The following is a 72,089-nucleotide window of genomic DNA, read 5'->3' as shown; positions in this document are numbered from 1 at the left end:
ACTCCTCTACTCATTGCAGAATACCTTGTGCCACCAGACTCGAAATTCTAGACCTAGAAAACCTACAACTATGCCGCCTTCAGTCCGATCTAAGTATAGTACATAAAATCATACATTGCAATGTCCTACCTGTCAATGAATACTTCAGCTTTATCCATAACAACACAAGAGCAAACAATAGATACAAACTCAAGGTTAATCACACCAAACTTGATTGCAGGAAATACGATTTCAGCAACATAGTGGTCAATGTCTGGAATACTCTACCTGACTCTGTGGTTTCTTCCCCAAACCCCCAAAACTTTAACCTTAGACTGTCTACTATTGACCTCACCCCTTTCCTAAGAGGTCTGTAGGGAGCATGCATAATGCCTACCATCCCTGTCCTATTTATTTATTTATTTATTTATTTATTTATTTATTTATTTATTTATTTATTTATTTATTTATTTATTTATTTGATTTGCCAATTGTTTACAAGATAATAAGTATAAGTGTATACATAGTTGTGAATACATGAAATGGGTACATATAAGAAAAATAAAAGAATAAGAGAAACAATAGGACAGGGACGGTAGGCACGTTGGTGCGCTTTATGCACGCCCCTACAGACCTCTTAGGAAAGGGGTGAGGTCAATAGTAGACAGTCTAAGGTTAAAGTTTTTGGGGTTTGGGGAAGAGACTACAGAGTCGGGTAGAGTATTCCAGACATTGACCACTCTGTTGCTGAAGTCGTATTTCCTGCAATCAAGTTTGGTGCGGTTTACTTTGAGTTTGTATCTATTGTGTGCTCTTGTTTATTTATTTATTTATTTATTTATTTTATTTATTTGATTTGCCAATTGTTTACAAGATAATAAGTATAAATGTATACATAGTTGTGAATACATGAAATGGGTACATATAAGAAAAATAAAAGAATAAGAGAAACAATAGGACAGGGACGGTAGGCACGTTGGTGCGCTTTATGCACGCCCCTACAGGCCTCTTAGGAAAGGGGTGAGGTCAATAGTAGACAGTCTAAGGTTAAAGTTTTTTGGGTTTTTTGTGTTGTTATGGTTGAAGCTGAAGTATTCATTGACAGGTAGGACATTGCAATGTATGATTTTATATACCATGCTTAAGTCAGACCGAAGACGGCGTAATTCAAGGTTTTCTAGTTCTAGAATTTCAAGTCTGGTGGCATAAGGTATTCTACAACGAGTAGAAGAGTGGAGAACTCTTCTTGTGAAATATTTCTGGACTTTCTCAATTGTGCTAATATCAGATACGTAATGAGGGTTCCAGACTGATGAACTGTATTCGAGTATTGGTCTAGCAATGTTTTGTATGCTCTGGTTAGTAGTGTGATATTACCAGAGAAAAAGCTACGTGAGGATTAGGTTAACAACTCTTAATGCCTTTTGGCTATGTAGTTGCAGTGGGCTCTAGCACTTAGATCATTAGAGGTGAGTATTCCAAGGTCCTTTACAGAGCTTGGGTCATCAACAAGATCTTGACTGTTCAGCTTGTATTTTATTTTCTGATTTTTTTTGCCAATATGTAAGACAGAGCATTTATTTGTTGAGATTTGAAGTTGCCATTTGTTTGACCATTCAGATACATAGTCAAGATCTTTTGTAGGGTAGCAGTATTGTCTGTGGTATTGAACAGCTTTACATCATCAGCTTAAGAGAACGCAATTGCTCTTAATATGATCACAGAGGTCGTTTATGTAGAGTATGAAGAGAGTTGGTCCTAGAACACTGCCCTGGGGACACCACTATTGACAGGTACGGGATTTGATAGGACGCTCCCGATTTTGACCATTTGTTGTCTGTTTGCCAGGAATGCTTCTATCCAGTTATTCAGTTGTCCAGAGATACCATAGGATTTTATTTTTAGGAGTAGTTTGTCGTGTACCACTGAATCAAAGGCTTTACAGAAGTCTATGTAGATTGCGCCTATTGCTTTGCCCTGGTCGAGTTGTGTCATCCATATGTTTTTGCAGTGAAAGAGTTGCAGATTACAGGATAGTTTTTTTCTGAAACCAAATTGTTTATTGGAGAGTAGGTTGTTTGTCTCTAAGTGGAGGATGATGGATTGGTTAATAATTGATTCCATGACTTTACAGGTGACGCAGCATAAGGAGATTGGCCTGTAATTTTCAACTAGGCTTGGGTCTCCTTTTTGAAGATGGGGATGACTGTGGCTTGTGACCATAGGTTAGGCAAGGAGCTGGTCCTGAAAATTTTTTCAAAGATTATGCTTAGAGGTTTGGCTATGGCAGTGGATAGCTTTCTTAAGAAGTAGGCACATATTCCATCCGGTCCAATAGATAGAGATGGTTTTAGATTGCGTAGTGATTTTTCAACATTGTCTTCTGTGAAATCGATATGTATTAGATCATTGTTGTTATCTGTGGTACGGCTAGGAAATACTGGGCATGATCCATTGCTGTTTACAAATACTGAGCCAAGAATGTGTTAAAGATGTTGGCTTTAATGGTGTCGTCGTGCAGTCTTTACCATCAGGTCCTATCAAGGAGGGATGGACCTTGAGTCTTTTAGTTTGTTGTTTACAAAATTGTAAAAAGCATGGGTGGAATTGGTGCTTAGAAGGTTTTCCTCTTGTTTGATGTGATAATTGGTGCATTCGGTCTTTATCTGGTGGCATAAATTTTTGTATCGGTTTTTGAAATTGGCCACGTGACCAGATTTGTTTTTCCGCCAGAGAGATCTCTTTTGGATTGAAGTTTCCTTATTGATATGGGTAATCTGCTTTTTTGTTTTGTTTTGGGAGTTGTTGTTGGAACATATAGTTTGATGACTCTTTTGACTTCAAGTAAAAATATGTTGTAATGGTCTTCAACGGTATTGCATCCAGTGAATAGAGATTGCCAATCAAGGGATGAGAGATCGTTGTCTATAAGATCATAGTTGCCTTTTTTGAAGTTACAATAGGGGATTACATCATTGTGGTGATGAAGAAAGAAGAAAAGCTGTTTCTTTTATTTTTTTTATTTTTCTTATATGTATCCATGTATTCATAACTATGTTTTTACTTATACCTATTATCTTGTAAGCATTTGACAAAAATAAAGAAAGAAAGAAAGAAAGAAAGAAAGAAAGAAAGAAAGAAAGAAAGAAAGAAAGAAAGAAAGAAAGAAAGAAAGAAGGAAAGAAAGAAAGAAAGAAAGAAAGAAAGAAATAAATATAAAGGCAGAGAGACCTATGTATTAAATGAAACTATTTCTAGCCACCTTAAGACCTGGAGATAATTTAAAGTAAGAGTTGTCCTGATCCTCACATTTCTCTTCCACAAACACACTCCAGGCACACCAGCTTATAGTTCACTGCAGCTCCATGTAACCAAGGAAACTAAGCACCTTCATAAACCATGTGTGGATCTTAGAACTGTCCTAAAGGATTACATTTAAAACAGAAAGCTCCAGACCATGAAATATATCCTAAATCAGTTAAGCAACAAATAAATCAACAAGAAATACATCTTCTTAAGGAATTGAGCTGCCATCCTAGAACCAAGCAGCAATTTCAAAGCAAAGATGCTTGCTCCTTCCTCCCCTGTTCCGTCTGCTTTGGTTTAGTTGTAGTCATTATGTAATCTCAGCAATGATTTGTTTCTTCCTTTAAAAGGTTCATTAATAGGCAGTTTTCCTCCCTACTAATAACTGAAACCCATTCTAATTGATGACTCCAGCATCTTGAAGAGGCAGCTTAATGTACACTTACAGTGATATATCAGATAATGTCCTGGGATAATCACTGTTTTTAATCATTTTCCATCCACTATTTCAATTGTACAAGAAGCACACAATCAAATGCGTAAGCCTTGAAATCTTACCTAGAACAATGAATCAAAATCTCTTACGCTCAAAATATCTCTCATTCTAAATATTTTAAGATCATTCTAATGAGAACTCTTGTGGGTCTCGGAGGCATGAATTGTGATGGAATAATATGTGGCAAAGCTACTTTCATAACGCATGAACAATGTAACAATACAGCCATTTTTTCGACAGCAAATAACCTTGATCTAAGGTCAACAAAAATACATAGCCTTGACAATGAAATTGTAATGCCACATATTTTCTGAAGCCTAAACCTTTTAGCAGCCACTTCTGTTTTTGTAAGTGGTATGCAACAAGGCAATAAAGAGAAACAACGTCAGCTGTAGCTTTGTGCATTGTAGGCATTGCAAAAAATCAAAGACCTTCAAGAGAGGATTTTTGCTTTTGGAATCTACAAGAAGTGGTTGCAAAAAAAAATGACATCAGTATGTTGGAAAAGGAACAATGTGTGGAATTAATACAGATAATAAAAGAAGACAGCGTAAGAGTTTAGCAAATAAATATTGTTCAGTATTACCATCAGTTCCTATTATTTTTGCAAAATTACCAACATTCATTTTATTGTTGTTTTTTTTCCCTATTGATTCAACAAAGCCGATAGAGTCAAAAGTTGGTTCTTCTGGTATTTGCTTTCTGGAAAGTGCCAGAAATAGTTAGTTTCAGTCATTTTAAAAGTATTGCAACATATTTAGGCAGGCCAAAGTATTTGAGCAACACTACATGAACAGAGAGGTATGCCTTAACAACTGGCTAGTTAATAGCCCAATGTACTACATACAATTCACATTTCTCCAGTTGAGTCCACATTGTCAGCCACTATACCCTCTGTCTACTATTCAGATAGCAGCAGATGGCTCAAGGCAATTGCAGTTTTAATAACTGGAAGGCATCAGAGGCATCAAAAATGGTAGATAGATCTGAAAGCAGCTCAAAGAATTCCTGCTTGTTGTTTCAAGTGGGGTTTACAACCATTAAGTTGTCACAACTAATACACTGTATAAAACAAATGCTTTATTTAAATGAGATTACTTCCTATATTCAATTTCTGGCTGTGTTCATACATAGCATTAAACAAAATTGCAGCCGCTGTATTATGGTTTAGTGTATTGGATGATCCCAGCCACTGTGAATTGTAAACTGTTCTTTAGGGTTTTGCAATCCATGTGAATTATGGTATTTTTAAGGAAACCATTGCTTGATGTAATGAGTTACTCAGTCCGTATACTGTTAACTCAATGTCACTATTTTAACTCCCTATCTGCTACACTAACCTTAATTTCAAGGTTCCAAGTAATACATCCCATTCAATAAGAACTCCGAGGCAGGCAATTTCTTCAAAGAACATTTTATTGGGACATATCAAATTGGCACATTCTTGGTGTAAAACCGGTTCTCTAACTTCCCGCTGGTTTACACTCAGTTAAAAGTAAAACTTTGTCACTCCCGCCTCCACGAGTCACCAGTCACATGGTCCAATCAGCATGTAGCCCAGTTGCTAGGTTACCTCAGTCTCCACCTTTCAAACACCTGCACCAACGTCCTTGATTCCCACGGGAAAGAATTTTATTTTGGCTACAACACCCCAACTATCTCTACACTTCCCTCCCTGGCCTCTTTGCTCCAGGCTATGTCAGCCCTGAAGCAGTGAGAAGAGAAACTTCCCTAGAAAAAAGCTACAAAAGGAAAATGGCCACAGTTCAGCCAACGTCAGGGTTGAAACTTTTTTTCTAGTGATTTTATATGTGGGTAGATGGGCATATGTATGTGTGTGTGTTTTGCATCCCTCACACACACACACATACATTGATGGAACAAATAATTGAGAAGTTGTTTCTCCAGGTTACTCTCAAACTTAAAATTTTCAATTCCAGTGTTGCTTTTTTGCAGCTCCTTTTTCTACAAGAAATCATTTCATGGCTCCAGTATATGTATTTGCACAAAATATAAAGGTAAATCTTAAATTAGCAGTTGGAGAAAACATCCCTCACAAAAAAAAAAATCCTATGCTGATTTATCCAAGCATACACCCAGCTGTGCTCAATGGGGCCTATCGCACAGGATTACAACCTGCATGTGTTTTGTTGCCCAGACAAGAAATGTGCATGGAATGGAAACTATTGAAAATTGAGATGAACAATAATACCAATCAGACATCAGGGTTACAAGGCAAGTTGCTATTAAGGTCACTAGAGGCTCAGTAGATAATCTGCATTGAAGATAGAATCAGTCAAAAACAAGCTCACTATAACTCATCCCTAAAGCATTCTTATTGACCATATGTACAAGAAGTGGTTGATGAAGGGAATAGCTACTGCCATGTTAATTACTTGCATTTTATTTTCTTAATTGAGAAATCCAGTTTGATGTAGTGCAGGGGTGTCAAATTTGCATCGTCATATCATCGTCACATGACGTATCATGACTTTTTTCCCCTTTGCTAAACTGGGCATGGATGTGGCCAGCATGTGATGCATCTGGGCCACAGGCCACAAGTTTGACACCCCTGATGTAATGGTTAAGTCATCATGACAGAAATCAGGAGACTGTGTGGTTTAGTCTTATCTTACACTAGGCACAAAGGCAGCTAAGGAGACTTTGGACCAGTCACTATCCCTCAGTCTACTGATTGATATGAATATGATATTTATATTTGAATGTTTCTTTTACAAATATGTATTGTAAAAAGAATCACTTTCTCAGGCAACAAGCCTTCAGAGAGGTATCATTGTGGAGCTTGTATGTGATTGTGCAATATTATGCAACATTCTTCTGTCTTTCGCAGAATTAAAAGGGTAAGATGGGGTCTTTCTCATTCATGAATAGGAAAAAGCACCTTTCCATTGGTAAAAATGAAACAGGATGTTCAGTCAAAGTAATGATCTCTATGGCCAGGTTGAATAAATGCTGTACGAAGCCACTAATTACATTTTAAACACTTTGAATGTTTGACCAAATAAATCAAGAATGTATCTGAATTTTCAAAAAGCTGACACAGTATTGCATTAAGTACTGTTTGAAGAAATAAATCTCAAAATGTGATACACACTAGAGGTTTGGAAATGTATGATCTCATTAAAAAATTGCTGGTACTTGGAAAGATCTCTGGCCACCAATCACAGCTACAATGTGGCTTTAATTTATAATTTTTGTCCCCAAAGCTAAACCATTTAATATGATAATCAGCATCAATCAAGCAACTTTAGTTCTACATTTTGCAGTTGGAGCAGAAAATCTTTCTCTTGGAGACAAATTAAGCCACCCCAATGTGACATTTGAAAATAAATATTGTTCAACGAGCAGTCAGATCGATTCACTACAGAAATGCATTGGAAGCTAGAAAGAAGTGTATAATTACATTTTCAGACATGCACAAGAAAGACATGTATGCATGTTGGTGTAAAAAGACAGCTTCTCTTGCTGCTGAACAGCAACATGTATTTTTCTTTGTTTATTTACTTGTCACCTGAAAGATATTGTGCCCAAATACACTGTGTGACCTTCCATAAGTCACCATTAAGCTGACACAAGGTCCTATTATGCTTGGATAGAGACTCTGCCATTGGCTCAAAGTACAGCAGCCTGGTGCTCAATATTAGAGGAGTGGGGAACCTTATTAAATGTCATATAACATATTGTGGCAAACTTCTTATTGCCAAAACCAATTCTGTACATCAGACGGAGTAAGGTAATAAATATGTAATAATATCCAATTTTCTACTAATTTAGATGCTTCTTCTAAAATAAGGCAACTGCTAAGACGTAACTCCAGTGATTACACATAAATCAAGGTGCCCATTAATATTAGATAAATCCTCCTCCATAAGGTACTGTAAAGTGCAGTATTATATTATTGGTAAATCTGTGCTTTGTCAGGATAGTTTTGTAATCATTCTTCTTTATTCTGAAATTACTGGTAGCTTTGCTGATTGAAAGAAAGATTAGATCACTACTAGTAATCCAATTTTTTGTGCAAGGAAACTGAGACATACTTCATATCTTGCTGTGCAGCACATTGTACATATCTATAGAAGATAGCAACGTTATAAGGCATGCTTTTGATCTTAGAAAAAGGTATCAAGGTTTAATTTATGCTTTATCTGTTTTTTTGTTTTTGTTTTTTGTATTCTTGTTGTCTGACTGTAAAAGAATAGGGATTGATCTACAGGCAGAGAAATTGAGTATTTTGTTCTCAGAAAAGCTACAAGGGGCCACGTACTCAAGAAAAGGAAGTCCAACCATAACTTTACCTTCCCAAAGAAAAAAATCCATAATGGAGGCAGATGAGAGTAGATATATATCTTCCAAAAAGTATATGTGAGTTGTGATATTTTTCCATTTTTTTAACTTTCAAAAATAATATTTTCTACAACATTTCTTTGAAGAATAAAGATTTTTTCCCCAATGCCTTATGGCCACATGGGCAATTTTTGGAAAAAAAATATCTATAGCTCAGAGTTGAACTGTGGAGTTCTTGCTGCTTTATTAGCTCAGTATGCTTGCAGATGTTTCATTGCCCAATTAAATAATATCAATTAAAAACTTATAAGTTTTTCACAACAATGATGTTACCTGTTTGGGTAATGAAATGTCCACAAGCAAACAAGCAAGCTCAGAAAGCACCAAGAATTCTACAATTGCAGAACTTCAGGCTTTTTAAAAGTTAAATAAAAATGACAGGAACTCCCTGGGCACCTTGTACATTTAAAAATTCTGCCTCTGTCTAGGTCTGATCTGGATCTGGATCTGATCTAGTCTTTTTCCTACAGGTTATTATTTAACAGTTCATTAAGGAAGTTCATGAGACTGGGAAGCAGATTGTTAATCAGAGTAGACCTATTTTAATCCAAACATACAAATACATATCTGATAGAGCACCCCTTTATCATATATTAATCTTTTTGACTCATTTCCCCATGATGTCTATTGAGTCCTCAGGTCATTGGGGGAGGCATGTGATGCTGAAGGCCTCATGTAAAACTAGAAGTGTCTGGAGTACTGACTTGGGGAAGTAGGTGAAAGCAAAGAGAACAAGCAGAATATACATTATCTTAAGTCTATGTATGGATTTTTCTGTCCAGTCTCTGCAAGTCTCAGTTAAACTCGTCCTGATCAATCTCACCATGCTGCAGTCAACACATTCTTTCAACAACCCACTTCTTGCCAGGAATCTTCATTCAGAAGGCTTAACTCATGGTCCCAGAAATCAAACCCCTTGCACTGACAATATCTTTTGACAATATGATTTAGCCCTATGTATATAGTGGCATTTTTAAACTATTTAACTTACTATATGTTTTAGATAGGTTTTAGAGTAGGTTTTTAATTATTATTTTAATTTTTAAATACTCTGTAGTGATGCGCTGTTTGGGACACTGTGCTGGAGCAGCTTTCAAATTTCATTGTATTTGCAGAATACAATGACAATAAAGGTATTCTATTCTATTCTGTTCTATTCTATTCTATCTCAATAGCCAGGCACTATCTGCTGTAGTTGTCTTCTTTTTCTCTGTCCTCCTCAATGGATCAGAAGGATGGATAATGTCGTGTCCGTCGCAGGAAGGAAGCTCGGAGTCAGTGACTGGTTTCAGCTCTTTATTGTGCTCCGTGAACAGCTTAAGCTTGTAGGGAAAAACAGCGGCTTTTTATTCCCAAGCCGCGGCGGCCGCGGCCAATGGCACCGCTTCGAATCTCCCGCGATTAGTTTCCACCAATCGCGGGGGATTCGCAACGGGCCAATCAGTGTGGCTCGCTCGACCAATCCGGTTGCCGTGCGCTTTAGCCAATCGCAACGCGGCGCTTACGAGTATGTAAATGACTGTACAGAACACCCCTCCCCTCTTGGTTTGGCCCTACGTAACGTAGTCCTGTAGGTAGGCGGGCCCGTACTTGCCTACTGGACCTGCGCAGGTTAGTTGTTGTTTGGCTCCCGGCCGGTTCGGTCGGGTCCTCTGTTTCTCTTGGTCTCGTCGATGGAACCGCCTGGAAGGTGTCGCCAGGCCTCTTGTTGCAGCTCCCTCCCGGTCTACCCGGGTCGGTTGAGCTGCGACTCTCGCCGCTCCCGCCTGGTCTTTCTGGGCTGGTTGAGCTGGCCTGGCTGTTTCTTCCTGGTGAGGCTTTGAGCTGGCTGTTAACCGGTGAGTATTGCCAGTTATTTTCTATTATTTCTTGATTTTCTGTATATTCCCTCCCCTCTGGGTTTGCGTTAATGGGGTTGTCTGTGTTTGATTGCGTGTCGGTTGTGTTTCTTGTTCTTGATCTTAATTGATCGATGTGGCGTTTCCATGTCTGTCCGTCAGTTGTCTGCAGCCGGTACGAGTGGGGGCCTGTCAGTTGGGTTATGGTTGCCGGTACCCATAGTGGGTCTCCGGTAAGGTTTTTTGCGTAGACTGAGTCGCCTGGTGCAAAAACCCGGTGCTTGCTTGATGAGTCTGGGGGTCTTTCCGGGTTGTATGTGGGGTGTAGTCTGTCGAGTGGGGACCTTAGCTTTCTCCCCATTAGTAATTCTGCCGGGCTTTTGTTCGTCATTGTGTTTGGGGTTATATGTTGTATCAGAAGCATTTTATTTATCTTTTCTTGTATTTCCCCGTGTTCGATTTTTTGGATGGTTTTTTTTGTAAATTGAACCATCCGTTCTGCCCTGCCATTAGCCGCCGGATGTGCCGTCGCTGTCAGTGCGTGTCGTATGCCCCGTTCCGCTAGGAATTTTTCGAATTCTAGCTAGGTGAATTGGGGCCCGTTGTCTGACACGATGACATCTGGGAGGCCGTGGGTTGCGAAGAGCTTGCTGAGTACCTTGGTGACAGCTTCTGTTGTGATGGTTTTCATGTTGCTTACCTCCAGCCAATTGGAGTAAGCATCCACCGTGATGAGGAATGTGTTTCCCTTTGTGGGCCCGGCAAAGTCTATATGGACCCTGGACCATGGGCCTCTGGGGGTTTCCCATTCTAGGATTGGCGCGGCGGGAGGATTTGGTCTGGTTTCTTGGCAGCATGAGCACTTGGCCACCCAAGCCTCGATTTGCTTGTCCATGCCTGGCCACCAAGCGTAACTTCTGGCCAGGGCTTTTGTCCTCACAATGCCCGGGTGCCCTTCGTGTAGCAATTTTAATACTTTCCCTTGCAATTTTTCTGGTATGACCACCCTGTCCCCCCATAACAAACAACCTTTCTGTAATGACAGTTCTGTTTGCCGGTTCCGGAATGTCCTGAAAGATTCATCGTTGTCTTGTTCCGGCCACACTTTTTCTACCCAATGTAATACCCGCGCCAGACGTTTGTCTTTATTAGTCTCTCGGGCAATGTCTGACGCGGTTATGGGTAGGTCAGGTAATGTCTCTATGCTGAGGGTGGTCGTCGTGGGGGCTGGGTCGGCGTCTAGGTCGGGAGTGGCAAGCGGCTCAGCGCGTCTGCGTGGGTGATCGTCTTGCCGGGTCGGTGTGTGAGCCGGTAGTCGTAGGCGGCGAGGAACTCGGACCACCTTGTCATCCTGGGGGATAGGATGTTCGGGGTGGCCTTGTTCCCAGCCAGGATTCCCAGCAACGGCTTGTGGTCTGTGATAATGGTGAATCAGCGGCCGTAGAGGTACTCGTGGAACTTCTTTACTGCTGCAACGATAGCCAGGGCCTCTTTGTCCAGCTGGCTGTAGTTCCTTTCTGGTTTGCTGAGTGTTCTTGAAAAGAATGCGATGGGTGCTTCTTTTCCGTCCGGGAGTGTGTGGCTGAGGACGGCGCCGACGCCAAAGGGGGAGGCATCGCATGTGACGGAGAGGGGTAGAGTCTCATTGTATTGGATGAGGACGGCATCCGAGGTGAGCAGGTCCTTGGTTTTCCTGAATGCGGTGTCCTCATGTTTCCCCCAGGTCCATTTGGCCGTCTTGTCCAGAAGCCTATGCAACGGCTCTGCTGCGGTCGCCTTTTGGGGCAAGAACACATTGTAAAAATTGAGCAGTCCCAGAAATGCCTGCAGCTTTGTTTTGTTCTTGGGTGTGGGTGCTTCCTTGATGGCTTTGATTTTGTTTTCGGTTGGGTGGATGCCATGTCGGTCTAGGAGGTATCCTAGGAACTCGACCTGCTCTGTGCATAGCTGGCATTTCTCTCTCTTCACTTTCAGCCCGGCCCCTTTGAACTTTTCTAGTACCTCCCTTAGGCGACCCTCTAGTTCTTCCCGGTTGGTTGCCGACACTAGCACGTTGTCAAAATAAGGGACCACCCCTTTAATTCCTTGCAGCAGTCTCTCCATGAGGCTCTGGAAAATTCCCGGCGCCACGCTGACTCCAAACTGGAGTCGGTTACAACGAAACGCTCCCCGGTGGGTGACTATGGTTTGCGCTTCGGCGGTTTCTGCGTCGACTGGCAGTTGCTGGTAGGCTTGTGCCAGGTCGAGCCGCAAAGACCTTGCCCCCAGTGAGTGCAGTAAGTGTTGCACTACTGGGACGGGGTAGGCGCTTTGTTGTAGGGCGCAATTGAGGGTGGCCTTATAGTCCCCGCAGATTCTCACTGACCCATCTGGCTTAACTGGGGTGACTATTGGGGTCTCCCATCGGGCGTGGTCGATTGGTTGCAAGACCCCCTGTTTGACGAGCTTGTCAATCTGCTTGTCGATTTTTTGTCGGAGTGCAAAGGGTACCCGCCTTGGTTTTAGGCGTATGGGGGCGATGCTGGGGTCTAGACTGAAAGAGATAGGGGGCCCTCGGTACTTGCCTAGGGTGCCGTCGAACACTTCTTGGAAGTCCTTTGCCAGTTGCTGTTCCCAGTCGGCTTCCGCGATGTGGTTTATGCCCGTAACCTCGATGCTGAGTGGTGCGAACCATTGGAGCCCTAAGAGGCTGGGTCGGTTTCGGTCCACGATCATCAGGGGAAGCTTTGCAGTGCGGCCCTTGAAGGTTACTTCGAACTGTCCGGTCCCGATTACGGGGATGCGGTTCCCCTGGTAGTCCTTAATCACCAACTTCTGGTTCTCTAGCCCTCCTTTATGGATGGTTGGCACCAGCCGCTTGATTTCTTTCCAGGCGACCATGAAGAGGTAGGACCCGGAGTCCACCTCCATCCGGCATGGCTCGCCCTCGATGTCCACTTCTACATAGACTTTTCGGGCATCGGTGGTTTCGGCGTGACCGATTGTGACCGTCTGGTGGGTTTTCTTTCTCTGGCGGCCTTCCCCGTTTCGTCGCCCCCGGGCATCTCGGCTCCAGCGATTTTCGGCTTGGCGGTCTCTGGGTCTAGGGGGTGTGTTGTCTCGCCTCCGGTCGCTCTGGTCTCGTCGTCTGGGGCTATAGGTTCTCTTGAGTTGGCAGACTTGGGCGATGTGGCCCCTCTTGTTGCAATGCCGGCAGACCGCGTCGATGAAACGGCATTCTGATCGAGGGTGGCTGCCCCCGCACCCGGAGCACTGGGGCCCCGACTTACGACCTCGTTGATCTCATCGGTACCGTCCCGCCTGGAGCCGATGGACGTCCTCCTCCTCTTCCGTGGTGTCGGAGGCGGAGTCCAGGTCCCCGTGGTGGGTGGTGGTTTCTCGTCGGCTTGCCTCGGGGTTTTCGGTGCGGTCCCTGTTGTCTGCTTTCCGAAGCCGGGCTGCTGATTTCCGGGTTGCTTCGGCCGCGGTGGCTTCTGCAAGGGCATCGGCGAGGTCGATGTCGCCCTTTGCCATCAGTCAGCTCTTTAATGCCGGGTCCCTGAGGCCTAGGACCATGCGGTCTCGGAGGGCATCGTCCAAGTCTCGGAACTCATACATGCCCCCTAGGTCCCGCAGGTCAGCCATGAAATCGCTGACGCTCTCGTCCTGCCGCTGGTTCCGTCGGTAGAATTCGTCCCGCCGGATGAGGATGGGCACGGTGGGGATGTAGTGATTTCGGAGTAACGGCTCGAGATCGCCCCAGTCCATCACCTTCACGTCCGCGGGCTTTGTGAGGGCTTTGGCCATCTTGAACACTGCGGGCCCGCAGTGCATCAGGAAAACGGCTCTTTTCTTCTGCCCATTCGCATCCTTTAAGTTGCTACTCTCGAGGAACATTAGGAATCGGTCCGTGTACGATTCCCAATCCTCAGTAGCCGGATTGAATGGCACGGGCAGGGTGATGCTGGCCAACTAGTCGGTCTTTGCTTCCTCGGGACACGTGCTCGGTGGTTATTCTCTGAATCCCACCTTCGTCGCCAGTGTCATGTCCGTCGCAGGAAGGAAGCTCGGAGTCAGTGACTGGTTTCAGCTCTTTATTGTGCTCCGTGAACAGCTTAAGCTTGTAGGGAAAAACAGCGGCTTTTTATTCCCAAGCCGCGGCCGCGGCCAATGGCACCGCTTCGAATCTCCCGCGATTAGTTTCCACCAATCGCGGGGGATTCGCAACGGGCCAATCAGTGCGGCTCACTCGACCAATCCGGTTGCCGTGCACTTTAGCCAATCGCAACGCAGCGCTTACGAGTATGTAAATGACTGTACAGAACAGATAAGAACATCACTTGAGACACCTTCAGTTCCCTTCTTACATAATAGCCTAAGTACATAAATAAATAAATTGGTACCATTGCCCAAATTTATACTAAAATTGAAAATAAATTATTCCAAAGCAGATTTTTATAAACAAAGACAAGAAAATACACAGTCAGATATGTTGTCCCTAAGGAGGGCATCTCAAAAAGAACAGCTCAATGCCAAAATATTCCTGAAAATGAAATTAAGTTGAACTTCATCTATAATTCATAAATATATGCCATTCTGAGCTGTTTTCATTTGTCAATTTATTTTTTTCCTAATCCTAAACTTGCAGAGAAATAGAAAAACTTTTCAAGAAATCTCCTGCTGAATTTCAGGGGTAAATGAAAGTTGAAGTAAAACCTTCTGAGGAAAATTAGTGGCTTATGAGCTACCAGTGGCTCAATCTTAATGTATAACAGCAAAATAATAAGCACTCTAATGGCACTGTATGCACATAGTAATTGCATTTAAAATGTTTGTGTGCATTTAAAAATGCTACAATTTATATTATAAAAACAGTGTCTGGGTCTTTACTCTCAACATATATATTCCCCTCCCTTGTGAAATAGCTGGTGCTATATGGCAAAAGAATTGTTAGATGGAGGTAGTAACCTGTTGGATGCACATGTGTGGTGGCATCTGGGGCTGAGTTATAAGAGGGGGGAATAAAGAGAACCATCAGTCTTGAATCACTGCTATGCAGGAAGCAACCCAAGAGGGATCCTCCTTAATTTCTTCTCAGCATTTACCAAATAGTTATGCAGAGTATGTTTTAGTCCAGCAAGATTTTGTCTGAAGGTGAACATGCAATAAAAAAAACCCTACTTGGAATTTCTAAAACTGTTGTTCTTGATTTTCTATTCCAAACAACCTATCAGAAATTCCCTGGAAGTCCCTCCCATTGATTAATTAACAGAAGATTGCCTTGATGAGAGAAGAATATAGCTGAAATCCTCTCGTGTGCCTTTTCATTTCCCATATTAATAATGTAGTAGTTGATCCTGTTAGTTTTATTATAGGATAAGAAGGGGCTCCTGATCAAGACTGGAGTAGCCATGTAAGGGGTGAGAATGGGTAGGCCTTCCATATAAACTCAGAACCAATGCTGAAAATTAAACTTTGTTTTGATGCCAATGAATTTTTTTTTTTTTTTACTTTGGATAATTCCCTTGCAGATCTTGAACTGAATTGCTGGGTAGAAAACTTTAATTCTTTCCAGCATCCAACTACTTTTGTCACACCCTGAACGAGCCTCCAGTGGTCATTTCACAATTAGTAAAATTGTTGGACTCAGCTGCATCCTATGCTTGTAACATATAGTTGGCTTCTCAGATGGATATTTCTCTGGACATAAAATGAACTCTACTTTATTAGTACTAAAAAAGCATAACTTTCACTGGGAAATGCATATATTGAATAAGAAGTTTTTTTTCCTTGAAGCAATTAAATTGTTAATGAATATTGGTTGGCAAAATGAACAAACAATGAGCAATTTGAGGTAGTCTTTTCATCAGCTATCAGAATATAAGCACTTTGTGAACCCATGAAGGAAGCAGCCCATTCTTAAGACAGTCCGCTCTCTCCAGGTAGATTGCCTTCACAGGGAAGCAATCTAAAAAAAATCAAGATGATGGCATTTCTGGATAATGCGGTTATTGTAAAATCATCATGGATCATCATTTACTCATGATGTTGTCTTCCATTGTAATTAATTTATTTTCTTGCAGAAAATACAACTTCTGTGTGGACAGATTTACAGTCTTGGAAAGTTTAGGTGGCCTTCCCATCTTTATTATGAGGCATATGTTTCCCAGCAACATTTCATGAAATGCAGGAGATGCACCTTCTCTCACACTTTGTTGGATCTTTGAAATAACATCTGGTCCAGGCAGAGGTGGTATTCAGCAGGTTCTAACCAGTTCTGTAGTGGAAATTTTGTGAACCAGCAAATACCACTTCTGAGTGGAGATTTTACACTATCCTTCCCTTGCCAGGCCCACCAAGCCACGCCCACAAAACTGATAGTAAAAAAAAATTGAATCCCACCACTGGGTCCAGGTCAGTACAGTCCTGACTCTGTAGTCTTTTAGGAGGGCCCTAAAGATCTGGATCTTTACACAGGCATTGGGCAAGGATGATATGTGAACACATTAATGGGCATATTCCCTGAGTCTATTTTTCCTTTAGCATGGTTCTTTAACTGGTGTGATTTTTTTTAATGGTAAAAGGATTAAAAGTACTTTGGAAAATAGGAGGCCTTTAAAATAGAATAAATGGAACAATCAATTATTCAATCAATTAATCAATGAAGGCAGTAATTTATCAGGCGAGTAAATCATAGCTCCCAAACTTAGTATAACCACATGTGTGTGTATAGTTTTACAAAAGCCGTTAATAAAGAAGGAACATTCATTTGTTTAATCTAACTGAAGTCTTTGAAACCACAGGCATTTGTACAATGTGTATTTTTTGAAACCCATCCCCTAAATATTGCATGTAAAATTTGTAAGGTTTGCAATGGAGCAAAAGTTACTTATTCTTGCTCAGTAATAGAAGTTTTTTCTCCCTAGCAGGAGAAAAAACATTCATTCCTTTAATGATCAGTTAATCTGAATCACAGCCCCAAAAGACCCACTGTTTGGGTGCAGAGTAAAGCAGCATTTGCTATGTTTTATTGATCCCAGGACTAAAGAAGTGCAGTTTCACATGTTTACAACATAAGAGTCAGCAAATTTAGCTGGATTAGTACAGAAATCTATTAACGTGATTATACAGAATGGGATCCAGGATTTGAAAACATCAATTTTCTTTTCTAAAAAAATCTTTTGCAAATATATATGTTGATCCCCAAGTAGTAAAGGTATATTTAGAGTATCATGTTCTTTGATAATTTACATGGTCTACCCCTACATATACTAAGGTTCATCAAAAATGAAAACATATGTGTTTATGTAATATGAAATATAGACATGCTCAGTTGTATGATTATATATATTGAATGGAACATACCAATGAATGAAGGCATCTAACCCAACATGAACACACAAATTTATACATAGGCATTGGGCTAGAAAGTGGAGGATCATGAGTTCTAGGCCCACCTTAGCTACAAAGCCAGCTGTGAGTTTGAGCTATTGAGTTTCTCTCAGCCCTAGGATGGAGACTATCACAAACCTCTTCTGAAAAACCTTGCCAAGAAAAGGCAAGGCAGCATCTAAGAATAAAATAGAAAAAATAGAGAGAGAGCAAAAGGAATTGGGGGAGGGAAGAAGGGAGGGAGAGAAGATGGGAGAGAGAGAGAGAGAGAGAGAGTTACATCTCTTTTTTGATCAAGATAAAATCTTGTATCTACTTTATAGAAGTTTATTTTAAAGAAGGAAGAAAACAACATGCCATAGGTAAAAGCAAATGAGATGCAATTATTTGCTTAAAAAAAAAGTTCCACATGCATTTCAATAATATCACTCATGGGAAATTGTTCAAATTATATAGGTAAAAAACCTCAGTTCCTTCTAATGTTCCATTAATAAAAGCTTTTGATTGAAAGAATAACTACTAAGAACAGTGTACGTAAATGTTTCCCACAGTGGCATTAGGCTTACTAACAATTATGTTAGTGATAATACATATATACACATGTGTGCACAAATGCACACACACACACACACAAAATATGAAGGAACTATCAGCCCCATTAAGGAATTAACAGGGACAATAAATTGCTTTTAGGGGAATCCTGAACTAGCAGTTCCAATGTACAATGAAATTAAATCTATTAAATTAAAAAGATTAAAGATGTAATCTTCTATTTCTTGGGAGAGCATACTATGAGCTATAGGCTTGTGCCATTTTATTCTCATTGATATTTGACTTCATAGGAGACCATCCAACAGCAAATCGTCTTTCTGTTTCTCCATGAGCCCCTATGGCTGGACAATCCTGAGCTTGCAAAAACCAAATCTTTGTTTCTAGCTTTCAAAGGCCAAATTCAAGTGATCCCCGATTTACAACTGAATTGAGCCTGGACATTACTACTGTAAGTCATGCCAATCATTAAGCAGGTCACCACTCAACCATGCCTGATTTTACAATCTTCTTTGTAAAGCAAACAGACTAGTTGTTAAGTGAACCTATTAGTAAATGCCAGTTTCTGGCAAAAAAAACAAACCATGAATAATGGTCACATGACTGCAAGATGATATAAATGGTAATACAAGTGGGCCAATTGCAGGTGCCCAAAATGTGATCACATGATGTAGGGAGAACCTCAAAACTGGGTTATAAGTAGCTCAAGGTTCATCGTAACTCAGCCCTAGAAAGGAAGTACTAGCAAACTACTTCTGGAAAAGTTGTGAAGAAAAATGCAGACTTTTAACCAAAAATTAGGGTTAAAATTGCTGCTTTTTTCCCCACAGCAAAATTGATGGTTTGTGGAAATGTGTGTGTGTATATATGTGTGTGTGTGTGTGTGTTTTCTTAAGTTTTTATGGGAACTTACATGTATTCAGCTTTCTTCAGGTATTTTCCCACGTCATTATAGTTGTGCTTTTAAAGTTGTAGCAACGTTTCGGCAGAATCTCATCTGCCATCATCAGGCTTCTGTATTGTGTTCGTCTGTGAGTCAGACTTTTACAGTTGTTTCAGTTTTAAATTTGGGGCTAGCCTACTGCTGTGCCAGAATGGTTTTTTCTTCATCCTTATTGGTTGGGAGTCTTGGTCTGTGTTCATTGGTCTTGGAGTTTGCTGTGTTCTGCTTGATTGGTGTTTCTAATATCTTCTGTCTGTTTTGTGGCTCTTTTTGTGTCTTGATTGGCTGGCAAAATTGTGTTCCTGTATTGGAGGCTTTTAGTGCACCTTGGCTCCGAGTAAATGGATGGCTATCATTTGTTAGGAAGCTAGGTTTCATCTGGGTGCCTGGTTGGGGTGTGTTTGAGCTGGAGGTATCGGGGGGATCTGTTTGTGCCCAGGTGTTTGCCTGGCTAGTGGTGTGGAGATTTTTTTGTTTGTGAGTGCAGGCTTCCAAATAATTGACAGTCTGGTGGAATCATCTCTTCTATTCATGCTTTCAGGTCTTTTTTCAATCTCTATGGCTTCTCTGATAATTCTGTGGCTGGGGTTTTCTATAGTGGCTGGGGTTTTGGTGCCATTGAAGTCAATGCTATGACCTGTGGCTTTCATGTGTTGGACTAGTGAGGAAGTGTGTTCCAGCTTTTTTACTGCATTTTTGTGTTCATCGAGGCGGGTACTTATTCTTCTATTGGTCTGTCCAATGTATGTGGCAGGGCATGATGCGCAGGGGACTTCTTATATGCCTTGGTTTTCCAGGTCAATTTTATCTTTGGGGTTTATTAGGATGGCTGCTATTTTTCTGTCTGTTTTGAAGGCAGTCTTGATGTGATGCCTGTGTAGTATCTTACTGATTTTGTCTGTAGTACCTCTTATGTAGGGCAGGACAGTTGTCCATAGGTCTGTTCATCTTCTAGGTCTCCATTATGTCTCAGTGTATTTTTGTGGATCAAGTATTACTCCGAGAAGCACAAAGCCGAAGACACAAGATGATGAATGAGACTTCATCGAAACGTCGCCTAGATACTTCCAATTTTACGCGGGAGAAAACCCGAATAACCAAAGATCCACATACAAATACCCGCGAAAACCTCAGAAAACATATATATATATATGAATAGAAGAGATGATTCCACCAGGCTGTCAATCATTTGGAAGCCTGCACTCACAAAAAAAAAAATCTCCACACCACAAGCCAGGCAAACACCTGGGCACAAACAGATCCCCCCTGATACCTCCAGCTCAAACACACCCCAACCAGGCACCCAGATGAAACCCAGCTTCCTAACTAATGATAGCCATCCATTTACCCGAAGCCAAGCTGCACTAAAGGCCTCCAATAAAGTAACACAATGCTGCCAGCCAATCAAGATACAAAAAGAGCCAAAAAACAGACAGAAGATATTAGAGACACCAATCAAGCAGAACACAGCAAACTCCGAGACCAATAAACACAGACCAAGACTCCCAACCAATCAGGATGAAGAAAAAACCATTCTGGCACAGCAATAGGCTGCCCCAAATTTAAATCTGAAACCACTGTAAAAGTCTGACTCACAGACGAACACTATACAGAAGCCTGATGATGGCAGATGAGATTCTGCTGAAACGTTGCTACAACTTTAAAAGAACAACTACAATGACGTGGGAAAATACCCGAACAAAGATGAATTATATATATATATATATATATACATATGTGGTGCAGTGGTTAGAGTGCTGTACTGCAAGCTACTTCTGCTGCAGCCAGCTGCCTGCAATTTGGCAGATTGAATCTCACCAGGCTCAAGGTTGACTCAGCCTTCCATCCTTCCAAGGTAGGTAAAATGAGGACCCAAATTGTTGGGGGCAATATGCTGACTCTGTAAACCACTTAGAGAGAGCTGTAAAGCACTATAAAGCAGTATATAAGTCTAAGTACTATTGCTATTACTCTCTCTCTCTCTCTCTCTCTCTCTCTCTGTGTGTGTGTGTGTGTGTGTGTGTGTGTACACATACATGTATGCAGGTCTTGGCATGTTCGGGTCTTTTCCCGTGTAAGATTGAGAGTATCTTGGCGACGTTTCGGCGAGGTCCCACTCGCCATCTTCAGGCTGGTGCTTTTGGCTTCGTGCTTGTGCGAGCAAAGCATGTATGTATATACATATACATATATACATACATACATACATATATATGTGTGTAGATAGATAGATAGATAGATAGATAGATAGATAGATAGATAGATAGATAGATAGATAGATAGGCAGGCAGGCAGGCAGGCAGGCAGGCAGGCAGGCAGATATAGATATAGATAGATAGATGTATGTATAATAGATATAAATAGATATAATGTATATATAATGTGTGTTATGTATGTGTATGGGTAGATATATACTTTCTTTTGAAAGCAGGCAACAGACTTTCATTTTCAATGGGTGCCAAGGTGCCCATAGAAAAAATGAAATAAAGGTTATCTTATCTTAACTTAAAACAGTTATTTTGGGGAAGAGGCTGAGGAGCGGCTTCTTCTTCAATGGTTAAGGAAATTTCAGTGTATTTTTACCTTTTCTCCCCTATTTAAGGAAGAGCTACCATCATTTCACTGTACAATGAGCCAGATCTGTAGTCAGCTTCTGTCTATTATGAATGTGTGGGCTGGAGTGTCTTCATTTGATTTTATCTTATTGTTGCATAAATCAGATTACTCCCCTCATGCAGTGAGCTCTCTTATTCTGTATGAATGAATGCCCTTTGGGCTACATAGTCCTCAGAAATCAGATAATTAGAAAATAGGGTATCTCCGAGTAGGAAAGAATGAAAGCTTAATAGTATTGGGAATGTATAATACACTCCTTTATGCTGGTGAGAAAAAAAAATATTTTTTTATTTATGCATGCTTAAATTTAAGTAGACTTCTGACTGATTTGGGAGCCCATTAGGCCTTTCTGTTGTTTTTCACAGTTGTGCTTTTAATGTGTTTGCTTCATGCTTTAAATTGCATTTTAATAATATTGTTTTAATTTGTTTTCTTGAGTGCCATTCATTGGCAAAAAGGGAAATATAAATCCCATAAACAAATAAAAGAGTTTCTCTCATATTCATTGTGTCGAATAAGCGAAGACCCAAGTGAATATAGTATATTCAGAGAATTAGGACTGAGGAATCTGATTTTCTTCCTTTGTTATCTGTTGTATTACTTTCACTGTTAACTGAATTACCCCCCGCCCTTAAGTTAATATATAAAGGGTATATCCATTAAAAGTGATTTAGCAACATAAGAATGCTATCATAAGCACTGCATCTCTCCCTTCAGAATTTTGTTTTATGGATGTGCAATGCCTTCCAGGTACAAAAATGTACATCATAGACTAGAAATTTATCTAACTTTCAAAATGCAAAGGAACAAGGATGTACCCTGCCAATTAATATCATCCGTAGATCAAGGATATAGAAAGAATGGCTCCACAAATGTTGCTATGACAACAGGCAACGGTCAGCAGTGGTGGAAGATGCTGAGAGTTTATTAAGATCTGGAAAGCCACATGTTCTTTGCCCTTCCCCCCACCCCTAACCCCCAAAAGTTGTTTTGGGATTTTCAATCAGCAATACCAGGTTCAAGTTCGCAAAAGGAACACCAAATAAAATGACCTCTAAGTCTTCTTTGCTCCTCCTTAGAGCTTCCTGTATTTAATCCCTTCTTTTGGATCAATTTTTACTTCTGCTTGGATCCTCTTGGGTTGCTTGTGCAGTCTTCTGATATTTTCTGGATTCTTTGAGGATTGTTTTGAAATCGTGAATTAAGAAAGGTTAGGCAACCATTTTGGGTTGGGAAGACATTTGGCATTTTGAGAATGCCTATGCTCACAAAATGGCTCCCCTGAGTGACAGGCCTGTTCACAAAACAACTTTCACAGTAGACCTGGTTTGTCATAAAGCACTCTTGATCAGAAACTAAATTTAGCCCTCTAAATAACACTGAACCACCAGGGACTCAAAGACTTTTCTGAAAGTAAATATGATATTAGAGGCTGATGTTTTGCATTGTGGTATGCCAGTTTTCTATTTAATTATTCCAATTAAACAATCTTTAAAAAGAAACCTAAACAGGACAGGCGGCCAGATAAGTAGCAAGGGAAATACTAGAGACACATTGTATTCTAGGAATGATATCCTGCCCAACCCATGTACTAGGAAACAAATGTTAGAGTAAGTTAATGAAAACTAAATAAAGCATAGTGCTCTATAACATCATCTTTTACTTTTAAACCCCCAATGTAAACCTTTTGGGCTTTAAGTAGTTTCCAGTTTCAATTCCAGGTGACAGTATCAATGTGACATATCAGTTCAGAAAACTAGGGAAGTGGGTTCATTGAAGACATCAAGAGGAGCTTAGCCTTTCTTAATAAATAATAGAATAGAATAGAATAGAATAGAATAGAATAGAATAGAATAGAATAGAATAGAATAGAACAGAGTAGAGTAGATTAGCGTAGAGTAGAGTAGAGTAGAGTAGAGTTGAGTAGAGTAGAGTTGAGTAGAACAGAACAGAACAGAACAGAACAGAACAGAATAGAATAGAACAGAATAGAATACAATACTTTATTGGCCAAGTGTGATTGGACACACAAGGAATTTGACTTTGATGCATATGCTCTCAGGGTACATAAGAAAAAATAAAATACATTCATCAAGAATCATAAGATACAACATTTAGTGATAGTCATAGGTTACTAATAAGCAATCAAATCATACTAGGAAACAAATAAAACAATATAAATTGTAAAGATACAAGCAACATGGTCATAGTCATAAGTGGGAAAAGATAGGCACTAGGAAGTATTATTATAGTCTAGTAGTAGAGGAATAATAGTAATACAGTCTGAATAAATAAGTTGACAGTGTTGTGGGAATTAGTTGTTTAGCAGACTGATGGCATTCAGGAAAAACAATTTAAACAAGCTGGAATCCATATCAACTATACTCTTATATCCAATTGTTACTCATGCAGACTCTGGAAATGGAGAATACAAGAAACAGAAATGGACCTGTTGCTTCCTAATTAATTAGTAAATTCTGAGTAATTGAATATCTAGAACTCTAGTGTTTGGAAATAAAGTTACTGCTGATTGGTATCAATGGAGAAAAACAAACCAATTAATTAACACCAAAGCAGGCCCTGACCAGATTTGAAAACTGAGAGTCGAGTTCTCACTCAATGCAATCTTTTGAGGCTTTTTCCCCCAATAAACGGTTATGATGTGCTTTCAGATTTAGCTTCACCTTTCCAAGAAAAATAGGTTGCCAGTACCATTGAATGAGTCTTTAGTGAATAAGCAGACAAGAAAAGGTTATACTGAAAGTTATACAGTTCTTATTTTACAAGCTCTTCAAAATCAGTGAAAAAAGAAATATTAAATTCAGACTTTTTCAGTGTCTTTAAAATCTTCTACCCTGTTTCATAAGGTATATCATTTTGGTTTATCAGTAGCAGCATTTTTTTCCGAAGTCAACTTAAAAATAATGGTGACATTGCTGTTAAAATCTATGCAATGTGATATATATGTCAGAATATATTGCGACAGAGATGCCTCACTAAAATAAAATATTTAAGAACAAGCCTTTTATTTCAATTCAACTTAATAATATCAGACACCTTGTTCATATTTTGCTCCACTGCTCTCAGACATAATGACAGGTTGCACAAATAATTTCAGTGCATATTGTAACCATCAACTAAAACTATTGTTTTTAAATATGTCTTTGTAGCTCAGCAGAAAGAAAATAAGAAAAAGAACTTGGGCTTTGAAGTGAAGCTAAAAGCAATAAAAAGCTTTAAGTTTTCAGAACCAGATCGGTAATAGCCAACAACTTGAAGAAGCTTGTGAATGTCATCTCAGAGTTTTTTTCTATAACCTAAATATTACAGACCAGTCAGTTTGACATGGATTCCAGGGCAAAATTGTGAAACAGTTTATGTGACAGTTTGTGAGAATTTAGAAAATAACGTATTGCTTGACAGGCAGAAGTATGGATTATTACGGACAACTCATGTCAAACCAACCTGATTTTAGAGTCACCAGTTTAATTGATCACACAAATGTAAATTGCATAGGATTCCTGGGCTATCACAAACTGTCCCATGAAATCCTAGCAAAGAAGATGGTTAAATGTGACCGAACTGTGCTATCATTAGATAGCTACAGAGTTGGTTGGACAATCTTATCCAGTGAGTGTATGACAATGCTTCCATGTTAAGCTGGATGGATTGATTGACATACGGCAGGGTTTCATTCTAAGCACTGTGCTGATGAAAATATTAATAAATAACCTGAACGAGGAGTTAAAACATGATTTGCAGATGTCACAAGGATGGAAATGGTGTAGGAGATGCCTTGAATGACAATAACAAGAACCAGGAATGACTTGACAAGCTGGAACAAAGGTTATAATCAGAAAGTTACATTTAAGAGGGAGAAATGAAGGATCTTTCATTTGAGTAGGATAAATCAAGGACATAAGCGTAAAATGAGGAAGGCCATATGGGAAGCAAACAGGATCTGAATATGTGGATCAAAAGTTAAATATTCACGAATAGTGTGATTCAGCAGCAAGCAAAAAAAAGCAAATGCAATCCTAGGTAACACCAACAGAAGTATGATCATGTATGTTATTATAGAACCAAGTCAAAGAAAGTACTTCTGCCAAATATATTAAACAAGTTCAATTTGTTTTAAATCAAAGCTAAGTGGTAAAAAGCAAAGCAATCAATACCTCATTCCTATTATAAGATGTACAGCAGGAATAGTTCACCAGACCCAGATGGGATTTGAGAACTTGGAGAAGAAAACAAGAAAATAATGATAATATAGATGGTCCTTTACTTTCAACCAAAATTGAGCCTAGAATTTTAGTTGCAAGTCATTGAGTTGTAAGTCAGGTCACATGTGACCAGACTTGATTTTATAAATGTTTTTACAGTGGTCATCAAGCAAGTCAGTGATGTTGTTAAGCAAATCATCTGATCATAAGTTCAAATCCAGCTTATCCAAATGGCAGTTTTTGCCATTTTGGTGGGGGAGGGGACAGAAAAAGGTTAAAATTGTCACAAAATGTGATCACTTGACCACAAAATGCTGCAACTGCTGATAAATGCAATAAAGTTGCTAAATGCCCCAAATGGAATCATGTGATGGTTAGGGTTTTGGGATGGTGCAACATTTGTAACTTTTGAGGAAAGATCATAAGTAATTATTTTTATTTCATCATAACTTCAAATGGTCTTTAAAAGACAGACATGTTTATCAGACATGTTCATAACATGTCTGATAAAATAGTCATTTTAAAAAAAGCCTGGTTCACTGATGTGTGTGAATGTAATGTGGAAAGCAACCCCCACCCCCAAAGGCAAAATTACAATAACAATAGCACAGTGCTTTATAGCCCTCTCTAAGCGGTCTACAGTGTCAGCATATTGCCCCAACAATCTGGGTCCTCATTTTACTGACTTTGAAAGCATGAAAGACTGAGTCAATCTTCAGCCGGTGAGATTCAAACCGCTGAACTACTGGCCAGCAGTCAGGAGACATGGCCTGCAGTACTGCATTTTTACCACTATGCCACTATGGCTCATAATACCAAGTCTTGCACACTGAAGTTGAATGCATATGGAAAAAGAAATATGTTGTTGTTATACCAACCATGATTGAAGCCCTTAAAGCAATATATAAAGAACTCCCTTGATATTTGGATATTTTAGACCTAAATACCCAAATTTTACAAAACAAAACAAAAAATACTCTGCTGGGAACTGCCTATATCCTCAAATGCTAGTTTTAATGATTCTGAGGTTTTTGATTTGGTCTTAGTTATTAAGTTTTCATCAGTTTCTGTCTATGAATCTAATTTTAGATTACTCATATAATAATATTAATAGTACCTGCCATATAACATACCATACTTAACAATTGTCAGCATGAAAGACAACAATAGTTTTGATAGTGGATTTGGTAATACCTAGAGATAGCAGAATAAAAGAGAAGAAATGGGAGAAGATAACAAAATACAAAGATATGCAAATAGAAATAGAACAATTAGAAAGCAAATAGCATTAGGTGCCTTCAATACAATCCCAAAACACTTGAACACATTCATTATCAATCAGTTGCAAAAAGCAGCTTTATTCGGTGCACCTTATATCCTGTGATGAAAACTGTAACACCATCCAGATCTGCCTATCCCAGATCCTTGGGGAAAAAATGATAGATGTATAAAATGCCAAATCCAGTCTGAACATCTGGCTGGCCATGCAATGAACCATAATAAGGACAAAAAAGAACACATGCATACAAAGCCAGAATTGAAAAGACAGCAACAGAAGTAAAGGCTGCCTCTGCAAAGAAGCTGAAGAAATAGCAGACCACTCAGTTAGCTGCTGCAAGAAGATCTCATAAGACTGACTACACACAACTGCATTAAAAGTAGCAACAATGGTGCATTGGAAAATCTGCAAGAAAAACCATTTGCCTATAAGCAAGAACTGTGGGACCATAAAATAGATAAAATAATAGAAAATGAGGAAGCTAAAGTTCCTAAGGACAATAGAATTCAAACAAACAAGCATCTGCTATGTAACACACACACATGCTGACTTAACAATTGTCAATAAGAAAGACCTTTTAAAAGTCTGGATGGTAGCAGTACCTGGAAACAGCAGAAAAGAACTTAAGAAAATCAGAAAATATAAAAATCTGCAAACAGAATTAGAACAGTATGGCAAAAGAAAGCAAAGTACCAATAGTAATAGACACCTTAGGTGCAATCCCAAAACATCTGAAGTATTACTTGAACACCATTGTTATTGACAAAATTACCATCAGTTAATTGAAAAAGGCAGTTTTACTTGGAACAGTTTGCATCTTGCAACAAAAAATTTAATATTATTAAATAACATCTGACTGGCTCAAGGTTGACTCAGCCTTCCATCCTTTCGAGGTCGATAAAATGAGGACCCAGATTGTTGGGGACCATATGCTGACTCTGTAAACTGCTTAGAGAGGGCTGCAAAATGGTATATACTTCAATATGCTATTGGGTATTGCTATAGGTAAACAAAAAAGCCAAATCCAATCTAAATATCTGGCTGACTGTGCAACCAACAATAATTCCATTTCCCCACTTGCTGGTTCTCTTGCCTACTCATGCCTGAGTTTCACCTTGTTTCCTCACGGAAAATACTCTCATTGATTGATTGGTTGATTTACATGACCAAATCAGGGCCTACAACATGAAGTAAGTGAGTGGACAGGAGATGGGTGGGGTGGTGGTAGAAGCAGTTTATCACATTTACCTTTTGTGTGGAATGGAGAGAAATGGATTTTTTTCCAGAATTGCATCAGCTTGGGGTAAGGCAATGATTATAGTTCATTATTTATGCTTGTTTTCTGCATTTCCAAATCTATTGGTTAATCTCCAAAGACCCTTGCTGAGTGTGCTTACATGAAATGACACAGTACACATTCCTAGTTTCAAGTCCTTTAAGGTGTCTCCTGGGGAATAAATATATCATATTAAATCCAATTGATCTCTTTCCCTGATGTAATAATCTGATACATTTTAGTTATGTTGGTGAACTACTGGAAAATAGGCCTGAGCTTATCCAAACCATGCCAGTACCTGAGACAATTAAATCTTGATCTAATTGACTGCAGCTCTGGGACAATCTGATAATAATAAGTCAATGAGTAGCCTTATTGATTTTCTTGGCATTACTTATGCTGGCAAGGTTACGTGCTCAGGGTATCTTTGCAAGAGCTTGGTCAATATAATAAAGATCCTTCGTTTGTTAGTAATATAACACCGTTGTGTAGTTTTAGTAGGTAGCAATCTTTGTTTTACTTTTAAAGTACTTATAAAGAGAATGCAACATCAGCCATTTGTTATGGTAACACATAACTTTCCCATTTAAGATCACAACTTTGAAACATAGAATGTGGATGATACGAATGGCCTGCAGCATTTACTGTATAACAGACATTGGTAAGTATATCAGAAAGACAATAACAGTTCTACGTGAAAAGTTATTAGTTACCTTCTTCAAAAAAAAAAGTCCATAAAGAGAAGACTTTGAAATGCCTAAAGGACAACAAAGCAAGACAAGAAGCAGTGGATAGAAACTAATCAAGGAGAGAATCAACGTGGAACAAGGACAAATTTCCTGACATTTAGAACAATTAACTAGCTTGTCTCCAGAAATTTTAAGTGCTCCCTCACTGGAAAATTTTAAGAGATTGGACAGCCATTTGTCTGAAATGCTTTAGGGCAGGGGTGTCCAACCTTGGCAACTTTAAGACTTGTGGACTTCAACTCCCAGAATTTGCTGGCTGAGGAATTCTGGGAGTTGAAGTCCACAAGTCTTAAAGTTGCCAAGGTTGGACACCCCTGCTTTAGGGTCTCCTGTTTGAACAGGGGGTTGGATTAGAATACCTCCAAGGTTCCTTCCAACTCTTATTGTTCTGCTACTTTTTTTCTGCTTTTTTTCTATCGGGCTCCACAATTATTCCGGTGGAAGAGCCAAATCAGAGAGGCCAAACTGGGCCCAAACAAAAGTTTAACTAAGTAGCTCCTCACTGCTGATATTAACTGCTGTGTAATAGCTTTATGAGCAAGCTTTGTAAACATGTAAACAGCACAATTAATTGCAATGATTATGGTCTTGGGGAAAAATAGAGTGTTTCACTAATTTAGAACACATTGCAGCTTTGTGTTTACAGAACTCCAGGCATATCTGAAAATTAAATAAATTTAATTTAGGCATCAGTCTTCTTCTCTTTGATAGAACTTGATGCAATCACATCCTGCACAAACTGAAATCTGTTTGTTCTGCTATTTAACACATTGCCACACTTTATATTGCCAGTACTGGCTAAAAAGACATGCTGGGCTTCCGGATCAAGTTCTAAGGAAAGGTCAAATGTCGTTTTAGAGGGGGGGTGCAGCATAACCCCAGCTGCATTTTGCCCAGCAAGGGTACCCAATTTTGTTCTATTCTTAACGGATTTCCTCAATAGCTGCTGCTGTTTTAAATCATTACAAATAAATAATAATAATAATAATAATAATAATAATAATAATAATAATAATAATAATAATAATAATAATAATAATAATAATAAAAATTAAGACCTAAAACTGTTTAAAATGAAGACACAAGACAGATATAAGGATGATGATTAACATTCCAGCCAGGAATAGCTCTCCAGACTGAATTACACCTATTAAAATCTTTGCATCAAAACCAGGTATATATGGCTTCCTTCCTTATGAAACTCTTAAAAATCATTAGAGAATACTAGTATAGATATCATTTGATGCCTATACCAAAAATCATTTGATACCAATGTAGGTGTCATTTATATTTACATATTAGTAAAATGTTTTTACCACATCCTGGGAATTCATAAACAGTATAGCATTAGCTTTTTAGCCTTTCAGATATGAATGATATTAGTATTAAAGTTAGCATTAATTTCTGAGAAAATATTTGGTTTCAAGCATTAAAAAAAGAGATGGCTAGATTGATTTCTCATGCATTTATGTCTCAAATTTTCTCTGGCAATTCAGGGCATTGGCAGGAGTGGCCTTAATTTTACACCCACCACCATAACCCTGTGAAGTAAACAGGAGCAACTAGCCCAACACACCTCATTATTCAAGCGATAGCATGAATCTGTTAACTATTATGCCAGTCACTTTTTCAGCTTACCTAGAATTTGTTCTCTAGAGATGTGCAACTTTGATATGTGATGGTGAAGATGTTGGAGTAGAAGTAGAAAAATTCTAGTTTAAGTTCACTATCAGGCATGGAAACTGCATAACTTTGGGTCCAACAGATTAGTTATTGTGAGTATACGATGAAGGGTGATCCATATATCAATGACTCCAAGCTCTTGGAGAAGAAATATCTGGCCAAAGAACAGAATGGTTCCTTTTCTAATATTCTCTGCATTCTATGAAGAGTTCCTGCCTTTTCAGAAAGGCGACATTTAGAACTGTGGTTGGTGGTTTGCTGAATGTTTCCCAGTTCCATGTCAGCTTCTACATAAGGGTCTCTCATCCAAAATACACTACATTTGTCCAAAGGAAAAAATAAATCTAACTGATTGCATCTTAAAAAGGGAGAGGGGGAAATCCCTTCATCGGCTTCTGCTACCATATTCTCTCAGCTAATCTCCTAACAACCAGCTTTTTTTTTTAAAAGATAACCTATTGGAGATGAATGGATCAAGCTTCTTTTTAAGACTATTGACAAAAAAATTACAGCATTTGCTGGAAGGATGAATAGTCACAGAGAAATCTTACATTATCAGTTACGGGTTAAACAAAGTTTGCACATAGGCAATTATTAAGATTTTGCAAATCAACAGCTCTATCTACAAGTCCTATTTAGATACCTTTGACTAGAGCTGTGAAAAAGTTTGTTTTTGGTTTTTACTTGGAAAGAAAGTTGGAAAGGTAGAAAGGTTTGTGTCAGAAAATGCAGATTTTTCCCTACTGTTTCCCCTTCTTTGAGATGGCAGAAGACAATGCTGCTGTAAAAATCACTGTCTTTGTTGCCAATCTCTCTGCTGCCTCTATTGTGTTGGTATTGAATTGTGATGTCCCGATTTGTGATGGGCCAGTCATAATTTGTAAGCAAGAGGATTAATTTTCTTTGGCTTTACTGCTGTCCCTTTCAGTACTATCTGTCATATCAGCCAGCAGAAAAAAAATATCCTTCAGTAAGGCCCTTTACCTGTGTAGGCTTCTCCAGGGTGGTCTGTCTGTTCCACTTCCAGATTAAAATAATGTGAAGTTAAGAAATACATGGAAAAATCCCCAGGACAGAAATAGTTTCCTAGAAGACAGATTCTGCTATGACTGTGCAACTAGATAAGTCCGATAGATTGAACTAATTAAAATGGATTAGCCATTGAGCAACCAACCACCTCTCTTTGTTCTGGGTGTGGGGAGGAGTGATTGAAATTGACATCTGTCACTATTTTCAGCATATTTCTGTAAAGAAATTTCAATTGCTGCAGTTCCTCTGAAAAAGAAGTCCACATTAACACTATTTCTGAGTATGGTATGTGGAATTGTTCAGTTATGTTGCCTCCCTTTCTGCAAATAAAATAGTAGAAACTTGTTCTTCATTCTATCCAGTTGGAAATCTGAAATTGATTTCAACGATAGGGAGCTGATATGTTTGAGAGGAGTTCAGAAAACAAACCAGCAAAGGAAGGGCCAAACACTGGAAGCTGAGTAGTGATCAGGGAGAAAATGAGGAGAAGGGATTGCTTGCATTTTTAAACACTTCCAGAATATAGCTATGGTCACATCCATACCATGTCACCTCCTATTACCTTAAACAACAGCAAAGCATTACAAATTTTACACAAATGACAGGGATTTTTCAAATGTGCCATGGTGACATGGTGGTTAGAATGCAGTAGTGTAGGCTAATTCTGCCAACTGGCAGCAGTTTGATGTTGACCGGCTCAAGGCTGAGTCAGCCTTCCATCCTTCTGAGATCAGGAAAAATGAGGAGCCAGATTGTTGGGGGCAATATGCTGACTCTGTAAACTGCTTAGAGAGGGCTGTAAAACACTGTGAAGCGATATATACAGTAAGTCTAAGTGCTGTTGCTATTATTCAAATATAGAAAGTGATGGTTTAAGACTGTTTAATTCATGTTCTAAGAATGAGAGGAGGACATCACACAGTCAGGGGTAAAACTGAAATTTCCAGTGCCAGACAATATCATGCTGACAATATCCAGTGCCAGACAATATCATGCTACAAGACTGAAAAGGAGGTACTAGGGCAACCTTCTATTTTTTATCCTTGTATTATTCGGTAGCATAATTTCAGAAATATTTATTCAAGACATGACTTGCAACTGGAAACATGATTGGAGCTGCTGAGCCCTTGATAAGAAGCTGTTTTTCACTGCAATTTCAGTCAAAGGGAAGCAATTTGACTCTTCAAGGCGCCATTCAAAATATTCTGGTGAAATGGGTGGCAGCTAATTTGCATTGGCATGGCACAATCATACTCACAACTGCAATTCCAGAATATGCTGTTTTGTCCCCAAGTGTTTGCAGACCTACCACCCCCAGTCTTCACTGGCCTTCTTTGTCCAGTTGTATGAGACTTTGGATAGATGTTTCTCTTAGGCGATACTTTACTAGACAAATATGGATTCCTGCTTTTAAAGAGTAAAGCAACTCTTCCAAGCTGCTTCTGTTTCTGTTACTCCAACAGACTATTTCTATTTTTTTTATTAGATAAGGGTACCTAGTATGATTATTATATTTTCAGATGCCTTTATACAGTTGGGCACTTTTCAAAATAAAAGTGTATTTATACTGTATATAGATACCTAAATAAGGCACTGGTGGCATCTAGTGGCTGATTAATAGCATAGATGCACTACCAGAACTGCTGGTGTTTTCACTCTGAAGCAAAGCACAAGGGATATAAACTGTAGGAGGAGGTGGATATTGATTGTTTATTGATAGGGGTTTTTTTGTTTACATTTGCAAAATTATGAGGAACTGTTTCTCTTCAAACTGCCTTGTGTATCTTTTAATATTAATGCAAAACAGAAATGGTAAATTATTGCTTATGATCAGGTTTACATGCTTCTGCTGGGCAGTTTTACAGCACTGCTATGCAGATCTTTATCTATCTTTAAGGAGATCAGGATTTTGGTATCACATTGGCACAGTCATTGTTGGAGCATTTCAGGATTTCATGACCTCGATGGCAAAGCCTCAGCTTGTTTAGTAGTTCAATACATGCGGTAAGACAACTGCAGGTCTGTTTTTGTTTTTCTACAAGGCAAGAGAATTTCACATAATAATTGCTATTTATAATTAGATTATTTCCTGCTCAGATTTAGATGGGGCAGCTAAATTAGAGGTAAGATTTAGAATTGAGAAAGGTGTTATAGGAAACGCTTGCTCTCTTTTAGCCATGAGTTCATTAAAGTAGAATCTCTTTGAACATTCTGAATCTTTTCAGCTTGAGAAGAAATTCAAAATGTTCAGAGAGACTAGACTGAGCTATAAGATAAACTTGTAATAAACTTTACTTCAGTCAAGTAGTTGTGTCTAGTATTCCTCCTGTTACTTTCTCATTCTCCTCACAATCTCTCACAATTGGTTAAAAAAGAAAAAGAAAACACCAGGTTTTTTTTTTCATTTTTTCCAGATACTTAGAATAAAAAAGAAAAGTGGCAGAAGCTTTTGCTTACTGAACCTGTTTTTTATGTTAAAGTTTAAAACAATTAAAGTTTCCACTGTTCTATTCCTGTACTTCCAAAACAGAAATCTCTGTGGAGGGTAGTGAACACTAACCAAGAAAACAGTAACCAACTGGCCTAAGTGATTTGTCTACAATGAAATTCAGGGGCCCAGGCCAATGGACAACACATTTGATCATTGACACACATTGCTTTTTGGGTTTGCAGAAGAAGACAGCTGCCAATGGTGAGTTGAATGAGCTCTGAGATTTTTCAAAGATCAAAAGTAAAGTACCATCAATATGTCTATCACACATAGCTTTCTCTGTTTTTTTATCAGATCCAGGTAGGGCAGTTAAATCTTGAATCAGTGGCTTTAGGAGATCCACTGAACTAAAGTTTAACCCAGACAAGAAGAAGATACTGTTAAGAGAATAATATGTGTGCCTAAGTGAGTAAAGTTTACAGTTTACAGCCACATAAAAGAACAAGTTCATAGCTGGGGCAGAGAGGGTATCTGGATCTTGCTTTGTCATGACAGTTCATATATCCACCAATGGCAAAAGGCTCCCAGAATCTAAATTCAAACTTAGACTGGGGTGTCAATTATGGTCCTGCTTGGCTACAAATACCTATGCTGAAATATTCAATATCTAATTTCTAATATGATTACTACATAATGTCCTATATGGCATTGCCCTGGATGATCACCCAAGACACTCAGTTAAAAGGGAAAAATATAACAAAAGTATTAACTGGAATTGGGCATTTTGAACAAATATTGCCAATTCTACAGTGTTATCATTGGCTTTGAATTTATTGCCAATCCCAATTCAAGGTCACTCGGGACATCAGACAACAGTATCTGCAAAAACAGCTCTTCCCACTTATTTAGAGCCATGGTTGCAGTGGTCAGAATTCAGTATTGCAGGATAACTCTGCTCACACTGCTGAAGTTCGATTCCTTTGATCCCAACCAGCTCAATGTTGACTCAGTCTTCCATCCTTCAGAGGTCAGTAAAATGAAGACCCAGATTGTTGAGATTGTAAAGATTGTAAACCACTGTGAAGTGGTAAGTCCAGATGCTATTACCATTACTTTTATATTTTATATAAATTTTCTTATACTTTAAAGACTGCTTATATTTCAAAGCCATTTTCAGAAGACTTGCTTTGAAATGAACAAGTGGCTATCCAGGTACAGGCCTTTTCACTTGTAGTTGCAACTCTATAACACCCTCCTAGTAAGATATGTCTGGCACTGACTTGACTTTGTGCTAGGCAAAAATGTGTTTATTTTCACAGAAATTTTAAAACGTTGGTGTGTTGCATGTAATTGAGACGGACAACTTTTATTACACATGACATCATGTGACCGCACCAATTTATTATGATAGTTGTGGCAGTTTTGGTTGATGTCACTGGGTGAATCCCATGTGGTTGAGGAATCCCACAATCATATGGTCACTTCCTGCAAGCTTGCTCAATGACTTCACATTTATACATTTCTCAGTTACTTCCTGAAGTCAGAGAATTAGTTTTATTAATGTCTACAGTCAAAGGAACAGCATATACAAGCAAAACATTTCTACATATTGGAACTTAGCAAGAGATGTAGTTGTCTGACAGAACCCCTGGTGTTTTATGATGGTTATTTGTCTTGTGCATTTTAAATGAATTGATGCTTTTCTAGGAAACCCTTCTGAAGGATGACATCATATAATTATATTAAAACAATTCAGTAAGAGATAAATTAAGGGTAAACTTGTCAAAGCAGTTACACAACTAGTAAGATCCAGGTTTTTTTTTTTATTGTGCAGAAGACAAGCATCTTAAATGCTAAAATCTGTTCAGTCAAGTACACCCATATTTTGTGGCACTTGCAAGACTACACAGTCATATATTGTATCACCACAGAGCAGCAGTTCACATACTTCCGTGAAGTTAGACCAAAAGGCTTGTTAACAAAATGTTAAATAAAGTAGGAGTCAACTAAAGAATTTAGACACTTCCTAAAACTTCTCAGATATAAGGAAAATGTTCACTGCATAGATAAAGATAATATTCTCCTTCTGATATGTCTCTTTAAGAAGACATTAGTGGTGCTTTGGTGAGAGGTTTCAAGGGAATTCTGTGAGTATCGAAAAAGTATACCATGATGAATCAAGCTTTTAGAAGTGACCACTGGAAAGCATTGATCCAGAAGATAAAAGATGAGACAATGCATATGCTTCTAGTCTCTAGGATTATTGAAACAAGTTTGAGAGAACTCTCATGAGGGTGCATAAGTAGAGCATGCGGTATTGATTTCCATTACACTCTTTATTGTGCAGCCACCTATGAGGTTATTAATCAGCAGGCTATACGGTTCTTTGAAAGCAAGTGCAATAGCATTCTCTACTGCCTTACAACTAGGATTCAAGAACTTCATTCTATTAATAGAAATTCCATCTCTTCTTCTGCAGAAATTATTACACTTCCGCAGGTTAGGGATTATTGTATTTTTAACTGTACACTGAGCAGCGCATGAAGATTTCCCCAGTTTAAAGTAGCTATGATGGGAATTGCTTCATCTACAACTTCTATCCTGCTTCCGTTAAAACAACCTACAGGGTTGCCAAGTAGCTGCAATCCCCTTGGAGTTGTACCAATTATCTGAACTCCTAGAAGACTCAGCCCGCCTGAACAATTACAAGGAATGTCTATGGATATTCTCAGTCATCCAGGTCATAGTTGTCCCAAAGGGCAACTGGACTTTCAAGAGGCAACTGGACTTTCTGGTTTTTCTTTGAAGATGTTTCACTTATCATCCAAGAAGCTTCTTCAGCTCTGACTGGAAGGTGGTGAATCCCATGACATCATCTATCTCGTCTACAACACAGTCCTTTCAACAATTTCAAGGCTCCACACTCATTTGCACCTTTGTATTCAGGTGAACCCATTGACACAGATAAACCTCCTGGTGGCCTTAATGACTTGCTAAAAGAATGAAAATCACCAGCTGTCTGCAAGGAGTATAAATCCTTTCAATTCCCACCATCCAGTCAGAGCTGAAGAAGCCTCTAGGATGAGAAGCAAAATGTCTTCAAAGAAAAACCAGAAAGTCCAGTTGCTTCTTGAAAAAGCACCTTTGGGACAAATTACAAGAATGTTGGGAGTTGTAATTTAACAATACCTGGATAGCCACAAATTTCCCACTCCCTTACCTACTAAGGGAATATTAGAATCTATTTCACACAATCAAATGGGGAAATTTCTACATGGAACTGCTTAGACTTTTATGAACTGAAAATTCATGATGTCTAAGCTGTTTTCTAGATAAATTTTCTTCTGAAAATTTTATCTTTCCTTGTACTATTATGTAATCCACTACTTTTCCCCCAAAATTAGTAAGTACTATATAGGTCATTTTGAGAATGTGTGTTTTAAAGCATCATCATGATTGCATCTTCCAATAAAGTGTTGTTCTTGACAGTCCTTTTCTATAAAAATGTAAAGTATTAGATAAACATAACGTGTAACACATTTAATATGAGATCCTTAAAAAATCACAGCTTATGGTTTAAAACACAGTGGAGTGATACAGACTATTTCTTACAGTGGACAAACAACAGCCTCGAATATGGACCACACAAAATTCTAACACTTTTTAAATTATGATTTACTGAATAAGCTTAATTTAGCTGGGTTCATGCTATAATTGAATAAATCTAATTTTGTTGTGGCCATAATCATAAGCCAAAACCAAGCAAAAAATACTGCTTAGCCCAGGGATAAAAACAACCTATGACATTCCAGAGGATGTTGAATTTAGCATTCCCAACATTCTTCATTGTCAGACAACTTAGCCAAGGCTGCTAGGAATAGTAATTCGGAAGTATTTCAAATGTCTGAAGTTGCCTAGACTTTGCTTAGTAATATATTTAATATAATTCAATGAAAGGGAGGGTTAACACTCTATTAATAATTATCTTGGCTGGGGATTTTGGGAATCAATGCTTGACACATCTAAAGGAAGCAGGTTGAGGAAGGCTAGTTGGGACATTACATCTTTTTTCCCAAAAATGCTGCCCGAAGACACAAAAATATTAAAACTGAACAGGACATAATTGAACAAAGCATAACCACTCTTAATTATATTGCCTTCTCTTACTAAAATATATAGAAAAGTTATTTTTTTACCTGGGTGATTATAATACCCCATACTCATATTTTCTAATCATAAACATGCTAAAAATAAGTCAAATCTTCACGAACTTCAAAAAAGCAGTGGAACAAACTTTTGGCAAACCAATTCTTTTTCTGCAGTTACGTGAGTGATTCGAAAGCTGAGGTCTTCTGATAACAGAAAAAAATATAAGGTTGAATTGTGAAGGTCTTGATGATCTCGAGTTTGGTTGTTTGCTTGCAGTTGTTTCACTGTGAAGTAATATCAGTGCAAATGAGTGTGGGGTTTATATATCATTTATACATCATTTTGGTAGGGGTGTGGGGTTTCTTCCTGGGTGGTTTTCTTGATTGTTTTATTCATCAAATGTTTGTCTGGTGTTGATCCCTGCTTACTAGTGTTGGCTGCTGGAGATGTTTTCTAATCTTTGTTTCCTTCCTATATTTTTTATTGTCTCCTTTTGAACAGTGTGCAAATGTGTTTTATCTTTCTATGTCTGATTTGTCTGAATGCCAAGCTTCCAGAAATTCCCTAGTAGGTTTTTCATTGTCTGAATCTTGATGCTGTTTCCCAGACGAAACTGTGGTTGAGTCTGCATTGAGTTTAATGGTATGCAAAGCAGTAACAAATGCTAGGCTCTTTTCAAACGCTAGCAAGTTAGCCACCTTAAATTTTCTGTGTGATATAAATTGAGTTCCTTGCAAAAAAATCCTTTTGTCCTTGACACAAAAACAGGCTTCTATTGCTTGAGTGGGGTATTGGACTAGACCAGGGGTCGCCAACCTTTTGGACCTCAGGGACCACCAAGCTCATAATTTTAGATCCCAGGGACCACTAACTGGTTCTGTGGGTGTGGCCTAATTTGTAGGTGTGGCTTGGTGGTCATGTGACTGGCTGTGCATGGCTTGTATGTAAATATTATAAATATTTATATAAATATTGATTTTTTTTATAAAAAAGAGCAACTTTTACCCAAAATCAGGCAAAGCAGGCAGGCAGATTGAGTTGCTCACAGAATCACAGATTCATTCAGAAATCTATCTATCTGCCATTGGCTAGCTCAATCTGTCACATAAAATTTGCTTGCAAGCAAACTCATAAAATTAACTCACAACACACCATGCATGTAAATATTGATATTTTGTATTTTAAAAAAAGAGCAACTTTTACCCAAAATCAGGCAAAGCAGGCAGATTGAGTTGCTCACAGTATCATTCAGTGATCTACCTGCCATCGGCTAGCTCAGTCTCTCAAACTGGCTTGCCGTGAGTCTGCACTGAATTTGCTTGCAAGCAAACCTTCAGTCCTAAGGGAAGCAGAGCCGAAGATCTAAAAACTAGCTAGAAAGCAAGAAATCCAACCATTTCCTGCTTCCTAGCTAATCTAAATCTCCCAGCACGGCAGAACAGATGATGGTCGGAAAAAGGAAAAACAGCAATTTTAGCAGGCAAGTTTGCCGGATAAGGAGTGAGCAGGGAGCGTTCCTGCGGGCCATGTGGGCTGCACAGCCTTGTGTTTCTGTGCAGCCTGGATTAATTGCTTTGGGAGGGTGCTCTGGGGGTGAGATTTCTCTGCGGCCCATCAAAATTTTCTCAAGGCCCACTGGTTGGCGACCGCTGGACTAGATGACCTCCAGGGTGCCTTCCAGCTTTGTTCTGATTGATTGAATACAATAGAAACATAAAACTTTTTCCACAAGTGAGACTTTAATGTACCCAGAGCCCAGTGTTTCCAGCACTTCCTGACCCAGCAAAATCAAAATAAACAAATGTATATAATCATCTTAAGAAAAAAAAAGCTGGCTTGATACAAAGTAGAAATCTCCAGGATATTTCCAAGAAATTCCAAGACATCATGTAGCCTTTATTTCTGTCCAGGGGTATCAAAATCCATCAGGTACGTTACTACTCTTCCTCTGCCCAGCCAGTGATACCGATAGGCAGTTCTAAGATAATGTGCAATATCCAGAGCATGAAATCTTTGTTATAATTATCAATTTCCCTTATAGTTCCTTTTTGTCAGACTTTTAAAAACTACCATACTTTGAAGTGGGATGCAGATTAGTGTGCTTCCTGAATCATCAGAATTCTTGCTTCCTGCAGCATTATAGAGCAGGGTCTCCAACCTTGGCAACTTTAAGACTTGTGGACTTCAACTCCCAGAGTTCCTCAGCCAGCAAAGCTTTGCTGGCTGAGGAACTCTGGGAGTTGAAGTCCACAAGTCTTAAAGTTGCCAAGGTTGGAGACCCCTGTTATAGAGGACCAGATATTAAAACACGAAAACTGTTTAAATAAATATGAACACTTTCAAGATTAATGTAGAAAACTAGTAGAACAGAACTGTGGAATATATTTGTCAACATCCAACCCTAGAATACAAACAAAAGTCCAGGATCATTCTCTTTCCAGAAACTGCTGTTTATTGAATACACAGCATAGTAATGTTGAAGAAAACTAACCCTGAGGTTCCCAAACTTCAGTCCATAGGGGGCAAAAATACTTTTCCAAGCCAAGCCCCAACCTCTCACATAGTCACATAGTCCATGTAAACAAGTTTTCATAGTTATGGCAGCCATTTGCTTCAACTTCACACCTGTTGTGATGTCTCTGAACAGACAAAATTCTCTCTCTCCCTCCCTCCCTCCCTCCCTCCGAGGGATAATTATACTGGGTTGCTGGTTTCCTTGTCATGAATAACTGTAGCTCTTCCCCCTCCTCCTTGGTTCACCAATGGAACCCCAAAATTGCATACATTTTAATTTTTTTATTTATTTAGTTAGTTACTCAGCAGAGTGAAATGAATTGGAAAAAGCCCATTGCTTTTGTGAAACTCTGTAAGGTTTAGCAATTTATGCTTTTAATTCAACCTTTTCCCATATTGACGATTCATTTTATTTTTAGGATAAGAGCCAACAAAAGTCACACAGACACTATTTAAATTAGTTTAATAAAATAGGATTCAGATTGATCAAAGGTTATTTTAAGAGCAAAATGTATCCTGGAACATTTCTTAATGGCAGAGAGGGGGACAAAAAAGAAAACAGATTATGTAAGCAAGTCAGAATTACACTGTTTTTTAGCACACAAAAATCACCTTTAGGATTTATGTACATCATGAATAGTAATATTTAATCACAGTTCATTAAGTTCATTTTAATCATCTTTTAGAAACGGATTTGACATGTTTCCCTACCTGAAACTACCCTGGATTATTAATCAATTTTCCCAAATTGGGTTTCTTCCAGAAATGTTGAGCTTCCACTTCATATAATTCCCAGGCTGCTGTAGGAGTGTCTGACAGAGAGTCCTCAAGATGTTCAGCAATTCTGTCTCAATCTTGAAGAAGCTCCCATCAGAACTATTCTTAGATATTAATTTTATCTATATACCTCATGGCTCTGGCTGCTGCAGCACCAGCCAATGAAATGACCAAAATACAACAAAAGTACTGAAGTCGGTAAACGATAACAAAGGCAGTCTAAACAATGAATACAAAACATGCCACTTTAGATGTGCAAGCAATAAGAACAAGAGAGTTTTTCTTTCCTGTCGGAAAGTCAAAGAAACATAACAAACATTAATTCATGAGCAGACTGAAAGCAAAAGACCTTTAAGACACCCAACAGCACCTCCTTCCTTCCTCAAACCATATGAACCATGTGAACCTATGAACAAGAAACATCAATAGTGTTTTATTAAATCCATGTTATAATACTAAGGATTAAAAAAGGAAACATCGATTTTCTATGCAAAATTATTCTGTTGATGTTATGTAACTTTCTAAATTGATATAAAGTTATTGTTAGTTTATAACAATAAAATAAGTGATATTGGCTTGATACCTGACTTTTAGTATCTATTAATAATTTATTTATAATTTGTAATTAAATTATTTAGTAATTTAATAATAAATAATAAATGATCTTGCAGAAAAAAGAACTTTTTTTCCATAACAACATTTTGTGTTGTGTGTGAACTTCCCTATCATGATCAGGCTTACTGTATAGTTTTTACAAACTAGAAAATAACCTCGCTGAACGTAAGATGTTCTTGACAGGGCGATTATACTAATCTGCTTCATGGAGCAATACAGTTAAATCTGTTGTCTGTGGGAGAAAATATGCTAACTATGTGATGGCAGACATAAATAAAGAAGGTGATGTAATGCCAATTGGACAACGATCTTAATAATTATTGTGTAGCCTAAGACATTCTGGACCTCAACAAAGGACAGTACAAAATTAAAATTTATAAGGAAACCAAGTGAATATCACTTTGAATATTGTTTTTTTCCATTCATATCAAGTGTTCAAAGATATTTGCTCACTGAGCAATAATGGAACAATAAATCTTTGATTTGTTATCATGAAGAATGTTTTCCAATTTGCTTCTGGCAGTGCACAATAGCCCAGATTTAGTAATTAGCTCTTAATTAATGCAGTTCCTAAACAGGATGAGCTATAGGTATTAGATGAGCAGGGGTCACAATTGTTGCAAGTCAAACAGCCCATTAAGCCCATGCAAACACTACTTCTGTTACTGTAATATATCTAGCTTAATGAAAATTATTCAGCCCTCACAAAGAATTAACTTCCCCAGCAAATGCCCATGTTTTACAACAAATAAACAATTTTATAAAAACAAAATAGTGTCTATCAGGCAAACTTGCAGCCAGTCTTTTATAGTGTAATACATACAGAAGAATAAAAAGTACCTGTAATGATAAAAGCTGTGAAGAAATTTTTAAATGCACCAGAGGCAAATTCCTTGTGTGTATAATCACTCTTGGCCAAACAAAGTATCAATTAAAATGCAGTTTCCTAAATTCAAGCTTAATTATCAGCCATGCAAACTATTGTTTGCACTGCAGAAGGCTTCAAGATAAAGGAAATGTATTTAGGGCAAGATGTGAATAATAGTTGCAACACAAACATACATTATTGGTATTTTTCCTATCTACCAAAAGTAGCACAGGTATTTAATATGGCCAAAATAAATTGATCATTTCTCATAAATCACACATACATTTGGTGTGTTATCCAACTAGATTATAAGATTCTTTTTCTGTCAAACTCAACATACTAATAATCTTAAAACAATGGCAACCATGGTGAGGACTTATGAGAAGCATCAGAAAACTGATATACAAGTCCAGTTCCAGTTCTACATGACTAAGACAAATTTCATACTAAAGGATCTGCTATTGTAGCAGTGTAAAACTTGAACACCAAGGTTGATTTCCAAGTGAACTATAACCAGTGGTATCTGCTAGGGATAAGCATAAAAAAATAAAAAAGGCAGTCAGTGGAATTGAAAACCAGCACAACCCCATTGTGTATGCAACATTAGTGTACATTCAACAGGGTCACAGCTTCAATCTTGACTATCATCTAGACCTTATTTCCCTGAGAATGTGCTGATTGTTAACCCTTACAGCTACAAAAACATATCAATTTTATTATTGCAGTGAATTGTTAATTTTAATTATCCAACTCTCTTCTGCATATTTTCCACAATTTGTTAAGAAAATATACTAAAAATAATTAACTATTTCCACAGGAAATTTTCTGTAATGCATCTATGTGCAAAAAAAATAAAACTACCTAACCTTAATGCTCTTTTAGTTAATTTGTATTTTTATAAGAGCTTTAAAGGTAATCTATCGCCTGAAATATTTATGCAGTATCATCTTAAATGTTTATGTTCAACCATGCTCATTGTAGTGAAAAAAGCTGTAAAATAAAAGCTATGCATTTCATAGAAACAGTCTATTTCGTTAATATCTATTACTTCTCTTTCTTAGAGTGAGAGAAATGTAGAACACAAATAAAATGTCCAACACAGAGATAAAGTGTAGTTATTCTGAGGCATGGATAGACAAGCACAGTGTACATCTGGAATACAGTTATATTGCATAATTGTACACCAAATGAGAATTTCCTTTTAAGCTTAATGTTACAAACAGATGTGGATTCTAAGCCAAGCAGCAGTCAGATAAAAATCCATAAATACCATTTAAAAATCCCTAGTTATCCACTATAGCAGAGTTCAATGTAGGCTCTTTAAAGTCTTCCAAAAAAACAGCTATTATTAACATTTCCAGAAAACTACTAAATAGTGTTATTCTATATGTTGATCTCTGTTACAGAAGAGTGAGGTCTTGTGTTGATACAATTTCTTATTTTGTTTGTCCATGTCATGACACAATTCTGCTATTTCAACACACTTCTGTGTGCCAGTGCAGATAAGTGGCAAACACAGTTGGCTGGCAGCTGAAAAAAGAGCAAGATATCTCATCAGCAATTATTTTCAAATTAAACAGCAGTGGTCAGGTTAAGACATCCATAATTTCAGCATGAAGTTGACTTGCATGTGCAAACAGGCCCATAAGTACTTAGCATCATTTTCCCTGAAATTTGATGTTCTAATTATCTGCTTATATATTAGATGTTTCTGATAAGGCTCCTGGGGACTGTAGTTAGCAAATCTGAAAGGCACTGTTTGCCTACTACAGTATACAGAAATAAAGTAAAATGCCTTTTTATGTTTGGTTTTCTCTTAACATTATTCTTATATTTGGTAGAGGATAAAAGTAGCATATTCTTCTTTAGATGTCATGTCACCAAGACATTAGACTACTATTTCAATAAAAACACATTTTGCATGCATATTAATCTTTAGTGGATGGTCAAATTTTCACTATGATTACGAGTGCAGAAAAAGTTCAAAAAATATATTTGAAGAAAATAGTGACAAAATATTACTATACTGTTGCCAAGAAAACAACCTAGATGGGCCAAAGTTAGTCACTGGGATTAAGTTAATTCCAGGCCTGAGATCAGGGTGTCTATGGAGCCCCTATCAAGTCTTTCATGTTGGGGAGTGTTTTAGTTCAGACAGTCCTCTGATTTTTAAATGTTTGGCCACCCAGAATCTTCATGGAGTTGGTGGCCTTATCAAAACTCACAGGTAGGCAGGTAGATAAGACAAATAGATTAGATACATAAGATGGCAAGATAGACAGATAAGATAGAATCTCTCTCTACTCAATCCTGATTTTCAAAATACAGTTGAAGTAGCTCTACCATTTTGGCCAACTGGATTATTTTCCCCAAGGAACTTCATGAAAGTTGGAAGGGTTTTTTTTTTTATGATAGGGTGATATATTGACTATTTTGCATGCAAGTTATAAACAATAAAAACCGGTCTTCAGATAAGCTTGGTATTATTAAGTCTAGTGCTAATTTGACAAGAAAAGTCCTTTCTGGAGCAGCACTTATTGCAACATTTTTAAAATAAATTATTTTGGTTATCAGTACCTGAGCACCTAATCTGCAGAGATACCTATTCCTCAAACTAAAGTCACTCTTGGGTTGTAATTTGGCTAAATCATCTTCATTCTGACGTCTGATTTTTTCCCGTCTTTTTGCTCTGCAAAAACAAAGGGAATGTTATCAATAAACACATAGAAAGATGAGTGTGTTAGATCTTCAGTGAATGTTATTCTTACATCAATGTATGGATGTACTGTTAGCTAAAGGAAGGGGAGAGCAAGTCAAACATGTTAACAGACAGTAAAGTCAAATACTCTCTTGTCCAATATTTATTATTAAAGGTCAAATTGTAAGTGCAAAGTGCAAGTTTCAACATGGTCAACAACGTTTAATCTCTGCATGTAACCAAAAAAAATCACCAGGAAACAGATATAATGCAAAAAAATAATAATAATAAAAACAGCAACTTTTAGAGAAGTAGTAGCTGCCCTTTTTTAAAACTAACATGGTTTTTAATCAGTAGGATGATGTTGTTCAATGATATATATTTAAAAAAAATCATAACACTAGGATTTCATTTACATTCTTTTGATCCTGTAAGACATACATTACAAAGTCACGGTTTGCAATGAGAATCATTACATTTTGTAACAAACACAATCCTTTCAGAACACAAGCTGCTGTGTACCAAGACATCATTAGCTCGCAGACAACCCACCCTTATACAAAACAGAAGGGTAGGTATCACTGTTCACATGCCAATTAACTTCAGTGAGCTGAAGGAGCAGACTTCAGTTCAAACGGAGTAAGTCTCTTCAATGATGTGGAGTATACATATATACAAAAATTCTGCTCTGCTTGCAGTCCGGGTGCCTTGATAAAGAGAGATGTTTGACACGCTGTATGTTCAGCATATGTAACTGTGTTTTCCTGAGTGAACTACTTTTGAGTGCAACTTGAGGTCTATCACCTGAACATGTATATGTACTAGAATACTCTTCAACGGGATTGTTGTTGATCAAGTGCTGCCCAGTTCTGGAAGGAATTTCCTATTCAGATTTCTTTTCTGCAAAACATATTGTAGCAAACATGTTATTGTAACTATGCGCTTATAAGTCCCTCAAAAATGCCACGGTGCAGGACTGAATATTTATGTCTTAAGAACTAGCAGACAGAGAGGTTGCTCTTCTGAATAGAGGGTTCAGTTCTCAATTTTCTCCAGTCGCAACTGCTGGAAATCGGTTAACAGTTGCCTGCTACATTGAAATGGAACCACCCAAAATTATTCTACACATCTCCAAAATAAGCTTAACATGGCTTTAAAGAACAACTTCCCAAACTATATATATGTGATACAGTTTTGCCCATTTTTCATCAGTTTCTCATTATGGCTCTAATCCTTCCCCTTACAAAAGAAAAAGAAATAAAAAAGATGTTAAGCATTTGCTCCCCCTTGCTTTAGTTAAAGAGAAGAGGACACTTCTGAGGTAAATCCTAGTATCAATACCTTTTGGGTGATGGGTGGGTTTTACTTAAAACTGCCAGAACAACATAGTAATTTCTGTTGACTAAAATAATTCTGCGTCACATACTCTAGACTTATATGGATTTTACTATTATTATTAAGGCTGAGGTTGCCATTGGTCCCTAAAGAGTTGTCTAATGAATGCCCTTTAAGTTTCATATTCCATCTGACTACTCCTACACTATAGGTAATCTTTTTGTAAATGGGTAAATCTTCATGACTAAGAACTCAATTTTTAAGATGCTAAAAAAAGAAAATGGGAAAATTGTCTTGGCTTGATCTGACATTAAGTGCTTCTAGAGGGTTTTCAAATGCAATTCCCACCTTCTTTGATGATCAGCTGTACTGAAGAATAAGATAGGGAGTTTTAATTGAAACATCTAGAGAACATCAAGTTAGGGAACTGGTTACAAAACTGTATGTAAGCTAAAAACATTTCTAGCTGTGCTATAATCAGGGGTCAGGTAGCATAAACAATTATAATTGGGAGTCAGGTGGCATAAACAAACAAACAACAAATAAATTTTGGGCAGCAAAGCAAGCAAATCCAATGCTCTCAATTCCACACAAATTCTCATGCATTCAGAAGAAAGATTAAAATGCAAAGATACAAAATTGCAGTTCTATACCTATATGTACCAGGCCAGTATTTCAGTTAACCACTGAAGAAATGACTTGGAACAAGACTGAATTTCACTGTCTTGGAGCAAGCCTGAATTTTTGCTGCTTCCAAAATTTAATATATAAAAAATGGTCTTAATATGTGAAGTCTGTGTCAGGGCTCAGACAAATCCACCCCCATTCACTTCTTTGGTCTTTTTTGTTGCCAGTCTCTTTACAGATTTCTACCAACAATTAGATAATAGTTTTAACCCTATTTAATCCTGTTTTCATTCATTATGATGCAGCTTAAATTATCCACTATTTTCTTCTCAAGGTATTTCCAATGAACCTCAGGTTATATCTTCAAAATGTAGGAAAGTGTTTTGACTTTGGAAGGATGCACATTTGGAATGAACTTTTTATAGTGTTTAAGCACTTCACCTTTCCTACTGCTGTGTGAAAAAAGCCCAATGTTTAACTAATTAAAGAAGATTTAAAGACCAATTAATATTTAAAGAAGGAAAGATCCACAATTTCCTCTAAAAGATAACAACAAACCAGTGCAATGTACTTTCCACAGGGTTGGTTCCCTCAAGTATTAAATGAACATTGCAATTAGTACAAAACATAACTACTTTCCTCCTGGGATGCAAAAGCTACCTGTATAGGTTTTTATAAAGCCCTACTTAGAATCACTGAAATACCCTCAGGACCACCTGCTATACAAATAACTATACAGCTTAATGTCTATGGAGATTCTTAGTCATACAGGTCATGGTTATCCCAAAGGTGCTTTTTCAAGGGGCAACTGGACTTTGTTTTTCCTTGAACAACTTCCTTCCATGAAGTTCTGAAGAAGTTTCTTTGATGAGAAGCAAAATGTCTTCAAGGAAAAACAAAGAAAGTCCACTTGCCTCTTGAAAAAGCACCTTTGAGACGACTATACAACTTATGTGTCCTATCCATGTAACAATCAGGGAGAGAAAGATAGAAATTAGTATTTGTTAGTACAACCAAAATTAGGGAGAATATTTACTTCTTTGACTCAATGTAAGAAAAGAGGAGTGGTTCTATACATTAAAGAGGCCATCCCAGCAAAATTGATTTATACTGATGAAGATGGAAGAGTATTAATGGTGGAAATAATGGACAACAATATAAAAATACTCTTGATTGTAAATGTATTAACAGCGGCTAGGATTGTATTTGCTAAAAATTGGAAGAATGAGAAAATACCATCGCAGGAAGAAATTATTAAGAAAATATTGGAATGTGCTGAGATGAGTAGATTGACATTTGAAATTAGAGAGCAAGAGGATAAACAATTTTATGAAATTTGGGATCTTTTCTATCAATGGTTCGATGACAAAATACAATAATAGAATATTTAGAATGTTAGATAGCAAGTAATATCTTTGCTTTTTCTTTCTTTTTTGTTATTTGACATCATATCTATAAAGTGTTTTTAGGATAGATCTGGTATGATTATATGATTTGTTATAGAATAAACCATTTAAAGTATTGTTAATTCATAAAGTATGAATGAATAAAATTATAGTCAAATGTTTTTGTAATAGCAATATTAGGATATATAAGTTTGGATTGACAATATGAGTTATTATGTAATATAACTGTAATTGAGACTACGAAATGAATGCACAAAACTGATGAACCAACCGACACACTGTATGTATATATGGAAGAGAGTTGATGTTTTTATGTTCTGTTTGTTTTGTTTGTTTTTAAAAAATCAATAAAATTGTTTTTTTTAAAAAAAGAGTCCTCTACAAAGTCATATAGCTAGGGATAAGCTTTTTTTACTTTTTAAAAACCGCAAAGAAGTACATTTTGAAATGTGTTTGAATATGAGTAGCTCGAGTTGGTAGTTAGGCTGTTGGTTTGAGCTCCAAGCTTAGCAATTTGGTTGCAAACTATAGATTATAATTTTGTTATATAATGTTGTTTTGTTCTATGAAAAAGTGCACCAACCACAATCCCACAGGTAGTGTCAGGGTTCCGACAAGCCCTAATCAAATCATTAATCAAATTTAAAACAAACAAACAGGCACCTGTCTACGCAGCAACAAAATTTTAACCCATCGGCTGCCAAGAAATCGGATCACATCTCAGTAACAAAATGTAGCCACTCAAACTATCAAACCAGCCAAAACCAGACCATGACTCAAGCACCCAGATAAACAATCCTAATCCTAATCTGCATCACACAGTACTTAACTATATAGTCCAGCAACAACCAGCCAATTAAATAGTCTGAAATCAGACCATGAGTCAGAAATATGTGAACAAACATTCAGACTAATTTGCATCTCATAAAAAGGTATTTAAAGACCTGTGTTCTAAAAGATGAGCACAACTCAAAATGCACTGACAATGTCTCCTCCAATGATGATGAAACACTTGCAACCAAATTGCCAAGCTCAAGAGCTCAAACCAATTGCCAAAATACATTTTGTCGGGCGTACAAATTCATCTCACAATATAGTGAACATTTTGATCCTATTAAATCAAAATAGTACATATTTCAACCTTTGCAATCCAAGCATTTTTCTAATATCACTTATATTGTAGGACCACTACTATGTACTTACTCAGCCATGGCTAGCTTCTGCAATTTTTCTCTCCTCTTTGCAGACCAGTTAAGTTCTCCTTCTATGATAGAAAAGATATACATATAATTTAATAGGACATTATTTTTACAAATCTTTACTGTCTTTAATTCTCAAGAAACAGGTACTATAATACAAGTATATGTTGGCCAGCTTTAGTGGCATAAAAATTTAGGAAACATTTTTTTATAAAACAAACAACTCCATGGTGAGGCTCATAGAATAAAAGTTGGTTAAATGTGCAGGATTTCAGAAATTATGTTTGGACTCCAAAAGACATCACCAAATTTATGGCACTGCAGTACATTCCACAAAGGACCACCTTTCAAAACCACTAGAAACTGCAATTGGTTCAATACGATATGATTCCTTGCTATAATGAACATATGCATTGTTAATCTTATTGCATACCCGCCACGTGTTGTAATTAAATTTTGGGATACAATTCAAAGTGTTTTAACGTATCGAGGCCCTTATGGCTTGGCCCCATACAGGATTGCCTTCTATGCTATAGTCTACACCCTCCCCTATGAATACATTATATTTATCAAAAGAAGTCAACACTCAAAGAAACTGTACTTCCTTCGGTCCAAAAGATGATCAAACAGAAAAACATTTGTCTATTTCCACTGCAACCTAAGTTAGTACTACTTTGAAGTTTATTAATTGGGCTCAACTGTAGTCTTTCTTTCAAGAAAACACAGTTGTATAATGACCTTTGAAGTGAAACTGATTAAACTTTTAATAAAATTAATAGAATTTCAATTTCAATATATTAGATAAAAACTGTCGTATATTATCTGTAATTTAAAAGAAAATACAGAACTATCAAGATTCAGAATCTTTACATTTTTATATTTAAACCATCAGCAAAGAATAGCTGATGTATTTTATTCTAAAAGAATGTGATATTATTTCAAGGTAGAGTCACCACTTTTGCACATTGCTGATTCAGAGATGCAAGTATCAAGACAAGAGAGCAAAATATTTACCTCTGAACAAATTCACAAAGTATAACGCGACTACAGCAATAAGGGCCACTGCAAGGCAAAAATAAGAAATTACATAAAGGAAAATAATATATCATGAAAATTAACCTTAATATGCAAAACAAAAATAGCATATGCACAATTTTCACATGAAGAGTACCAAAGTGTAAATATTTGATGTCGCAGCTGGCTTCTACAAGGGAAAGGGTTTTTTTTTTCCCCAGATGTGAGACTGAGGCAATGTGAAACCCTGAAGATGTACTGACAATTTCCATGATGACTAACAGAGACTAGGAGTACAAATCAAATGTCCTTGAAAAAGAAAAAAACAGTGTCCCAAAACAAGCCAAGTTCACTGCCCAATATCCCACAAGAACTAAATCACATGAAAACTACGTCTTTGTCAAAACAAACAAGGACAGAGTTCTGTAACAACATTTTCTCAGAGCGTTTTATTCCAGTTTATAAAATGCAATAAAGTTATTTTAAAGAAAAAAGGGAGGGGACTTCCTTTTTATTTGAACAAATGAAAAGGATGAGAAAAACATGCATTAAATCAGAATTTGTCCTGCAAGCAATTTCTAAAACTATTTCACAAACTATTGATGTTGTATAATTCCTCTATATACAACATCAATATATGCCTTTCATAGGGCTTTATACTTACAACACAAACAAGAACTGAAGAAAATTTCTAGGAAGAAATATCCTCGGGAATCCAATATCACCCCAGCAGCAATGGCAATGATCGCAAGACCCAAATTCTGGATTGACTGCATGCTGGAAAACAGAAAGAACATTCCATAACCCCAATTAGTTTCCAACCAGCACAAAAAAAGCAAATTTAGAAAGGTACCTCTGTTTTTTTCTGTAAAATTTTTGTTGGCTAGTAAGATATAAAATATCTTACTAGCCAACACAAATTGTATTTGTGTATTAAAATCCAATACATAATTACCACTTAAAAGGAAGGCTGAAGTAGAAAGAAATCACATCTTCACAGAAAATACAGTCTCACCTGCTGTAATGAGAATTGTCCAATCACACTTGGCCAATAAAGAATTCTATTCTATTCTAATAACCACCTTGTAGAACATAAAGAAGATAATGGTTAGATAAAAGAAATCTAAGCTTGAGGTAGAAAATATCTCAGGGAGGACCCTCCCTAGTTCTCACAAAGATAAAGGGAGGTGGGTGGACTGAAATGTGCAAGATTCGTGTTGGCCCTTCTATAGAGGTGACTAGTGAACCAAAATTATGAATTCTATTTTTATTATAAGGTTAGAGTAACAAATCTAACAAATCTGCCCATGTTTCCGCCTCCCTCCCTTTATCTTCATGAAAATTAGGGAAGGTCCTGTCTGATACATCTTTTTTCAGTTTTCTTCCAGATCCTAGAAGAAAAGCTTCAAAACTCACACATTAGTCAATTTCCTAAAATACTAGTCCCATTTTTCAGACTCACAGGAGTGTCAACAAAAATAGGCTGTTTAATCAAAGGAAGAGACATGCTGTGTTCTTATGAGACCTAAACAATCTTCTTCTGAAGCATTTTTTGAAGCTTGCATGAACACAACTTTTACAATCCCAGGCAACAATGTATTGGTAGCTGTGAAAGGTCAAGGAGGCCTTTCACAGGGGGATATGTGGGGATATATATTCAGACATCTGCCCTTGACGTCAACACTCGTGTCTCTTGTCAGACATTTAATGTTGGAGAAATGAGCACCATTCTTAGCAGTCTACTGGAGAGAAAGAATGGATTTGGAGTAAGATCTGACATGTGTACACATTGGTCAGATGTGTCTGCATACAATCCATTTATTTTTGGCCTGTTACACTTCAATCTGGTCATGTTGAGAGCAACCCACTTTCAATCAGTAATGGAACACAAAAAAAGCCCAAACAGATTTTGAATCAGACCTAGAATATCTTAATCAAAGAGAATGTCCAGTACTCAGAGCTGTATCCAAGCACAAAAGCACCCTTACTTTGGAACATTTGCATAAAAAAAGCTAAACAGTTTGGTTAACCAAACAGTAATCTGCTAAGCATGTAGAATAGTCAAATACTGAGTTACTAATAAAATGGCAGGGGACTATAGAACAGTTATGATCAGTAGTTTAAAAATGATATGCAACAAGATCCAAAGATCTGTTACTTACAATCCATAAGCAGTTCCCAGCTGGTGTTCTGGTACAACAAAAGCAACCATTGGCCATAAGGCACAGGCAAGCAAGGAATAAGCAACTCCAAGCAAACACTGTAAGGGGACAATAAAGCATTTATACAAGTCATTAAGAATGCGCTAACCAAAGTTCCTGAGGGACAAAATTGTATAGGGTTAATAAATGTCATTCTTCTATTCTATTACTAAGTTGTAAAGCTGCTTTATTTGTTTATTTTGCAGTTAACTAGCAACTACGTGCAGCTGGCGACCTAAATAATGCAACAGCCAATAGTATCTAAAATCATTAGATACATAATTATCATTAACAACAATTATCTATATTGGCAGTATCACATGAAGCCCTCCAGATCTTAGGGACCAGAACTCTCATTATCACATCCTGGTGATGTTGCCTAGGGTTGACGGACAGTTCAGCAACATTTGCAAGACCATGTTTTGCCAATACTATAGAAAGCTTGGCACCTGGATTGTAAATTTTGGAGGAAGGTGGTCAGAATTTTTGAACAGTATTGTTAAACTGTGCCTCCCAAGTTTGCTGGAAGCCTATTCATCCAGCTAGCATAGCCTTATAGCACTTAAGACTTATATACTGCTTCATAGTGCTTTACAGCCCTCTCTAAGCAGTTTAGAGTCATCCTATTGCCCCCCAAAATCTGGGTTCTCATTTTACCGACTTTGGAAGGATGAATGGCTGAGTCAACTTTAAAACTCCAGGCAGTGGGCCTGCAATCCTGCATTCTAACCACTGCACCACCACAGTTCTTATGTTTGGAGTCCAAGGGCATAGGGATGCATTTAAGGGCAAAGTACTGGACATATTTTGGCTTTATTTTGGAAAAATAAGCCTGAATGAAATACCTACCATTGCTATCCAAGGATTCCAGAAAGTAAAGGCCAACATAAGGTGAGAAGTTAGAGTTCCCACCACTGCACATATAACCCATGTGATGTTTCTTCCAACTTTATCTACCAGAATTCCAAAGATAGGGGACATTGGGGCTGATATAACATACACAATACTGAAATGGAAAACAGAAGCGTCATGTCAAAGCAATGAGATCAATTTTCCCATTACAGAATAATTCTTCTTTCCTTCACCATCCTTTTTCCCACTGAGAAACCTTTGAACTATTCATGACTTGATATATTGAGATATGCAATGATTCCTATCAGTACACTCACAAAACTCTAAGATTTTTAAGTCTAAAACTAACTTAGAACATACAGCACAACAATAAGGAAATTTTGCACTTCCTTTCATGATCTTATTTCAAGGACGACATTAAAGTGTCTTTGGAGGCACAAGCTTGAAGTAGACTGCTCTCAGGGAAGTAATTGTTAATGCAACAACAAAACAACTTAAAATTAATATCACTGACCTGTTAATCAAACTTGCTGCTTGAGAAGAAAATTTGAATTTCTCAATGAAGAAAACTCTGTAAAACAATCAATGATACTTTTGTAGTTCTGTATCCGCTTAGGCTGTAATTAAACTGCATATCTAGCAACAGATTAACATTACCGTGAACTAATGACAAATCATAAAAACATTCTTGACTTTAATAAATTATTCTGCATTGTATATAAGCATCCACTGATGTCTTCCAGAGAAAGAAGCACTTATGTGTAGCATATATGACTGTTGAGTAGTGAGTGGGAACTCAGGGAGTCATAGTCCCACCCTATCACTCTAGATAGAATGTATAAAAATAAATATAAGCAACACTGTGGAAAAAGCAGTCACATTACAGATAGTCCTTGTCTAGTAAGCACAATTGGGCCTGGAAACTCAGTCGTTAAGTGAAGCAGTTCCTCAGTGAAACCACAACTGTGCTTTTGATCTTAAAAAGGTGCTGGAATTTCAGATATGATTATAAGTCCCCTTTCTCCGGAAGGTCATAACTTAAATCAGTCATAAGTAGAGGACTACTTGAACTGCTATCCACATTAGGTAAGAGCATCATCTTTCTACATCTCTACTATCAACTGTTACATTCAATGTAAAAAGGACAAAAAGCAGGCATATCTATATAGAAAATATTTGGATAAGTAAAATCAAATCAGAATCTCCAGGTGTTTGACTTCAATTCACATAATGTTCTAAAATCATAAGCAAAGTCATAATTTAGGTTCAAAGTCAAAAGCATTTCCTTTTTGTCTCCTACATTGTTTTGAATTTTTCTGTTGTTTAATTAAAGGAAAACACATTTTAAAAAGCAAAAACCACATTTAAGTACACACACAAACATATTTAAAAGTCTGATAGAAATATAATAAAATATAACAGCCAAATAAATCTGATTTCTTGATAATATGCACTTACTTTCCAAGTCCAATGAAAGGGAAGACAGCCACATAATAACAAACACAGATTAAAAATATGAGCCATAATGATAATGAGAAGTCTTTCACATCAGTTATTTTTATCACTTCACCTTGAGAAAAAAAGAAATGCCAGTGTTAGCTATGCAAAACTGTCTAATAAGATATGGCTTCAAATAAATGTTTTAACTCTCCATTTGTTAAACTAACAGAACTGAGTTGCACCATTAATGGTGCTAGTTGCACCATTAAGAATATGATACATCCTTGACAGGTATGTAAAAAGTCAAATTCAAAGAATTATGAGCACACTAGGTAATTATGACAGTTGCAGAATAAGAAAGATTCATGTACATATATTTCATTGGAGAAAACAGGTCACAGATTCTTCATGTTATCAGCAAAAAGCTCCACAGCAAGGGAAGAAAAATTGCTTACTTTCCCAACCAGAGTAAAGTCTGGTACTTAAACAACACTTTATGGCCAAGATGAGCAAAGTCAACCATTAGTTCAAAAACTTGACTCCTATTCTTAGTTTACGCATACTTAGAGGAGGGAGGGCAATGAAGGAGACCAACATACCAGTTTTCTCTTGTTCTTTGCAAAGAATTTTCTCTGCTCTTTTGTCCAGGTAAGCAAGAATAAAAGCACAAACTAGTGAAAAGATACATGTGGTACCACCTGCAGTTAATAGAACAGAAAGCAAACTAAGATTTATGTCATAAATGAACATAAAATTGGTTTAAAATTCTACACATTATAATATAAAGTGTATAAAGTACAATATATAGACAGTATAAAGGAATGTGGAAAGTAGAAAGTATCTACAAATAGCTTTATCAAACCAATTGCTAAAAACATTAGCATTGTGTCACAACAATATTTCAAATGAGGCATTGAAAATGAAGAACCAGGTACAAAACTGCATGGCAGATAATTTTTCACACCAGGAATCACACTTAAGTCTTAAGTGGCTTATTGGGGGCAAGAGTACAAAAAACAATGGGGCAAAGGAAATGGTTTGAATCAATATCAAATCAGAATGACATTGCATTTAAATTAAATGTGCAAAGCTTTTAATCTCAATTTTTTAAATAATGTTCTGCTTTTATTACATGAAGTGTTACAATATAGTGGCAATATTTATTTTATTTTATTTATTTTGTCACACGATTATAAGATAACAGGTATAAGTACAAACATAGTTATGAATACATGAAATGAATACATATAAGAAAAAAAGAAACAATAGGACAGGGACAGAAGGCACGTTGATGCGCTTATGCACCCCCCCTACAGACCTCTTAGGAAAGGGGTGAGGTCAATAGTAGACAGGCTAAGGTTAAAGTTTTGGGGGTTTGGGGAAGAAACCACAGAGTCAGGTAGAGCAGCGGTCGCCAACCGGTGGGCCACAGCCCACTGGTGGGCTATGATAAAATTTTGGTGGGCTGCAGAGAAATCTCACCCCCAGAGCACTCCCCCAAAGCAATTAATCCAGGCTGCGCAGAAACACAAAGCTGCTCCACCCACATGGCCCGCAGGAACCCTCCCCGCCCACTTACTCCTTACCCAGTAAACTTGCCTGCTAAATTTCTATTTTTCCTTTTTCCGACCATCATCTGTTCTGCTGTGCTGGGAGATTTAAATTAGCTAGGAAGCAGGAAATGGTTGAATTTCTTGCTTTCTATCTAGTGTCTTTAGATCTTCGGCTCTGCTTTTAAGTACAGCTGAACCTCCCTTAGGACTGAAGGTTTGCTTTCAAGCAAATTCAGTGCAGACTCACGGCAAGCAAATTTGAGGGACTGAGCAAGCCGATGGTAGATAGATAGATCACTGAATGATTCTGTGAGCAACTCAATCTTCCTGCTTTACCTGATTTTGGGTAAAAGTTGCTCTTTTTTTATAAAAAAAATAATCAATATTTACATGCATGGTGTGTTGTGTGCTAATTTTGTGAGTTTGCTTGCCAGCAAATTTTATGAGTTTGCTTGCAAGCAAATTTTATGTGACAGACTGAGCTAGCCAATGGCAGATAGATTTCTGAATGAATATGTGATTCTGTGAGCAACTCAATCTGCCTGCCTGCTTACCTGATTTTGGGTAAAAGTTGCTCTTTTTCCATAAAAAATTCAATATTTATATAAATATTTATAATATTTACATACAAGCCATGCCCAGCCAGTCACAGGACCACCAAGCCACACCCACAAATTAGGCCACACCCACAGAACTAGTTAGTGGTCCCTGGGATCTAAAAGTATTAGTTTGGTGGTCCCTGAGGTCCAAAAGGTTGGCGACCTCTTTTTTTTTTTTTTTTAAATTATTAAAAAAGAAAATAAATTGGAGCAAAAAAAAAATAGGTGTGGGGTTTTTTTTGGGGGTGTTTATTTTTTTTTTTTTTTCCTCTTTATTGTATAAGCAGAGTCAGGGATAAAGTAAAATTCCAGACATTGACCATTCTATTGCTGAAGTCGTATTTCCTGCAATCAAGTTTGGTGCAGTTTACCTTGAGTTTGTATCTATTGTGTTCTCTTTTATTGTTATGGTTGAAGCTGAAGTATTCATTGACAGATAGGACATTGAAATATATAATTTTATATACTATACTTAGATTGGACCGAAGGCGGCGTAATTCTAGGTTTTTTAGGTCTATTTCAAGTCTGGTGGCATAAGGTATTCTGCAATGAGTAGAGGAGTGGAGAACTCTTCTTGTGAAATATTTCCGGACTTTCTCAACTGTATTAATATCAGATACGTAATGTGGGTTCCAGATTGATGAGCTGTATTCAAGTATTGGTCTAGCAAGTGTTTTGTATGCTCTAGTTATTAGTGTAATATTACCAGAGAAAAAGCTACGTAAGATTAGGTTAACAACTCTTAATGCCTTTTTGGCTATGTAGTTACAGTGGGCTCTAGCACTTAGGTCATTTGAGATAAGTAGTCCAAGATCCTTGACAGAGTTTGGATCATCAACAAGTTCTTGACTATTCAGCTTGTATTTTATTTTCTGATTATTATTTTTTGCCAATATGTAAGACAGAGCATTTATTTGTTGAGATTTGAAGTTGCCATTTGTTTGACCATTCTGATACATAGTCGAGGTCTTTTTGAAAGGTAGCAGGGTCGGTGGTATTAAATAGCTTTACATCATCAGCGAAGAGAACGCAGTTGCTCTTAATATGATCACAAAGGTCATTTATGTAGAGTATGAAGAGAGTTGGTCCTTGAACACTGCCTTGGGGACACCGCTGTTGACAGGTACAGAATTTGATAGGACGCTCCCAATTTTGACCATTTGTTGTCTGTTTGACAGGAATGCTTCTATCCAGTTATGCAGGTGTCCAGAGATACCATAAGATTTTAGTTTTAGGAGTAGTTTGTCCTGTACCACTGAATCAAAGGCTTTACAGAAGTCTATGTAGATTGCGTCTATCGCTTTGCCCTGGTCGAGTTGTGTAGTCCATATGTTTTTGCAGTGTAAGAGTTGCAGATTACAGGATAGTTTTTTCCTGAAACCAAATTGTTTATTAGAGAGTAAGTTGTTTGTCTCTAAGTGGAGGATAATGGATTGGTTAATAATTGATTACATGACTTTACAGGTGACACAGCATAAAGAGATTGGTTTGTAATTTTCAATTAAGCTGGGGTCTCCCTTTTTGAAGATGGGGATTACCGTGGTTTGTGACCATAGGTTTGGCAAGGAGCTGGTCCTGAAAGATTTTTCAAAGATTATGCTTAGAGGTTCGGCTATGGCAGTGGATAGCTTTTTTAAAAAGTAGGCACATATTCCATCTGGTCCAATAGACAGAGATAGTTTTAGATTGCATAGTGCTTTTTCAACATTGTCTTCTGTAAAATCGATATGTATTAAATCATTGTAGTTGTCTGTGGTTTGACTAGGAAATACTGGGCATGATCCATTATTGTTTACAAATACTGAGCCAAAGAATGTGTTAAAGAGGTTGGCTTTAACGGTGTCGTCGTTGCAGTCTTTGCCATTAGGTCCTTTCAGGGGTGGGATGGACCTTGAGTCTTTTAGTTTGTTGTTTACAAAACTGTAGAAAGCGCAGGTGGAATTGGTGCGTAGAAGGTTTTCCTCTTGTTTAATGTGATAATTGGTGCATTGTCTTTATCTTGTGGCATAATTTTTTGTATCGGCTTTTGAAGTTGGCAATGTGACCAGATTTGTTTTTCCACCAAAGTGATTTCTTTTTGGATTGAAGCTTCCTTGTTGTTATGGGTAATTTGTTTTTTCAGGTTTTGGAGTTGTTATTGGTACATATAGTTTGATTACTCTTTTGACTTCAAGTAAAAATATGTTATAATGGTCTTCAACAGTATTGCATCCAGTGAATAGAAATTGCCAATCAAGAGATGAGAGATCGTTGTCTATACGATCACAGTTGCCTTTTTTGAAGTTATAATGGGGGATCCCATCATTATGATGATTTTTGTGTTGAGCCAAAAGTCATGTATGTTGAGACAAAAGTCAATCATGTTGTGGGCACTGTTGAAAAAGGGTTCTTTAATTTGTATTCCATAAATTGAATTCAAACTATTGCAGAAGATGAGATCAAGGCAGTTGTTAAGTCTAGTATTGTTGGTTACTAGTTGTTCCAGTCCCAGATTTGTTACAGCATTGTAGAAGGTTGCATGTATGGGTTCAGTTTTACATTCGTTTAGGGTCCAGTTAATGTGAGGTAGATTGAAGTCACCAAGAAAGATAAAAGCATGTGGGCATGATGTTGCCATGTTAGTAGTGAATTTAACTTGTTTTCATGTTTGATGTCATAATCAGGCACTCTGTAACATAATAAGAATCAAAATGTGATATTTAAGGACAGTTCACAGACGATGTCTCAGGAAGAGCAAGCTCCTGGGTAACTTGGATGTTTTTTAGATGTAGGGACTTTTTATAGAAGATAGCAACACCACCTCCTCTATGGATTTCACGATCTGATCGGTAAACATGATAGTCTATTACTGTGGTAATGGAGTCAGGGAGAGATGCGTTGAGCCATGTTTCATAGACAAATATGATGTCGAGTTTAGCCTTATTTAGTTAAGAGGAGAAATTCAGGTATTTTATTTACAAGGCTTCTTGCATTGAGTAGTTTGCATTTAAGGCTAGTTGTAGTTGGGATTGAGGTAGTTAGGGGTGTGCGTGCCTAGTTTTGATGGTGGGTTGGTTATCTGGAGGGGATGTCGGAGCTAAAGTGAAGGCTTTTGAAGCCTTCAGGCAAATGCTAAGACTTCAAAATAGAAATCCCTAATTGATGAAAGTGGTATCTTCTGCAATGCATGCTGCTTGGGGAATTCTGAGAGTTGAAGTCTATACACCTTTAAAAACAGCCAAGGTTAAGAAATAGTGCAATCTGATAAAATACAAGCTTGATAAAACTGGAAATTGATAGTTTAACAACAGATTTTCAATTCCTGAAATAAAAAAAATTATTTTTGTAAACGATAAAAATATTTACTAACCTATCAAGAGTGCTATGCCCAGAGTTGTGTGGCCTGTAGAACTAAACAGATCTTGAACCTTCCAGTACACCCATCCCATCATATTCATATTCACAGTGCTCCCCTATGAAGAGATAATAATTAAGCTATATTGATTTATTTTCCTTCATTGTATCAAAAAGCAGCAAGCCCACAATTTGTAAATAGCCTTTAATTTGAATCTTCTATATAGTAAACAGAAAGGTTTCTGTATCTTTTTTTTCCTTCCAATCAACAGGTAATGTTCTATATTCTACGTCAGTGATCCCCAACCTTTTTGACACCGCGGCCCGGTACCGGCATCAGCTGGGCGCCACGGCCCGGTACCGGCATCAGCTGGTGCCGCCATCTTTTTGATGAAAAGTGCTTCCGGTGACCTCACCAGAAGCACGTTTTCATCAAAAAGATGCGGCGCGCTTCGATGAGCTTTTCCGGGTAGAAATGGCTTTCTACCCGGAAAAGCTCACGAAGTTGGCGCCGCCATCTTTTGATGAAACGTGCTTCCGGTGAGCTTTCTACCCGGAAAAGCTCACCGGAAGCACTTTTCATAAAAAGATGGCGGCACCCAGCAAGCCGTGGACCGGTAGGAGTTGTTCCGCGGACCGGTACCGGTCCGCAGACCGGTGGTTGGGGACCCCTGTTCTACGTTTTTCACTTTAAGCTCTACAAAGCACATATCTAATTATGCCCCACACTTATTCCAGTAACTTAAGGCTGTGTACATTTTTTTTTTTTTTTTTACAATAACATTGTGGAATAATTTGGGCTGAAAAAGTATAGCTGGCCCAAGATTATCAAAGCTGTGAATAGACTTGAACCTGGCACTCCATTACTAGCCCAACATTTTAACTATCGTTCTAGTTCTGATTCCCATCTTTATTCATTATTCTCTTATCTAAATTCCAAATGTACTGTAGCTGTCTTAGTACAGTGTGTACTGCACACATTTTTAGGGAATCTTTGAAAAAACACTTATTAGAACATAGTCCTCAAGTGGAACAGGTATAATTACACCCATTTAGAGGTATCATTTTGATCAGATGCTTGGAATACTCAGCCATAATATATATTCCACTAGGCCATCAACACGTAACCTGCTCCCCGTCCCCCAGTAATTTGGATTGTCACCCATAAATCTCAGTCACCATCAGCTATCTCCGCTAGCAATCAGGCTGCAATGCACCACTGTTTTATGTTCTTCGTATACAATTTGGAATTACTTTAAGTGCACACAATGATTGTACACACATACCTGGTATAACAAAATCGTTGCAAAAACCAGACTCTAACTTTTCAGTTACCATTTGATGTCTCCAAATGTCCGCAAACATTCCCTCCATGTAAGGGCAAAGGGGACTTTACGTCAAATGAATGTTGGAAGTGTAAAAAGTAAAGAAGGGACTTTTTATTATCTATGGTGGACATGTGATAAAGCAAAAAAAAAAAATTAGACTATGATTCATATTTTAATACAGAAAATTTTGAAAATGGAGATAAAGATGAAACCAAAACTTTTCCTTTTGGGTCTAATGGAAAAAGACCAGGAGAAAAAATTTGGAACTTTGTTACTATCTATGTTGACAGCAGCAAGACTATTGTATGCACAAAAATGAAAGGACACTTCGATTTCTAACATGGATGAATGGTTGCAGAAATTGATGGAGTTGGCTGAAATGGCAAAATTGACTACTTTGATTAAAGAAAAGAATATAAGTACTTTTGTTTCCTCATGGAGACCGCTTCTGAACTTTGTGCTTGAAGTGGAAAAGAATGAAACGTTGGTTTTGGTTTTTTCTAATTAGACTGATAGATCTTTATAGAAATGGCTTGTTCATATTATTATGAAAAAACAAAAAGCTTGATTTGATGTTAATGCCTTATTTTACTGCAATAGAGAGAGTCGGAAGTCTATGTTTTTTTCTTTTTTTCTTATCTTCCTCATTTCTCTTCCCCCTCTTCCTTCCCACCGTTTTCTATTTACTTTTGTAGTTTGTATCTATTTTATCTTATAACCCAATAAAAATGTTAAACAGATGTAAGGGGAAAGGAGAAAAGATGACAGTACAAAATCAGTTTTACTGCTGATCCTCAGCTTAACTGATTTCATTTAGAAGTCTTAATGAAACAATAATCTCAACTAATCAAATGCCTTTTTAAAAACGCCTGAATCATTACTTGATAGATTCACCTTATGTACAGACATGGAAACAATTATTATATTAAATAATAATTTAATGTAGCAATGAAAAAATGAAAAAAACAAAACTGGGTGTTTAGACTTACAATTCTAGCCATGCTGAGTTGCAGTCCAAAAACAAGATTTAATTCTTTTCCTTTAAACCAACTTACAGCATAGGTATTCTGTGCCACTGCTAAGGACTCACCACCAATCCTAAATGAAAGACATTCATGAGTATGAATAGTTGAAGCTACACGCATGAAGAAACCCACACTATAACTATACCATTTGCAATCCATGCTGATTTGCAAAAAACTTTAAAATAAAACTGAAATAATGTAAAGCTTTTTGCAAACTATTTCTGATTTTTAAATACACAAACCTTCATTGGATTCTCTATTTTTAAATGAAATACAGCAAATATTTAGACACGATATCCAAACTTACCCAAATACAAATCTGCCAAATTCCATCAGCCAAAAAGCATTACATATTGCTCCCATAGCAAAAATTACCTGTAAGAAGAAGATGAATCTCTTTTCAGTTAATTACAGAAATTATGTCACAGGCATGTATTTCAACTCTGTATTTGCATAAAACAGATTAATACGATATCACAGCTTTGGAGAAATTATGAATTTATTTTTCTGCATAAAATTGCCATGTGAATTATATTACCAGGCAGTTACACTGATATGGGTGAAAGAATGAATTGTTTTGAGAAATACTAGATTGTTAACACTGGAAGGCCATGATTTACAATTGGGGTGGCATGCCTTTTTATGGTATAAGGAAAGCAAAGTACATAGGCATTTTAGGAGACATTATATTTGAGATGCTTTATTGTCAACATGGGAGAAAATAAGGAAACATTATAAGAAAATACCAATCTGATTATCAACTAAAGAGGTATTTGCATATCCAATTGTTTTTAAAATGGAACACAGTTAGATATAGTGAAATTTTAAATGAAAAGGGTGAACTCAAATCAGAGCAAGAATTAGATGAACAAGAGATAAAGATGAATTCGTATTCATGTGCAAATAAATTCTAGATATGATAAAGACAGTAAGACAGAAGGGTTTTATAAAGAATTTACTGAATTAGATAAAATCTTAACAGGTACTGAGGAGAGGATGATTAAAAAATTATATGGTTATTTACTAGGAGTGAAATTAAAAGAACAAGTTAAAGAAACAATATAGCCTGGGGGGAAAATATGGATATGGGATAGATCTAGAAAAATGGCAGAAACCATGGACTAGAAACTATAAACTAACAATGTCGACAGCTTATAATTTGTATAAGATGTTTTACAGGTGGCATTTACCCCCAGCAAGAATAGCAAGGATGTTCAAGGATAAATCAGCGAAGTGCTGGAAATGCCATTCAGACACCTGGATCATATTACCATATGTGGTGGACATGCATGGAAGCTAAAAGATACTGGATTAAAATACACACATGGCTGGAAAAAATGACGAAACAGCATATAGATCTAAAACCAGAGATATTCTTACCGGGAATTTTACCTGAAGGTTACAACAGAGAATTGACATATGTCATTATTAATGTTTTAACTGCAGCTAGAATTGTATTTGCTCAAAATTGGAAAAATTAGAAAATTCCGCTAGAGGAGGAGGTGACTAAGAAAATAATGGAATGTGCAGAAATGAGTAGATTAATATTAGCAATTAGAGAGCAAGAAAAAGAGTACTTTTAAGATATGGGATTTATTTTACCAATGGTTAGATAGAAAAGTACGAAAATGAAGCATAATGCAATAGTAATGATGTTATAATTGATTATTCTGGAATGAATTATAATATGAACTATAATTAGTAAGTACTAAGATTTGCTCTAAAGGGAAACGCAGAATTGAAATCAAAGTCTAATGATGATGTAATAATAATATAATATGACATGGAAAGTAATGTAATATGAATGTAAATTCAAACCTAAGAGAAAAAGACTATAGATATTGTGCACCAACTGACACACTGTATAATTGAAAGAAGACTTTATTTGTTGTTTTATGTTGTTCGTCTGTTTATTAAAAATAAAAAACTTTTTTCAAAAAAAATTGCCATCTGTTTCACTTACTTGTCCCACACAGATGAAACAGCTGAATATTATTGTACCCCACCTGTAAAGGAGTTTGAATAATTTAAAGTCAGCATTGTAATTGGGAACTGCCTCCATACAAAATGATACTAGAAATGAGGTAAAATTCTCCTTTAGAAGTGAATGGACTAGATTGAAGAATCTTTTCTCTCTTCTGGATGTAATTATCTGAAAACTATCATTTATTTACCTTAAAAGAGTACAATCAATAATCATAAAAATAGATCAAATGTCAAATGTATATTTCATTTTCTTCCATTCATACCAGGGGTGGGATTCTACCAGTTCGCACCTATTCACTAGAACCGGTTGTTAACATTCTAAACAGTTCGGAGAACCGGTTGTTAGAAGAAATTACTGGCCTAATCCCATAAGGAAGGCAGGAAGGAAACATTCTGGTGTTGCTTACAGAAACTGCCTCTCCATTAACCCTTGTTACATTCTTGGCTTCCTGTTTCAGGAACTTCTCTGGAGTTTTTTCCCCCTCCTTTGCTCCACCCAGTCACATGACCACCAAGCCACGCCCACCGAACCAGTGGTTAAAAATTTGAATCCCACCCAATTCATACACTATATCACATTAATTTCGGGGGACCCTCCCAGGAAGGAGAGTCACATGAAAATCCAAAAGGGCAATAGAAGATTTGACTGTTAAGGAGAAAAAAATGGAAAATTAGGGCAGCTAGGAATTAAGTAAGGGGAAAAAAAAGACACAAAAACCTATTTAATTGACTAGATGAGCCCTCTCTTGGTTTATATTTAGGATAATTGTAGGATCTAACTGAAATAAGCAACACAGTAAGCTTGATATCCTCAAAGAAAAAAGTTAATTTGAATTGATAGAATTCAAACGAGAAAACCAAGATTCTGCTATAACATGAATGTATGTATTTGGATATAATCTTATGTTACAATTCTGAAACTTCATGGACAACCAACTAATGGGGGGGAAGAAATAAACAGAATGATAGAGCCTTAATAAAAATCTACTTTCAAATAGTGAACAATTCAGCTGTGAGTTCTTGCAAAATTATTAGGAAGAAGAGCTTGGACTTCCAGGCAATTGCGGAATTCAAAATGTACAAAATGCATAAATTCAAGAACAGAATCTTCCAGAAATGCCTGGAAGATTCAAAGTTCCCTTTGCAGCAAGCAGTTCTGATTTTCCAAGTCTCTGGAAGTAACCATCCAAACCAGAAATGGGTTGAGAGCTTCTGGATATGGTGTTTTCAACAAGGCAAACCACTTTCAGACTTTTCCTAACATGCCCCAATCCATTTACAGTTTGGATTATGTATTCCAGATCAGATCACCCGGACCTGAAAAGTTTTGGCATGGTCTGGAGGGAAAAAGAAAGATCCAACATTTCTCAACTGCTTCCTTTTTAAAACCATGAGTTTTGCAGATAGAGTACTCCACTTTAAGCATCATATTAATTTTAATGAATGGATTTTTTGAACCCTAGCAGATAAGGCAACTAAGGAAATGCTAACATTTGTCAACTAACCATACCGAAAAGAAACATGAACTACAGCTCATACTCGTGCAGCCATTTAAAAAAAAACATATAAAAAGGATCTAGCAGTTATCTTCAAGAAAAAATGGTCATAATTACCTTATTCCAAAGATTCTGTCTATCAAAAAGCCTCCAAAAAAACATAGAAACACATTAGGCCAGGAATACCAGGCATACAATGCCATGAATTCAGCTGTGTTTATTTTCATATCCTAAATAGAAGAGAACACAATATTTAAGCACTGCTTTAATTTTAAAACTTTCTTACAGAATAATCCATAATCCATCCAACACAATATGGCATTGCAATATCAGGTCATTCCTCTAAAAATTTCTATCTTGCTGCAGGGAAAGATTAACACTGGTATCAGAAATAAAATATGCAAATATTGTTGCATAAATAAAAAAATATATAGCTTAAAAAAAGATAGTAATCAGGTAGGAACTAAGGTGTTCTATACATGGATTCTTCAGGATCTGCAAAGAAATGATAATTCTATTCCAGGTCCTTGTACAAAACAATCCATATTTTTTGTCAACCTTGCATACTTTGGTTTTGTATTATCTCCCTGCTTCAGAGGATGATGCATTTATCATCAAAACAACTACAATAAATAGCCTTGCAGCTGATTTTTAATTTCCTCATTTCTTTTCTTCACATTAAAGATGCTAATGGCTAGTGATCCGGGTCATTTATGGCAGGGGTCGCCAATCTTTCGGACCTCAGTGATCACCAAACTCATAATTTTAAATCCTGAGGACCAGAGACCCTGGGAAAATCCCAAAAAAAAAGTATGTAGGAAAATTCCCCACCCCCTTTTCCTACCGATCAATCATTCTTTATTTGGGATCACAGGATACCAGCTTCAGCTCCGTTCTCAGGATGAGAGAGAGAGAGAGAGAGAGAGACTCTTGGCTTCATGCAAGGAAAGCAGCAGAAGTCTTTCTTTCTCTCCCCCAAACTCTGCCAGAAATGAGTCTTTGTGAGACTTGTCGCACCGGCGCAGCCTCTTGGAGCAAGATGACTTGCAGGGTCCCAAAGACTCATTTCTGGCAGAGTTTGGGGGAGAGAAAGAAAGACTTTTGCTGCTTTCCTTGTGTGCAGCCAAAAGCAGAAGAAGCGGAAAGAAGCAGTCCAGTGTCCAGGCAACGTGCATAGAGCAAATGGGGCAAGTTCCCTCCTCCACCCTTTCCCCCTCCCCTCACTAAGTGTTGTTCGCAATACAAGTGACACAAGCCTTGTGAGATTTCCACGCAGCTTGGATTAGTTAGTTAGTTTACTTTAGTGTCATTGAACCTCATACAACAAAATCAAACACCATCTTCAGTGCACATCATGACCATGAAAATAAACACACACATCCTTCACACTCCGCATTAATTGCTTGGGGGGTGCTTTGGGGTGACATTTCTCTGCGGAGCACCAAAACTTTCTCACGGACCACCAGTGGTCCCCGGCCCACTGGTTGGCAACCATTGCTTTATGGCATACGCTGTCATAATTTTGAACAGACAAGGAACTCCTCTTATGCTTTAAGATGAAATAAATAGAAAATGCCTGCATTTTTGGTTTTTTTTCTCCTGAAGGAAAGGTATCTATTCTTAGACCATTGTGATTACTGATAATTGATGCTTAACTGCTTTCAGAGACAATCTCTAGTATAATCTATCTGTCATTTAGGACAATCAATATCCTGATTCTTCAGAAGAACAATTATATTTCATTATATTTTAAATAAGTTTTCATTATCTGATGCTTATTTGGAATCATTTCTGGTTGTTAAAACATAAACAACATGTTATGAAAATTCCTTGCTATAATTGAAAAAAACAATGCATCCCAAGATTTAAGCAGAAAAAGTAGTGAAATTCAGCATATTTTGCTCTTCACTCACCCTCTGAACTTGAGCCTGCAGAGCTGCTGGGGTGTCATAGCAAAAATAGCTGCCTATGGAAGAAAAGAGCAGACAACTTGTGTAAAAAAAACATTCTGAAAATGCTTGTGTCAACAACCTATGCAGGTTATTTGGAATCCACACAAAAAATTAAAATATCCTCTACTAAACAAGAAAATTCATTTATTTATTAAATCTATATCACTCCACCCTCTTCATTTGTCCAGGATGAAAAAAAGAGAATCAAAGCTAAAGGAACCTGGTTAATTTCCAAGTGATGCCAATACCTCCAAACCCAGCATCAACAGCAAATAGCAACTTTCCAATCATGGCAATTGATAAAAAAAAATAACCAGGAATGCCCTCTCCTCCTAGCCAAAACTCATCAATGACTAAAGTTTGCTTTCTCCCATTATGCTCCTTTCGTTTTCCGTCTTCATTGATCCCTTCCAGGAAGAAGGAAAACAGCCAGCCCAGTCTAGCGCTGCCTTGAAATAATTTAAGAGCAAAAAGGGAGCGGCAAAATCAATACTGTCTGGCGTGCATCCGTGACACACTTTCTTTACACCCTCGCACAAGAACTTAAGGCGAAACTTTATTCCGCTCCCCTATTTATTACACAGCCCCTATTCAACAAGGAAGACAGGGATCACCGACCGAAGCCCAGGAAGCACATGAGCGCCAGCACCAGCAGCCGGTGGGCCAGCCGCTGCGGGTCGCACAACGCCGGCAAGGGCTTGCGCGCAGGGTCGCCATGGTCTTTGGGCAGCGATTCCTCATCCAGCAACGCCCGTTCCTCTTCCTCCATCGCCGCCATCTTAGACAACCCCCACCTCCCCTCCGCCGCCGCCAACAAAACACTAGGGATCACGTGATCCCCCTTCACATGACGCGACCACGCCTCAGGTGAGTCTCGGCGCGGTATGCAGAAAGGGAAGGCCCGGCGGTGGGCGTGGCTTAAAATTTCAAGCGATGTGGTCCGAGCCTATGATCGCAAAGGCGGAGGGGGGGGATTTCTTGTAGATCAGGGACCTCCGAACTTGGCTCCTGTAAGACTTGTGGACTTCAACGCCCAGAATGCCTCAGCCAGCATGAATTCTGGGAGTTGAAGTCCCCAAATCTTATACAGGCGCCAAGTTTGGAGACCTTTGTTGTACTTCTAATCTGTATCTAAAATTCCTGTTTGGACGGTCAACATTGGGCTCCCTCGACTTGTGATGCGTTGCTCATTTAAAATGCAAGAGCAAAATTAATTTTTTTACAGAAAAATGGGGAAAAAATGCTGTCTTTGCAAATATTTATGGTTTTTACTCTTATTGGTGGAAGTTCCTATCTGCCTCCTGTTTTAATGTCTTTCCTAAGTCAAGGGTATTCTATAAACTTATTATAGTTAGGCAAATTTGTTTGTTTATTTATTCATTCGTTTATTTATTTATTTATCATACATATTTTCGTAACATTTTTCCTGAAAGTGCAGGGTTGCTTTTTTTTCTGGATTAACCAAAAGTTGGTCCATTGCTTGCAGCCGAAATTGACCAACCGGATGGTTTGCTTGAGCCTGATGTGGACTGAGAGAGTGAGGGGCCCAAAGTCACCAGGTGGCTTCCATGCCTAAGGCAGTCTTCTAGTTTCTTCTAGTTTCTTGCCTGGTGCCTTAACTACTAGACCAGGAAGCTCCAAACTTGGCAACTTTAAGACTTGTGGATTTCAGGTACAAGTTTTCAAGTTGCCAAGTTTGGAGGCCCCTGTACTAGACCAAACTGATTCTTATTTGGATGAGGGTGGGTGTCAAGCTCTGTGGTTGCTGTTTTTCTGGTGTGTTAGTTTTATTTTGCCCAAATTAACCTTATTTATTTATTTATTATTAATTATTAATTAACCAAATTAACCTTAGACTGTCTACTATTGACCTCACCCCCTTCCTAAGAGGCGTGTAGGGCGCATGCATAAGCGCACCAACGTGCCTACCGTCCCTGTCCTATTGTTTTTTATTTTTCTTATAAGTATCTATCTCATGTATTCAAAACTATATTTATTCTTATACCTGTATCTTGTAAGCGATTGACAAATCAAATAAATACTAAATACAAATGTACATGTTTCCTTTCTTCATGTTATTGTCTCATTATAATACTAGCTCTGTATCCGTGTTTCGCTATGAAACTATGTGATCGGGCTTAGTTTTGGGGGAGGAAAATAAGGGAAAAAATTGTGCCTCTGCTTACGAGCATCCATCAGTATTCATCTGGCTAGCGTCCTGTCAGTGTGTGAGAGAGTTGAGGGCTGTTTGGAAACTGAAGCAGTATTTATTGTGTGAGCAAGTAGGAGATAGCAAGGAGCCTGGACATGGCTTAGCTCAACTGTTGTGTAGTAAAGCTGCTTGGTGCTCTGAAACTGAAACTGAAACTCCTCTGCTTGTGTTTTGCAAGTAGGGAGGGGGAGTAGAACTCCTTAGCATCAGAGCGTGTTAATAATATACGAAATACTAATGCTCTGATGGTCGTTTTGAAAAATCCTTTCTTAATGAGCACCTAGAAGCCAAGAGAAACATATGTGCGAAATTTCAAGTTTGTAGGCTTTACAGTTCTGGAGATTTTGTGATGATGCATGAGTGGTATTTCACTTTTATATGAAATAGATAAGCCACACAGAGCCCTGATGGCGCAGGGGTTAGAATGCAGGATTGCAGGCTAATTCCGCTCACTGCCAAGATTTCGATCCTCACCTGTTCAAGGTTGACTCAGCCTTCCACCCTTCCGAGGTTGGTAAAATGAGGACCCAGATATGCTGACTCTGTAAACCACTTAGAGAAGGCTGTAAAGTACTGTGAAGCAGTATATAAGTCCAGTGCTATTGCTATGGCTATCTAGGAATCAGAAAATAATATTAATTAAAAGGCATGTGTTCTACATGCATATTAGAAAAGGTTAGAGAAACAACAGATTGGCTAACAAAAACTTCAGTGCAACCTTTATATAGGCATGAAAGATCATAAATAATCTGCCATTTTTAATGGGAAGAATGTTTT

General features: G+C 37.6%; 1 protein-coding gene across 2 annotated transcripts; it reads right to left on the bottom strand.

Moving 5' to 3' along the window:
• Positions 1-42,025: 42,025 nt before the first annotated feature.
• Positions 42,026-69,906, bottom strand: MFSD1 (major facilitator superfamily domain containing 1). Of its 2 annotated transcripts, XM_026665701.2 has the most exons (17): positions 69,719-69,906; positions 69,062-69,114; positions 67,266-67,378; positions 65,630-65,672; positions 63,974-64,041; positions 63,631-63,739; positions 61,330-61,432; positions 56,428-56,526; positions 55,847-55,958; positions 54,903-54,959; positions 54,386-54,542; positions 53,498-53,595; positions 52,000-52,112; positions 51,336-51,383; positions 50,326-50,386; positions 45,634-45,745; positions 42,026-44,586 (listed from the first exon to the last, which is right to left on the bottom strand). In XM_026665701.2, exons 1-17 carry the CDS (start codon positions 69,876-69,878, stop codon positions 44,527-44,529), a joined length of 1,566 nt encoding a protein of 521 aa, XP_026521486.2. In that variant the 5' UTR covers positions 69,879-69,906; the 3' UTR covers positions 42,026-44,526. The 2 variants fall into 2 exon arrangements, with proteins under 2 accessions (XP_026521486.2, XP_026521493.2); XM_026665708.2 differs by lacking the exons at positions 42,026-44,586; positions 45,634-45,745 and adding an exon at positions 45,905-46,654.
• Positions 69,907-72,089: the final 2,183 nt, after the last annotated feature.

This window comes from Notechis scutatus, chromosome 4 (genome assembly GCF_049901735.1).
Source record: "Notechis scutatus isolate UNSWTSFEM ecotype Mainland chromosome 4, rNotScu1.2, whole genome shotgun sequence".
Classification (NCBI taxonomy): Eukaryota; Metazoa; Chordata; class Lepidosauria; order Squamata; family Elapidae; genus Notechis; species Notechis scutatus.
This window is presented reverse-complemented; position numbering and strand designations above follow the sequence as displayed.

What these genes read in the sequence shown, in the direction of transcription:
- MFSD1 (XM_026665701.2), bottom strand. Translation starts at nt 69,878, where the DNA reads ATGGCGGCGATGGAGGAAGAGGAACGGGCGTTGCTGGATGAGGAATCG. An exon ending in CATGTGCTTCCTGGGCTTCG is followed by an intron (nt 69,115 to 69,718) that starts GTCGGTGATCCC and finishes TTTCTTCCATAG; the next exon opens with GCAGCTATTTTTGCTATGAC. An exon ending in GCAGCAAGTTTGATTAACAG is followed by an intron (nt 54,543 to 54,902) that starts GTCAGTGATATT and finishes TTTCCATTTCAG; the next exon opens with TATTGTGTATGTTATATCAG.